General features: G+C 41.5%; 1 protein-coding gene and 2 pseudogenes across 3 annotated transcripts; all 3 read left to right on the top strand.

The window, feature by feature from the left end:
* Nucleotides 1-30326: 30326 nt before the first annotated feature.
* LOC309826927 (olfactory receptor 10AC1-like) lies at nt 30327-31457 on the top strand (the record flags this gene model as incomplete). Its single annotated transcript, XM_082661396.1, has 1 exon — nt 30327-31457. The coding sequence occupies one exon, from the start codon at nt 30327-30329 to the stop codon at nt 31455-31457; it is 1131 nt and encodes a 376-aa protein (XP_082517522.1).
* A 16771-nt stretch (nt 31458-48228) lies between these two features.
* On the top strand, nt 48229-49120 carry LOC309827016 (olfactory receptor 2F1-like; annotated as a pseudogene). The gene has a single exon. The product of its transcript is annotated as an olfactory receptor 2F1-like (transcript).
* A 5869-nt stretch (nt 49121-54989) lies between these two features.
* Nucleotides 54990-55567, top strand: LOC309826928 (olfactory receptor 2F2-like; annotated as a pseudogene). Its single transcript has one exon. The product of its transcript is annotated as an olfactory receptor 2F2-like (transcript).
* The last annotated feature ends 16522 nt before the right edge of the window (nt 55568-72089 follow it).

Here is a 72089-nt window from a genome sequence, read left to right on the forward strand (position 1 = left end):
GGGGATATTTTCCAACAAATAAGGGAATAAATGAGAGAGAGAAAATCGGGCATCCAGGAAACAGGGACCCCAGAGAAAGTGAAGGTAATCTCCAGGATGTGCATAAGGGGCCATCAATGCGAGGAAGACAGATGTACATACAGTGAGCAAAGACCAACCAGCCACGCTGGAGCAGTAGTTTTCCACTCCAGGGGGGATGTCTCCATGACAATGGTGAACCTGACATATTGCTGCTATGTTTAAATGTACTCAGAGCTTTACACTATTGGCTCAGTGCTCTGGGGTGAAGTACTAATAGCCACATAGAGAGCTAAGCAAACAAACAAAAATGAGGTAATTATTAACTCCAGGGGAAATGAAAGTTTTACAAGAAAGGAAATTTAACAATTGGTGGTAATAGTGTCATCTACGGCTCATCCATGAATACTCTTAACATAATTACAATAATGGATACAGTGAATATTGTTCTATACCAAGATAATGATATAATTATTCTATGGGGAAAGGAAGTATGTGTGTTTGTCTTGTGTGTGTTTGTGTTGGGGAGGAGTGTAAGAAAGCCAAATTCCCATCTTCCACAATAGAAAGTTGAGAAATACGTAAAACTAAAAAAAAAAGAAAAAAAATATCAACCAATAATAGACTAAGATACTGAGGAGCAGAAGTCAGAGGCAGACAGGGGCAGAGTAGGGGAAATACTGTTTTCAGTCTTACATAATTATTTTTTAACTTTGATAAAAATAAAACTCCAGCTAAAACAGAAGTGCTTTTTCCTGCCAGGAGCTTGAGGGTGAGGTAGGGTATGTGGTAAGATTCATGAAGCAAGCTTACAAGGGGTCATCTAGCCAAAAGCAAGTGGAGGTAGCAGACTTGGCAGCCATCACTCCTGAAGCCACAGAGCCACGCCTTGTGGGGGCTCTTCTGGAGGGCTAAGGGCCCTGCTGCGAAGCCTTCAGAGAGCGACAAAGGGCAGGAGAGCGCTCCAGGTGAGACCACAGAAAGGAGCTGGGAAGATGTTGCCCTGCGGCCAGCAGTCGAAGACAAAAATATCTCTCTGTATTCTGGAATCAGTAACAAGACTGAATTTTAGATTCAATCCTACCTACAGGCCGTCTACATTCAAGAGATACATCCCCTGAGAACACGCAGAGGTGCAGTCCTCAAGGAAAAGAATGAGGGCCGTGCACTGCTGTTGTTCTGTGGTAAAAGCATTAGGATAAACAAGGAGATAATAACATATGAGGTCTAGTGAGGACTCACTCTGTGCCATGTACTGTACTCACCACTGCACAGAATGAGCACTTTGCACCCTCTCCATAACCCTATAAATTGGCATATAGAGAACACTGACTGAGCCTCAGGTATCGGGGCTAATATTCTATTAAATCCTCAGAACAGCTCTCTGGCACAGGTATGATTGCTATTACCCCAATATTATACATGGGGAAGCAGAGAAACAGAAAAGTCCATCATTTTCCCAACAGCACACAGCTAATAAGAGGCCAAGTCAGGATTCAAAGTGTGTGATTCCAAAGCCTGTACATGGACTCCTCACACACAATACTAGTCTAAAGCAACAGATGAAAAAACTGGGGCTTGGAGAATTTAAGTAACAGCCGAGGGCACACAGAGTGGGGTCAGCCTCAAACCCAGCCTTCTCAGAGCCCTGGGCCCACCCCGCATTGCTCTGCCTCCATAACAGAGAATCCAGTAGACTAAGAAAAGCCACCACCCTTTGTCACAGGACTAATACAGTGACTGTGAATACACTAATTAATGGCGGCGATGGAGAGTACAGAGGTGTAAAGAACAGGGATTAGCAGTAAAAAGCTCCAGACCCTGGGAATGTGGGCTGTTGAATGGATTCTCCACCCTCTAGGAAACCTCCTCTCCCTTCTAACACTAGAACTGTGGCCCAAGGTAGAAGGCAGACTCTGAAGCCAGCCCGCTCCCTGCGAATCCTGACCCTGCTACTAACCAGCAGTGTGAACCTGGGCAAGTCACTTCACTGCTTTGGGCTTCAGTTTCCTCATCTGCAAAAGACTGATAAGCCTAGGGTTGTCTCTAAGGACGAAATGATTCAGTCAGTATGAGGACAGCTTATAATAGAGTCTGGCACACAGTAAGCGCTGGAGAGTTAATTATTATTGTTGTATTTTTATTATCGAAGGACCCCCGTAAGTATTCTCTGCTCCAAACTCTGAGACCAATTCTGACTGTTGCCAGCCTTGCTCTTGCTAATGCTGAGCTCTTGGCATTCCAAGGGAGTGGGCATCCTTATCTTCCACCCCAGGCCTGCTGCTTAGATTTCTTCCCTCATATAGTGCACCCAGGGGCTGGCCCCCACCTGCCCCAGATTCCCAATGCGTAGATCTCTAATAATTGCTAACAGAATTCCTTGTTACAAACTATTTGCCCACTCTTACGCTACGTTACTCCCCCATACCAGTTCAGTTCCTCAGATCCTGGCACTTTTTTTGTGTGTGTGGCTGTGTTGGGTCTTTGTTGCTGCGCACAGGCTTTCTCTAGTTGCGGCGAGCGGGGACTACTCCTCATTGCAGTGTGCGGGATTCTCATTGTGGTGGCTTCTCTTGTTGCGGAGCACAGGCTCTAGGCACACGGGCTTTAGTAGTTGTGGCGCATGGGCTTAGCTGCTCCGCGGCATGTGGGATCTTCCCGGACCAGGGCTCGAACCGTGTCCCCTGCATTGGCAGGCGGATTCTTTTTTTTTTAACATCTTTATTGGAGTATAATTGCTTTACAATGGGGTGTGTTAGTTTCTGCTTTATAACAAACTGAATCAGTTATACATATGTTCCCATATCTCTTCCCTGTTGCGTCTCCCTCCCTCCCATCCTCCCTATCGCACCCCGCCAGGCGGTCACAAAGCACCAAGCTGATCTCCCTGTGCTATGCGGCTGCTTCCCACTAGCTATCTACCTTACGTTTGGTAGTGTATATATGTCCATGCCTCTCTCTCGCTTTATCACAGCTTACCCTTCCCCCTCCCCATATCCTCAAGTCCGTTCTCTAGTAGGTCTGTGTCTTTATTCCTGTCTTACCCCTAGGTTCTTCATGACATTTTTTTTTCTTAAATTCCATATATATGTGTTAGCATACGGTATTTGTCTTTCTCTTTCTGACTTACTTCACTCTGTATGACAGACTCTAGGTCTATCCACCTCATTACAAATAGCTCAATTTCGTTTCTTTTTATGGCTGAGTAATATTCCATTGTATATATGTGCCACATCTTCTTTATCCATTCATCCGATGATGGACACTTAGGTTGTTTCCCTCCGGGCTATTGTAAATAGAGCTGCAATGAACATTTTGGTACATGACTCTTTTTGAATTATGGTTTTCTCAGGGTATGTGCCCAGTAGTGGGATTGCTGGGTCATATGGTAGTTCTATTTGTAGTTTTTTAAGGAACCTCCGTACTGTTCTCCATAGTGGCTGTACCAATTCACATTCCCACCAGTAGTGCAAGAGTGTTCCCTTTTCTCCACACCCTCTCCAGCATTTATTGTTTCTAAATATTTTGATGATGGCCATTCTGACTGGTGTGAGATGATCTCTCATTGTAGTTTTGATTTGCATTTCTCTAATGATGAATGATGTTGAGCATCCTTTCATGTGTTTGTTGCCAGTCTGTATATCTTCTTTGGAGAAATGTCTATTTAGGTCTTCAGCCCATTTTTGGATTGGGTTGTTTGTTTTTTTGCTATTGAGCTGCATGAGCTGCTTGTAAATTTTGGAGATTAATCCTTTGTCAGTTGCTTCATTTGCAAATATTTTGTCCCATTCTGAGGGTTGTCTTTTGGTCTTGTTTATGGTTTCCTTTGCTGTGCAAAAGCTCTGAAGTTTCATTAGGTCCCATTTGTTTATTTTTGTTTTTATTTCCATTTCTCTATGAGGTGGGTCAAAAAGGATCTTGCTGTGATTTATGTCATAGAGTGTTCTGCCTATGTTTTCCTCTAAGAGTTTGATAGTTTCTGGCCTTACATTTAGGTCTTTAATCCATTTTGAGCTTATTTTTGTGTGTGGTGTTAGGGAGTGATCTAATCTCATACTTTTACACGTACCTGTCCAGTTTTCCCAGCACCACTTATTGAAGAGGCTGTCCTTTCTCCACTGTACATTCCTGCCTCCTTTATCAAAGATAAGGTGACCATATGTGCGTGGGTTTATCTCTGGCCTTTCTATCCTGTTCCATTGATCTATCTTTCTGTTTTTGTGCCAGTACCATACTGTCTTGATTACTGTAACTTTGTAGTATAGTCTGAAGTCAGGGAGTGGCAGGCGGATTCTTAACCACTGCGCCACCAGGGAAGCCCCTGGCACTTGTGTAGACGTGAACTATAATGGTCTTTACTCACTGCCCACTTATTCTGGGACTGATCTCTGAATCTGGAGTTTACATTTTAGTTTGCTAACTCTAACATTCATAGCAGTTAACTAATATTGGTACCGCCCTTTACAGTTTATACTGTACAAACATTATCTAAGTCAACCTTCACAACAATCCTTCGAGACAGACATTTTTATTGTATATCTATCTATCACCTATCTATCTATCTATCTATCTATCTATTGAGGTTCAGGAAAGATAAATAATTTGTCCAAAGTTGCAAAGTGCCAGAGATAGAACTAGAAACCAGATTTTCTAACTCCAGACAGAGTCTATTCTTTCTGGGGTACCACACTGCCTATAAAATCTGCATGGACTCTTACTACCAGCCTTCCGCCACTCAAAATCCAGCCACAAAAATTTCCAAGCTTCCATGTCCTGCCCTGCCCTCCCTCTCCTGAACTTTACACCCACATGAGCAGCTGTTGTGCATCATCACCTGAATGGCCACGTGCAGCTCAGTTCTGACCTCAGCATCCTTTCCAGCTCACTAGCTCTCTCTCTGCGTATGCCTCCATTTCTGTCAACGGTCACAAATTTTGCCTACACTCAAAAACTCTGAATAACTTGACTTATCCCTTACCCTCACCTTTCTCATTCTGTTATCTATTGAACCTGAAGGTTCTCCCGTATGTGAACTTTCTCTTTTATTCACACACCCACTGCTCAAATCCAGGCCCTCATGACTTCACCTTTCAACTATTACTATAGTGTTCTCTTTGTCTCCATTTTCTCCCTTTTCATTCCATCTTAAAACCACACCAGATTAATCCTGGTGACATGTCACTTCGTCTCCTGCAGAAAAACCTTGCATGACTCTTCATATCCTTTAAGATAAGATCAATTCCTTACCTTGGTGTTTCCCAAACCATGTGTTGAGAAACACATGCTCTTTGGATACTAGACACTTCATTTAAAATAAGGAAAGAAAGAAATGCTACCTACCGTCATCTCTTCTCCATTTACATGAACATTAGCTAACAGCCTGAATATGTGATCAAGACCGGAAACATTTTTTTAAATTTGCATTTCAAAATGCACTTGAGAAGAACACTTTTTTCAATGAAAACTTAAGAACATCTGCTTGGCACTAACGTTCCACAAAACACAGTTTATGACATCTACCTCCTCAGGTCCACATCCTTTTCTGAACTTGCCTTCCACTAGTACCCTGTACAAATCCCTCCTGGCCTTTAAATTGGCTCTTGACCAAGTAAGATCAAGCCTACCTTTGAGCTCAACACTACCCTTCTCTAACTACCTTAGGCCTGTTGAGTGCTCAGCTCACTCGTCCCAGACTGTCCACATGGCCCTGGGCTTATATGATTTATTCTTCTAAATGAAGATGATTCAAACATAGCATGAAATGTGATTTTTTTGAAGGGATCTCTAAGGTAAGTAAATTCACATGTTAGGAAAAAAATCCTTTATTAAATTATATGTTCTGATTGCTGACTTATAGTTAGTTCACTATAATTATTGAGCACACCTATTTTTGTACTGCTTATTGGAGGCACTGTATGCAGTACTGTGTTGTTAATTATGCTTTATATTCCTTCATATCTCTCCTGATAGTTTGGCTCATTTATCTCTAGTACTTATTTATCTCCCAGAGTTAGCTGCTCTATAACTCAGGTTGATTATAATGATGATTCTGATGTTGCTTATCAGACTAGCTCAAGACTTTCAAATAACAAAATCCTTTTTACCCAAAATACAAATTTCAACTTTAAAGACTGCTTAAGAAAGGAATAACCTGCTTTAATTTATGGAATAAGGTCTAGTCCTTAGTGGGGCCTCTTAAAGCCACAAAATTTAAAGGAGACAGAAGATACTAGTTCCAGAGTCCTTATGACATCCATTTGCAGAACCCACTGGGCTTTTAGGCTACTACTCCTTCTTAAGACTCCTCTGGTACTCAAATATCGTAACTGAAGAGCTACATGAATAATGGTTCCAGAGCAGAAAATGCACCAGTGTGTGCAGGTGCTTAGATACGAAACAAATGAGTGCACTCAATTATCTGTGTGTGAAATAACAGGATGCTCTGGATTTGCTTTAAAACACTGCAGCAAAAGCAAATATCCAAAGGGGGTGGGGCAAAGACAGATTAAACAGGATTGGCAAAATGTTGATAACTGCTGAACTGGATAATAAATGCATGCAGGCTTATTGTACTATTCTCTCTATTTTTAAGTATATATGAAACTTTCTACAATAAAAAGCTATAAAATGTGTGGATGGCTGATGTTTACTAAAGAGGAAGGATGATGATGGTCCAAGTGCCTTGCTTACTGTATCTGTACCTCTGCCAGGTTCTACTCTTTCCACTGCCAATAATCAGACCAACCCAGGTCTTCACCTTGCTCTCACGATCACCCAGTCTGCTGCTTCGTGCTATAATTACCCCCAGGCCTCTGAGCAAGGTCAAGCCAAGATTAACTTCACTAGGAGGAGGTAAGTAAATGGTGCCAAAACTTCTTCTCTTTATCCCTTTTTTTTTTGCTTTCCATCTGTTCTTATGCCCACCAACCAACCTACTTGCCTGTCACCCTGCACACCTGCAACCAACTGCTCCCTGCACACCTTCTGCCCTTCCTTCCTCCAGCTCCATCAGTTTTTGTAAACCCTTTGACAAACTATGCCCAGACATTCATAATATTTCACCTACAACTGCAGCTATCTCAGCTCTCAATTGGTGCCAGGAATATGAACCTTCTGGCTTTCTCTACCTTCTTGTGTCCTCTTGGTTTCTCTGCAACAATGTGAATAATGACTCTGCTGCTGCCTCAACCCTGACCTTCTGTGCATGCTCTGTTTCCAACATCCCTCAGGTGGTACCCTCATATGATGCTCACCATCTGGCCTTTAAGAGGCAAGGAGAGCCAGGAAATGTGCACAGAAAGGTATGCAAGAATCAAGAATCTGTCCTGTAATACAAATGAAAGAAGAGTTTTAAGGATACGGCAGTCAAAGGGGCAAATGCACTAGAAAAATCTATGAGACTAAAAATTTAGAAGAGGATTTGGTAACTAGGAAATCATTACCACCTATGATTAGTTCAGAAATAATAGAGGTGGGTTCTAGGAACATAGAATTCAGGCAAGAAGAGGTGTTAAGATAGTGAAAACTGAAGGAGAAAGATATAATAGAATCTTATACAGAAATCAGTTCAAACTTGGGGATTTTCAAGACGAGTTAGGCAGACCTGAGCATATTTAAAGTCTGAGAAAGGAGCCAGTGGAAAGAGAGAGACTAAAGAATCTGGAGTCAGAAAACAAGAACACATGGTCTTGGGAGTGAGAGACAAGGACTGAGAATGAAATACACATTGAAGTGTTGGCCCTGGAGAGGAGGAGCACACCTCTTTTTCTGAGATAAAAAGGATAAGAGGAGGGCTCAAATTTTGAGATCAATTTTGAACAGCCTAAAGATTTTTCTTGAACGGTTTCAGTGTTCTCAGTAAAAACGTATTAAATTAAGTGAGATAACATACGTAAAATCCTTGGCACTAGGCTTAATGTATAATAATCGTTTGACATATGGTGACCCTAGGAGACTGAATAGCAGTAGATGGTAGGAGTGGTGGTAGTAAGAACAGCAGGACACATTTACTGAGCATTTACTGTATTCCAGGAACTTTTCTAAGCTATTATATAGTGGGGATGGTGGAATTAGACAGAGCAACAGTGGCAATAATCAATAAGAAATATGTTTCAGAATAAAGTGAGCAGAGGTAAGCTTAAGAAAAATAGAAGAAGGTTGGTGGACAGGGAAACTGTGGAGATTTCATCAGCAAATGAGCAAACTATTATTAAGCATCTGTAGGAACCCACTTGAAGTTTAGCCAGGCATTGGTATTGGGAAAGGTTGGGAGGTGCCTGGTCAGAAAGTAGGCTAGTATAATGGGTGAAATTTCAGTAAGTAGGCAGTCATACTACACAAGGGTGCAACTAGTTAAAAGGTTTAGTAGATGTTATCTTAGAGGAGTGTTGGTGATAGTAATTAAGTTTAAATCATCTCCTCACTACTAGTTAAGCAAAAAGGTGGAAATAGTCAAGGATGGGAAGTATGGTTAGTATATTACAACTTAAGTGCCGAAGTCACTGAAAATGCAGCAGAAGGTGAATGGATAGGAAAATCAGGGACAAGGTTCGACAGTACTGCTTCATTAACGAACGAATTATGTGACTGCAAGGAGGCTGAAAATATTGTCCTCATCCCCACATTTCGAAGTCGTTATTATGAGAAATCATCAAAGATGGTAAAAGTAATCTTAGAAATTTGTAAACAATGGTGACAATAATTTCTGATATGAATTGGTGATACCATAGACCTCAAATGAGAAGACTCGGTAATAAGGCAAGGATCAATCATTATTTGATATTAATTAGCTATAACAATTATATCCTTTCCCATTCCCACTCATTTCAGGGGATAAAGGGAAAAACTAAGCCTCAGGGAGTGACGCAAAATGCTAACTTGGCTATAATCACCTTCCGGCACAATTACATTATCAGTCATGCAAGGTTCTTCTTTTCTTATTCTATTCAGGTACTCACTCATGTGTTTAATTAAGATACCTGGCATTATGCTACATTTCTTTTTCTTACTGTTTTCACTCATCATTATATTTGGAGAGTTATTAATGTAGACATAGTTAATTCTAGCTCATTACTTCTAACCCCCTGCATGGTATTCCATTATTTGCATGTGGCACATTTTCCTACCTATTTCTCTACTATTGGGCACTCCTGTTATTTCCAGCTCTTTGCTGGTTCAAACTGTGGTGTAGTAAACTTCTGAGAATTTATCTTTCCTGTCTCTCCAGAAGAGTAAGTGTGGGATATATTCTCAGAGGTGAAACTGCACAGACACAGACCATTAACATGATGCAATTTCACTAATATTAAGTTGTTCTCCATAAAAACTGCATTAATTATACCTCCACTCACAGTGCAGGAGGGTTCCTATTTCTCCACAACCTCACCAGGACCTTATATCATCTGGCATTCTAATTTTTGCCAATTTGATGATTATAAAATGGGCTTCTCATTTATTCTTGGTTGATTTTTGTTTTTGCTTGCTTGTTTCATTTAATAGTTTGTTTAGCATCTTGTAAATGTCAGGTGTGATATTCAATGTATTAAACCATCTGAGTGAGGTTGGGGTGTAGCCTCAAACTCACATTTGGTAAATATGTTATTTCACAAACTAAGGGATAAAAATAGTTCAAAAGTTATCACATGTATTTATTACTAAACTTCAAAAAAACAGGGAAAACAACAACAAGTTATGTTTTCCACCAAGTTGCAACTAGTTACCATGAAAGGTCCTTGGCTCAGAGCTGTCTAGTAAGAATGTGGAATCAATGAAGATAAACATGTGAGCTGCTGTCCTCATGTAAACCCAGCTTCCTTATTCTCCATGTCTAGTGTTGGTATCATACCTGCTCTGATTAGTAATTTTTATACAAATCCCTTGAGAAATAGGGCAGTTTTGCTTCTTGACAAAAGATATCTGGATCCTGAGAAGCTAATGTGAAGATATAAAATGAAGGCCAAGGAGAGGAGCTCAAGATGGTGGAAGAGTAAGACGTGGAGATCACCTTCCTCCCCACAGATACATCAGAAATACATCTACACGTGGAACAACTCCTATAGAACACCTACTGAACGCTGGCAGAAGATCTCAGACCTCCCAAAGGGCAAGAAGCTCCCCATGTACCTGGGTAGGGCAAAAGAAAAAAGGAAAAACAGAGACAAAAGGAAAGGGACAGGACCTGCACCAGTGGGAGGGAGCAGTGAAGGAGGAAAGGTTTCCACACACTAGGAAGCCCCTTCACGGGCGGAGACTGCCGGTGGCGGGGGGGGGAAGCTTCGGAGCCACGGAGAAGAGTGCAGCCACAGGGGTGCGGGGGGCAAAGCGGAGAGATTCCCGCACATAGGATCAGGGCCGACCGGCACTCACCAGCCCGAGAGGCTTGTCTGCTCACCTGCCAGGGTGGGCGGGGCTGGGAGCTGAGGCTTGGGCTTTGGTCGGAGCGCCGGGAGAGGACTGGGGTTGGCGGCGTGAACACAGCCTGCAGGGGGTTAGTGCGCCACGGCTAACTGGGAGGGAGTCCGGGGAAAAGTCTGGACCTGCCGAAGAGACAAGAGACTTTTTCTTCCCTCTTTGTTTCCTGGTGCGCGAGGAGAGGGGATTAAGAGCGCCGCTTAAAGGAGCTCCAGAGACGGACGCGAGCCGCGGCTAACAGCGCGGACCCCAGAGACGGGCATGAGACGCTAAGGCTGCTGCTGCCGCCACCAAGAAGCCTGTGTGCGAGCACAGGTCACTCTCCACACCCCTCCTCCGGGAGCCTGTGCAGCCCGCCACTGCCAGGGTCCCGGGATCCAGGGAACACTCCCCTGGGAGAACACACGGCGCGCCTCAGGCTGGTGCAAAGTCACGCCGGCCTCTGCCGCCACAGGCTCGCCCCGCATCCGTGCCCCCTCCCTCCCCCCGGCCTGAGTGAGCCAGAGCCCCCGAATCAGCTGCTCCTTTAACCCCGTCCTGTCTGAGCGAAGAACAGACGCCCTCAGGCGACCTACACGCAGAGGCGGGGCCAAATCCAAAGCTGAATCCCGGGAGCTGTGAGAACAACGAAGAGAAAGGGAAATCTCTCCCAGCAGCCCTAGGAGCAGCGGATTAAATCTCCAGTTAACATGATGTATCTGATGCAGTTAACCCTGCATCTGTGGAATACCTGAATAGACTACAAACCATCCCAAATTGAGGAGGTGAACTTTGGTAGCAACGATATATATATATTTTGCCTTTTTTCTCTTTTTCTGAGTGTGTATGCGTATGCTTCTCTGCGTGATTTTGTCTGTATAGCTTTGCTTTTACCATTTGTCCTAGGGTTCTCTCTGTCCATTTTTTTGGTTTGTTTTTGATTTTTTAGTATAGTTTTCAGTGCTTGTAATCATTGGTGGATTTCATTTTTGGTTTGGTTGTTCTCTTTCTTTCTTTACTTTAAAATTTTTTCCTTAATAATTATTTTTTGTTTTTTATTTTAATAACTTTTATTTTATTTTATGTTTTCCTTTCTTTCTTTTTTTCTCCCTTTTATTCTGAGCCGTGTGGATGACAGTCTGTTAATGCTCCAGCCAGGCGTCAGGGCTGTGCCTCTGACGTGGGAGAGCCAAGTTCGGGACATTGGTCCACCACAGACCTCCAGCTCCACGTAATATCAAATGGCAGAAATCTCCCACAGATCTCCATCTCAACACCAAGACCCAGCTCCACTCAACGACCGGCAAGCTACAGTGCAGGACACCCTAGGCCAAAACAACTAGCAAGACAGGAACACAACCCCACCCGTTAGCAGAGAGGCTGCCTAAAATCATAATAAGGTCACAGACACCCCAAAACACACCACCAGACGTGGACCTGCCCACCAGAAAGACAAGATCCAGCCTCATCCACCAGAACACAGGCACTAGTCCCCTCCACCAGGAAGCCTACACAACCCACTGAACCAATCTTAGCCACCGGGGGCAGACACAAAAAACAACGGGAAGTACGAACCTGCAGCCAGCGAAAAGGAGACCCCAAACACAGTAAGATAAGCAAAATGAGAAGACAGAAAAACACACAGCAGACGAAGAAGCAAGCTAAAAACCCACGAGACCTAACAAATGAAGAGGAAATAGGCAGTCTACCTGGAAAAGAATTCAGAATGATAGTAAAGATGATCCAAAATCTTGGAAATAGAATGGAGAAAATACAAGAAACGTTTAACAAAGACCTACAAGAACTAAAGAGCAAACAAACAATGATGAACAACACAATAAATTAAATTTAAAATTCTCTAGAAGGGATCAATAGCAGAATAACTGAGGCAGAAGAACGGATAAGTGACCTGGAAAATAAAATAGTGGAAATGACTACTGCAGAGCACAATAAAGAAACAGAATGAAAAGAACTGAGGACAGTCTCAGAGACCTCTGGGACAATATTAAATGCACCAACATTCAAATTATAGGTGTCCCAGAAGAAGAAGAGAAAAAGAACTGGACTGAGAAAATATTTGAAGACATTATAGTTGAACACTTCCCTAATATGGGAAAGGAAATAGTTAATCCAGGAAGCGCAGAGTCCCATACAGGATATATCCAAGGAGAAACACGCCAAGACACATATTAATCAAACTATCAAAAATTAAATACAAAAAAAAAATATTAAAAGCAGCAAGTGAAGAACAACAAATTACATACAAGGGAATCCCCATAAGGTTAACAGCTGATATTTCAGCAGAAACTCTGCAAGCCAGAAGGGAGTGGCGGGACATATTTAAAGTGATGAAAAGGAAAAATCTACAAACAAGATTACTCAACCCAGCAAGGATCTCATTCAGATTTAATGGAGAAATTAAAACCTTTACAGACAAGCAAAAGCTAAGAGAATTCAGCACAACCAAACGAGCTTACAGCAAATGCTAAAGGAACTTCTCTAGGCAGGAAACACAAGAGAAGGAAAAGACCTAAAATAACAAACCCAAAACAATTAAGAAAATGGTAATAGGAACATAAACAACGATAATTACCTTAAATGTGAATGGATTAAATGCTCCGACCAAAAGACACAGACTGGCTGAATAGATACAAAACGAGACCCATATATATGCTGTCTACAAGAGACCCACTTCAGACCTAGGGACACATACAGACTGAAAGTGAGGGGATGTAAAAGATATTCCATGCAAATGGAAATCAAAAGAAAGCTGGAGTACCAATTCTCACATCAGACAAAATAGACTTTTAAACAAAGACTATTACAAGAGACATAGAAGGACACTACATAATGATCAAGGGATCAATCCAAGAAGAAGATATAACAATTGTAAATATTTATGCACCCAACATAGGAGCACCTCAATACACAAGGCAAATACCAACAGCCATAAAAGAGGAAATCAAGAGTAACACAATCATAGTAGGGGACTTTAACACCCCACTTTCACCAATGGACAGATAAACAAAATGAAAATAAATAAGGAAACAGAAGCTTTAAATGATACATTAAACAAGATGGACTTAATTGATATTTATAGGACATTCCATCCAAAAACAACAGAACACACTTTCTTCGCAAGTGCTCATGGCACATTCTCCAGGATAGATCATATCTTGGGTCACAAATCAAGCCTTGGTAAATTTAAGAAAATTGAAATCGTATCAAGTATCTTTTCTGACCACAACGCTATGAGACGTTATATCAATTACAGGAAAAAATCTGTAAAACATACAAACACATGGAGGCTAAACAATACACTACTTAATAACCAAGATATCACTGAAGAAATCGAAGAGGAAATCAAAAAATATCTAGAAACAAATGACAACGAAAACACGACGACCCAAAACCTTTGGGATGCAGCAAAAGCAGTTCTAAGAGGGAAGTTTATAGCAATACAGTCCTACCTTAGAAACAAGAAACATCTCAAATAAACAACCTAACCTTACACTTAAAGCAATTAGAGAAAGAAAAACAAAAATAACCCAGTTAGCAGAAGGAAGGAAATCATAAAGATCAGATCAGAAATAAATGAAAAAGAAATGAAGGAAACGAAAACAAAGATCAATAAAACTGAAAGCTGGTTCTTTGAGAAGATAAACAAAAGTGATAAACCATTAACCAGACTCATCAAGAAAAAAAGGGAGAAGACTCAAATCAATAGAATTAGAAATGAAAAAGGAGAAGTAACAACTGACACTGCAGAAATACAAACGATCATGAGAGATTACTACAAGCAACTATATACCAATAAAACGGACAACCTGGAAGAAATGGACACACTCTTAGAAATGCACAACATTCCGAGACTGAACCAGGAAGAAACAGAAAATATGAACACGCCAATCACAAGCACTGAAATTGATATTCTGATTAAAAATCTCCCAACAAAAAAAAGCCCAGGACCAGATGGCTTCACAGGCCAATTCTACCAAACATTTAGAGAAAACCTAACACCTATCCTTCTCAAACTCTTCCAAAATATAGCAGAGGGAGGAACACTTCCAAACTCATTCTACGAGACCACCATCACCCTGATACCAAAACCAGACAATGATGTCACACAAAAAAACTACAGACCAATATCACTGATGAACATAGATGCAAAAATCCTCAACAAAATACTAGCAAACAGAATCCAACAGCACATTAAAAGGATCATACACCGTGATCAAGTGGGGTTTATCCCAGGAATGCAAGGATTCAATACATGCAAATCAATCAATGTGATACACCATATTAAAAAACTGAAGGATAAAAACCATATGATCATCTCAATAGACGCAGAGAAAGTTTTTGACAAAATTCAACACACATTTATGATAAAAAGCCCTGCAGAAAGTAGGCATAGAGGGAACTTAGCTCAACATAATAAAGGCCATATATGTCAAACCCACAGCCAACATCATCCTCAATGGTGAAAAACTGAAACCATTTCCACTAAGATCAAGAACAAGAAAAAGTTGCCCACTCTCATCACTATTATTCAACATAGTTTTGGAAGTTTTAGCCACAGCAATCAGAGAAGAAAAAGAAATAAAAGGAATCCAAATCAGAGAAGAAGAAGTAAAGCTGTCACTGTCTGCAGATGACATGATACTATACATAGAGAATCCTAAAGATGCTACCAGGAAACTACTAGTGCTAATCAATGAATTTAGTAAAGTAGCAGGATACAAAGTTAATGCACAGAAATCTCTTGCATTCCTATACACTAATGATGAAAAATCTGAAAGTGAAATTAAGAAAATACTCCCATTTACCATTGCAACAAAAAGAATAAAATACCTAGGAATAAACCTACCTAAGGAGACAAAAGACCTGTATGCAGAAAATTATAAGACACTGATGAAAGAAATTAAAGATGATACAAATAGATGGAGAGATATACCATGTTCTTGGATTGGAAGAATCAACAGTGTGAAAATGACTATACTACCCAAAGCAATCTACAGATTCAATGCAATCCCCATCAAACTACCACTGGCATTTTTCACAGAACTAGAACAAAATATTTCACAATTTGTATGGAAACACAAAAGACCTCGAATAGCCAGAGCAATCTTGAGAATGAAAAATGGAGCTAGAGGAATCAGGCTCCTGTACTTCAGACTATACTACAAAGCTACAGTAATCAAGACAGTATGGTACTGGCACAAAAACAGAAATATAGATCAATGGAACAGGATAGAAAGCCCAGAGATAAACCCATGCACATATGGTCACCTTATCTTTGATAAAGGAGGCAAGAATACACAATGGAGAAAAGACAGCCTCTTCAATAAGTGGTGCTGGGAAAACTGGACAGCTACATGTAAAAGAATGAAATTAGAACACTCCCTAACACCACACACAAAAACTCAAAATTGATTAACGACCTAAATGTAATGCCAGTCACTATCAAACTCTTAGAGGAAAACATAGGCAGAACACTGTATGACATAAATCACAGCAAGATCCTTTTTGACTCACCTCCTAGAGAAATGGAACTAAAAACAAAAATAAACAAAGGGGACCTAATGAAACTTAAAAGCTTTTGCACAGCAAAGGAAACCATAAACAAGACCAAAAGACAACCCTCAGAATAGGAGAAAATATTTTTAAATTAAGCAACTGACAAAGGATTAATCTCCAAAATTTACAAGCAGCTCATGCAGCTCAATATCAAAAAGACAACCTAATCCAAAAATGGGCAGAAGACCTAAATAGACATTTCTCCAAAGAAGATATACAGATTGCCAACAAACACATGAAAGAATGCTCAACATCATTCATCATTAGAGAAATGCAAATCAAAACTACAATGCGGGGCTTCCCTGGTGGTGCAGTGGTTGAGAGTCCACCTGCCAATACAGGGGACACGGGTTCGTGCCCCGGTCCGGGAAGATCCCACATGCCGCGGATTGGCTAGGCCCGTGAGCCATGGCCACTGAGCCTGTGCGTCCGGAGCCTGTGCTCCACAATGGGAGAGGCCACAACAGTGAGAGGCCCGCGTACCGCAAAAAACAAACAGACAAAAAAACCCACTACAATGTGGTATCATCTCACACCGGTCAAAATGGCCATCATCAAAAAATCTAGAAAAAATAAATGCTGGAGAGGGTGTGGAGAAAAGGGAACCCTCATACACTGTTCGTGGGAATGTAAATTGATACAGCCACTATGGAGAACAGTAGGGACGTTCCTTGAAAAACTAAAAATAGAACTACCATATGACCCAGCAATCCCACTACTGGGCATATATCCTGAGAAAACCATAATTCAAAAAGAGTCATGTACCACAATGTTCACTGCAGCTCTATTTACAATAGCCAGGACATGGAAGCAACCTAAGTGTCCATCAACAGATGAATGGATAAAGAAGAAGTGGTACATATATACAATGGAATATTACTCAGCCATAAAAAGAAATGAAATTGAGTTATTTGTAGTGAGGTGGATGGACCTAGAGTCTGTCATACAGAGTGAAGTAAGTCAGAAAGAGAAAAACAAATACCACATGCTAACACATATATATGGAATCTAAAAAAATTTTAAAAAAAGATCATGAAGAACCTAGGGGCAAGACAGGAATAAAGATGCAGACCTACTAGAGAATGGACTTGAGGACACAGGGAGGGGAAAAGGTAAGCTGGGAGAAAGTGAGAGAGTGGTAGTGTATATATGGACATATATACACTACCAAATATAAAATATATAGCTAGTGGGAAGTAGTCGCATAGCACAGGAAGATCAGCTCAGTGCTTTGTGACCAGCTAAGAAGGGTGGGAAGGAAGAGATATGGGGGTATATGTATATGAACAACTGATTCACTTTGTTATAAAGCAGAAACTAACACACCATTATAAAGCAATTATACTCCAATAAAAATGTTAAAAAAAGAAAAAAAAATGAAGGCCAAGTATCCAAGTCATAGCAGTGATGACGGAGAAAGAAAAAAGAGGGATTGCATGGCTATTTTAATGCTATCCTCCCTGGCTGAAAACAATGCTGACAATCTCTTCAATGACTTCTTGTTCATTCAAATTCCTCTTCTTGAACAGCTTGATCACATCCTTTGTCCACTTTTGTTTTCTTAAAATTAATTAGTGATATTTCCTTAAATAACTCAATACATTTTTTATTATTGATGATACAAGTATCACTTCCTGGACTATTATTTCTACTTATGTTGGTTGTCCTTTGTTAACCAAAATAGTTATATTTAATGTACTCAAATCCATCAATTTTTTTTACCAAGTTCACCTGAATTTATGGGTCTGTTTCTGAGGTGTCAATCTTTTACCAAATGCCCATTTTTTTCCTTATACAAATGTATATCAATGTGTTTTACTAATTGATGCTTTGCAGTGTGTCAATATCTGGAGGGTTACTCATCCTCTTTACTCTTTCCTCTTTGAAAAAATATTTAAAATTTTACATTTTTATTAGTTATTTTAGGGTCTTTATTTTTCTATATGTATATTTAAACCAATATACTAATTTGCCTCACGTTTCCTATCATAATTATTATTGGAAATGCATTTAATATATCTCAAACTTGGAAAAGGTGACATTTTTACAAGGAAAAAAGGCATTTTTAATGACCCATTCATGAATATGGTTTCTACCTTTATTTAGATTTCCTTTCTTGTCCTTTACTAGAGTCTTATATATTTTTCTTTACAAAGCTCTTGTGCATTTTGTTAAATTAATTCCTATATATTTTATAATGTGTTGCTACTGTAATGGTATCTTATTTTTTATGATATTTTCTAATTGATTACTGCTGGTTTAGAAAAAATTTATTTACTTCTATATGTAAATCTTATATTAGGAAATCTTGCTGAACTTTCTTATTGGTGTGACTCATTTGCCTATTAATTTTCTCGGATTTTCAATGTAACTGATCATATCGTCAGCAAATAATTATATTCTCCTCCATATCAATTACTATTTTCATTCCTTTTGTATTGGCTAGAATTGTAAGTACTGTGCTGTTAAGTATCATTTATACTTATAGTATGTATCTTGCTCCTGATTTTAGAAGAAGTGCCTCAGATTCCATTAAATACCACATTTGTTGTAGAATTTTTATATGTAGTTTTTATTAGGTTATGAAGCTCCTCTCTAGTTCTAGCTTTTTAAGAATTCTCACGGTTTTTTTCATGTATATTGAGATAACTCTGTTTTCCTTTAGTCAACCAACATGAGAGTGAATTTATAGATTTTTCTGAGGTTGAATCATCTGTGTATTCCTGGGAAAATTGTCCCTTGGTAAAAATATGTTGTTTTTTAAAAAAATGTTAAATTTCCTTGGATAATATTTTTAAATGTTTTCATCTGTAAAATTAGTGTATATGTTTTACATAATATACTAATAAGAATTATTTTAAATCTAGGTTATGCAAATGTCATAAAATGAGTTGGGCAATTTTTCTTGCTTTTTTTCCTTTTCTGGAAAAACATATGTGGATTATATACTTTATAGTATATTTATATTCTATTTTATTTATATTTATTATTATATTTATATTCATCTTGAAAGTTTGGTAAAGTCCATCAGTAAAAGTATTTTCCATCGGAGTAGTGAGAAGGGCAGAGGGGTTATATTTTCAGTAGCAGCTCTAGGTCATTAATGATCATAATTCTATACAAATTTTCTATTTCTTCTTGGGCCAATTAGGCTTTTATTTTCAGATATGTGTCACCTGCATCCATAGATACTATTTAATAATATTATTTTATTATTTTTAATCTCTACTGTATCTATTTTAACTTCTACCTTTTCACTTTTTAATTCATTTGTATCTTTTCTCACTTTTCCATGGTGAAAATTCCAGAAATTTGTCTGTCTTCCTAGAATCGCCAGAGAATTCAACTTAAGGTTTTGTTTATGATCTGTTTTGTTTCTTTTCTGTGCTCTTGATTTCTTTGTGTAGCATTATAATTGCATTTATTTTTGATACTTTAAGTTTATTGCTCTTTTCCTATCACCTGTATTTCTACAAATTTACCAAAACAATTATGCAAAACCCGCAAAAAAATTAACTTTTCCTCCTTAGGGCCATAGATATTCATCAAACTCAATAACCTGACTGACCTCTTCTCTGCTGAAGTCAGAGAGCAGCAGTATCTTTTCTCGCTAGAAGCAGGGATTTGCAATCTGGTGACAAATGGCTGAGGAATGTAGAGATGATGTAAGTATTTCCAGTCTTTGTTCAAACACAGATCCCACATAATTCTGAGTCTGAGAAAACTCATCCCAACCTTCCAAGAGGCGACAGAGGCACCAACACTCTGAGGAATCCCTGGGCCCAAGCAGACAATCCCTGTGTTGACACAACTCTTTAAATAAAGCCAGACTCCAGCCAAAGAAAATGTTATGTATAAAACTCTAAACTCCTGTCACTGGTAAATTTTGCTTTAGGTCAGGGCTTATACATCCTGTAAATTATGTCTAAGATTCTCTTGGCACCATTCCCAAAATTCTAAACCATGATACACTGCTGTTTGTGAACAGTATCGTCACATCCGTGAGTCCTGACCACTAAGGAGGCCTGTCCAGACTGAGTTCCTTCCCAACTGCTTCTCACTTTACAGGGAAACTATGGGCATAAAAAGAATGAGAATGGGAGGGTACTCTACATGCTGAAACTCAGTGCCAGGGAAAGGCAGGATGGAGTTCTGTTTGGAAAATATGTTGATCAAGGCTCTTCAACATAATAATAATTATAAGTGACATTTATGGAGTACTTTAGGTTTTATAAAAGTTTTAATAAGTAAGATCTCATTTAAAATCTCCAAACAGCATTTTACATGTCAATCATACCTCAATAAGCTGTTATTTTTTTGTTGCTTTTTCAATGAAGTGCTATTTTTAAAAAGAATAAAGAGGAGAGGAAGTATAGAAAGCAACTGCACACAACTCTCCTAAGGATTTTCTCCAAGTGCACAAAAATGGTAACTAGATGAAAAAATAGGACCAAGAAAGATTTTCTATAAGATGGGAGAAATATCAGTTTGTTTAATTCCACATATATGAAAAATCTAAAGTAGTCTAACTCATAGAGGAAGGGAATACAATAGTGGTTGCCATGGACTGAGGGATGGGGAAAATGGGGAGTTGTTATTCAAAGGGTAAAAATTTCAGTTATGCTTGGTGAGTAAATACTAGAGATCTGTTGTACAACATCACGCCTATAGATAACAACACTGTATTCAAAATCTGTTAAGAGGTTAAGAGGGTAGACCTCATGTTAAATGTCCTTGCCACCAAAAATAAAAAGAGGGAGAGAGAAAGAGAGCAAGAGAGACCCAAAGAAACTTCTGGGAGGTGTTGTGTTATGTCTATTCCCTTAATTATGGTGATGGTATCATGGGTGTTTGCATACATCCAAACACATCACATTGAACAAATTAAATGTGTACAGTTTTCTTTGTATTTCAATTATACTTCAATAAAACTGTTAAAAATAAAATGTCAAAACAAAATCTGCTAACTAGACACAGGTTGTATTATCATTCTTATATTTAATCATGTGAACTAAGGCTCAGACAAAGTAAATTACTTCCTAAAGTATACAGAGAAAAAAAAATTGGGGAAAGAAATCTACAGTTTTAGAACCCAGAAGTTTTTGTTTCCAACTCTTTCCTTCACCATGGGGTTTGGGTTCTGCCCTCACTTCCAGCCTCTGGTATAACTCCTTACACTTTATGAAGAAGGGGAAAAGGGAAGAGGAAGGTCCACTGCTCCCTGTAAGAACACCATTCAACCCTCCACATTACCTCTAACAGAAGAATTATGTAGGGATTGAAATAATCGTTTGTTATCAATGGGGGAAGTCATCCTACTATATCATGGAATCATTCTCCATGTAAATATTCCATGATGGAGATGTGCAAATTTGGTGATAGGCAGACACAATTATATGGTTTACCGAGCTGAAAAATGGAGGCTATAGACTCCCCGCATGTTCTCCCTTTCTGGTTTCTTTTCATCTTCCTAAAGCCCTAATTTTGGAGAACCCCTGCAATCAGTTTTGGGACCCTTTCTTTTCTCTATACTCATTCCTATAACGATCTCACCCAGTTTCATAACTTAAAGTATCAGCTATAATTGATGACTTCAAATTTACACCTCTAACTTGAACTTCTGTGAACTGCAGATTGTATGTCAATTAAACAGATCCACTTGGACATCCAACAGACATCTCAAACTTAATATGCCCCACATTGAACTTCTGACCACTCTTTCTTCCCAAACTTGCTCCATCTGAGGCCTTCCTCACCTCAGGTAATGATACCTCTATTCTTCCTGTTGCTCAGGTAAAAAATCATTCTGGCCTCTCTCTTTCTTTCACATCCCATATCCAACCCATCAGGAAATTCTGCTGGCTCTACATTTAAAATGTATTTTTAAAAAAGAAATAATAAATCAAATGCATTCAAAACCCAACCATGTCTTCCCACTTCTATTGCTATTCTCATCTAGATCATATATTCCCTCACCTGGATTACTGCATTGCTGATTTCTGCTTCCACCCTGCCCCGCTAAAGTCTATTCTCAACACAGCAACCAGACTGACCTTTTTTACATCATTTCAGTCTTTCAGCCAGTCTCTCCAATCCCCTGCAAGGCACCTCTTACTGGCTGTCCACAGCCTTCTTGACCTCATCTGCCACTAGTCTGTCCTCACTTCACCGCAGCCACACTGCGCTCCCTCCCTGTGCCTCAGGCACACCTGCCCTGCTCTCCATTCAGGATCTCTGACTAATTCTGCTTTGAATGTTCTTCCCCCGGATAGCCACACGATTCACTTCTTTACCTCCTTCAAATTTTGCATCAAATGTCTCCTTTCCACTAAAGCCTTCCTCAAACATCCTATTTAAAATTGCATGTCACCCCCTCACATTTCCTATCCTCCTTTATTTTTCTCCATTGGACTTACTTTCAAATATGCCATGTAATTTACCTATGTCTATCTCTTCTCCCTGGAATGTAAGCTTCATGAAGACAGACATTTTTGTCTGTTTTGCTCCTTGATCTATACCCCAGTACTTAGATCAAAGGCTGGCACATAGTAGGTACTCAATAAGCATCATGTGTTGAATAATTAAATCAAAGTATGAGTGAACGAGTAAATGAACTGGAGCAAATGACCTCTACAGTCCTGGGATTCTGGTGCATATACACAGGTGGACAGGCAGGATAATAACCGGGAAATCAAGAGCAAGTCTTCAGCTCTCAAACTTAGAGGGACCTGCCAGAGTTGTCAGGAGTATCCCGTGGTGGAAGCTTCCTAGAGCAGTTTCTGGGGTCCTTGGACACATGTGAGAGTTAAAGACAATTCATTCATGCATCACAACATCCAGCTAGCTTCCTGCTCTAGACATGGGACAAACTAACACAGCTTAGACCTATCAGGTACCTGATCCTTCTCCACAGCTAGAACTACCACATGCACAGATGAGAATTGCTGTGATGACAGAGGAGTATGGAACACTCTAGGGAAAGACTGTGGCACCAGTGGGGCAGAGAGAACTCGGCAGGTGGTCAGTATGAAATAGGGAGTTGTTTCTCTCTGGACAGCTGCAAAGTCACTGCACGTGTGCCAAGCCCTCCTAGGTCTCCAACCTTGAGGAGGGATTTTATGATGAGAGAATTAATCACAGGATGCTTTTTCTCTTGCCCTCCCTCTGGAAGGGACTAGTATAACCTTCTCCTCCCCATCCTCCCAACTCTCCAGGGATATAAAGCAGGCTAAGGTTATAGTACCGACCAGACACAGCGAATCAGAAACTGCTGTGGGAAATCCCCTCCAGGCGCTCGCCCCTCTCCAGCGTCTCCATCCCTCATTCTTCTCCTTTCAAGCCCTTCTCCTCTACCCCTGCCCACTGCAGCTCTAGAGTCTGCTGTTTTTCATTTTGCCTGTGATCTCTCTAATCTCCAGTCACCATGATCTGAACCTCCTCTCCACCCATCTCCAAGTCACCCTTGTCTCTGAGCCCAGGCTGTGGGGTAGGAGGGCAGAGGAAGAGAGGGAAACATCGAGAGCAGAGTATGAAAATAAGGAAATAAAAATACTTCCCGAGTAGGTTTACCCAAAAGAGATAACTGCTGGTGAGAGAAAGACCACCCTCCTTAGATCAGATCTGGTGCCTCACAGCAAGAAACCATGGAGCACCCGGTGTTCAAGGTGCTGTAACCCGTGGAACCCTTCAATCTTGGGTGCCCTGAGGTAGGGCTGGGCTTGAGAAACACGAGGCAGCTACAAATGCCAGGACTGTTAGGTTCTGCTTCTATTTTTATTGAATGACTTTGCCCCAATGCATCTCTTCTGCCTCAGCTTTCTCATCTAAAAATGGGAGAGTTCTGTCTTCTCAAATGAACAGAAGTTTTCATGGCGAGAGGCATCCAATGATATCTTGTTTCTTTAGAATAATATGTAAGAACAGAATTGAAGAAAATATGAATTCTTCAACTCTCAGAGGCAGAAAAGAAAGTATTCAAAAAGGTGTTACCTATGATTATCATCCTACCTCATGGGACACAAAAATTTGACCACTGATGATACCATGACAGGAAAAGCTCCTTGTATGCCTCCCATCCTGGACAAAGCACTAAATCCCTAGGCCCCAGACACTGGCCACAGGGCTTCCCTTGAAGAAGACCCAGTCCCCCATCAGAGCCCACACTTGGGCAGGCTGAATCCTGTGCATTCCATCTTATTTCATCTAGTAATTTGTTCCTCTTTCTCAGCAACCGCAGGAGTCTCTTCTAGAAACTCAGGGGTAAGCAGTAGGATGGTAGGGGGAGTGTCCTATTGGAAAAGGTCCTGAAGCCAAAATTATGCACATGACTCTTGCAGATGATAGGTTTTCTGAGGCGTCCATGGCTTTCTGAGACAATATTCCAAAGATATCAGAAGCTCTCTCTCCTGAAAGGTGGCTGGCCGAAGAAATCAACATTTTTTCCTTAACCATGTTTTTTTTTTCCCATTTTAATGAATCATGAAAATACCCTGACAGAACTGAGGTAGCCTTGATTTCCTCATCCATGCAGCTGCTTTGCCCCATTACTTAGTTCCAACTCTCAGTCTGTGGCCAATAAGAAACAGAGGCTTCTGGGTTTTTGAGGGAATTCTCTATTTTGTAGCATAAGACGAAGTGAAATTAAAAGTATTCTCAAACCTACTAAACCCAAATTCATGGAAAACGACAGCTGATTTTTTAAATAAATTTTGAAAACAAATTAGATTTTTTTTTGTCTGCGTTGGGTCTTCGCTGCTGTGTGCCAGCTTTCTCTAGTTGCAGCGAGCGGGGGCTACTCTTGGGGTGTGCAGCCTTCTCACTGCGGTGGCTTCTCTTGTTGCGGAGCACGAGCTCTAGATGCACGGGCTTCGGTAGTTGCAGCACGAGGGCTCAGTAGTTGTGGCACACAGGCTCTAGAGCTCAGGCTCAGTAGTTGTGGTGCACGGGCCTAGCTGCCCCATGGCATGTGGGATCTTCTGGACCAGGGATCGAACCCATGTCCCCTGCACCAGCAGGCGAACTCTTAACCTCTGCACCACCAGGGAAGTCCCAAATTAGATTTTTTATAGAGCAAAACTGCAAATATTTATTCAAGTAGACAAAGTAACTGACCCTCAGGCCTAGAATACTTTAAAAAATATGTAACAGCACAATGATCATGCATTTATGTGTGATAAAGTTGACCTTCACAATTGCAGAATTGGGACAGTCTCTTTGCCGGACAATTTTGATGTTGAAGATTAAAGGGCTCGTGTTTGAAGCATATCCTTCTTCCTCTGGCGGAAGCCTGGGTCAGAGATATTAGTTTAAATGGGTGCTGCTTTGTTCAAGCAGAGTTTCTTTAAAAGCATTAAAGGCAGAGAGCCAGCTCTAAAATCAGCAGGACTCCTAGATTTGTATGGTTCAAATGTCCTCTCCAGATGGAAATAAAAGAGACCAGCGCACCTGAAATGACACTTTACTCAAAGTTTTAATCCCACAATTGATTTCTGGAGAAAAGAGAACTAACAGTGGCAACTATTCAGGGATCTCTTAACACAAGTGCACACATTGTCATGTAACTCTGAATCGTCAGGAAACTGAGGAGAAAATGTTGGCCAAAATGCAAAACCCAAGGTAACATATCGACCCAGAGCTAGAGAACTAAAAGATTCAGAATTGTAACCATCATTTTAAGAAGGGCTCCAGAGCAGACACAGAAATATCAAGGGCATCTCATTTTTATAACATGTAGGATCAACAAATACTTCAGAAAATGCTGTAAAAGGAGAAAAGCAATAATGTTTGTGTAAGGAAAACATTCCCTATTAAATCTACTTAAATGCTTTTAGGGGATAAAGATGCCAACAAGAAACTAGCAAGGACTTCTTTTATTTAGACTTTCAAAAGCTTTGACAAGCTATCTTACCAAATTTAGTCATGCGGACTCAGTAGACCGCTTTATCATGTAAGAGAAACTGGTTCACAAGACAGAAACATCATGCCAGAAAAGAGGCTCATGTCCCAGGGTTGTCTCAGGGTTGAGGCTGAGATTATAAACGGTTGGAAGAAGGAGCACAGTGAAATCTTTACAACCAAAGATGATATTTAGCTCCTTGGAGTAAAGAAATTACCAAACTGATGAGGAAAAAAAAAAAAAACACTAAAAGATGTAATTTTGCGTGACAAAGCAAGAAAAAGGTAAATGAGTTTTTTAATTCAAGGGATTTTATTTCAGAACACACATCTAAATTTGAAATATATAATAATGCAAATATATGTTAACTGAGTTTCAAGTTATCTGTCATAAACCAAGGAAAAGGCTCATGACATAGGAAAAGGAGTCATTATAGTAATTACAGTTGTCAGCTGCTCTGCAGGTGGAGCCCAAAGGCTGACATCATACTGCAGAAGTTGGGTTATAACATGATGTGATTAATAACCATCTCTTCATGTCCGCTTTGTGCCCAGCACTGTGCTGTGAGCTTCCTTTGTAGAGTGCCTATGAATTAGATACCGTTATCTCCACTTAGATGTAAAGAGACTGAGGATCAGGGGAATTGAGTACATTACCCACAGAAAATGTGGCTAGTAAGTGGTTGAGCCAGGATTTGAATTCATAGATGTCTTCTTCCATAGTCTGTACAGTCTTATAAAGATGATAGGAAACCAAAGAGAAAAAAAAAGTTGAAAGATAGAAAGAGAGGTGGGGGGAGAAAGATGATGGTAATGATAATGATCAAAGATGGAGATAGACTTATTTATGTCTATCTCTACTTTTCTCCCCATGAGAAAAGTATTCTTCCCTAAATCCAGAGTACTATGTATACCTTTGTTTCCTGGATCCCAGAAAGACGGAAAAGGCACCTGAAGAGACACCATCAAGGGGTGAGGAGATTTTCACGGTGGAAAGATGAATATTCAGAAGAAATACAATCTAAGCCTGTCAAGGCATGAAGGACAGAGATGAGAATACTTTTTAGTCTTGTTGTGCACCTGCTCTGTGTGGGGTTTTGTGCTAGTTTTTGCATGCTGTCTCACGGAACACTCACACGTCCCTCCTTTGTTACCACCCCCATTCAACAGTGAGGAGGCAAGGTTTCCGAAGTGTTAATTAGCTTGTCCCCAACCCAAATCAAGCACCCATCAAATAACAAAGCAAAAATTTAGGCTGTGGGGAGCCTTTCTACCTCACTGAGGATTAAGGAAAAGAAAAAGGAAAAATCTTTTGAATGCATGGTGTGTGTTTTCCCTTAAAAAAAAGCACTGGACAAAAATAGACTTCAGAACAATTTGTATAAATTCATAGACCAGATGCTCATGACAGGTTATTAAGTCAAATTATGGAAATTCAGGCATATGTACAACTTTAAATTTAACCTCCTATGGGACAATGATCTGATTTTTCTGTGACCTCTCCTCTGGTGTTTTTGTAAACAATTTTAATACTAGATCAGTGGACTCAGGTCTACTCTGGAAGACAATTCTGGCAGAAATAGAACCATCAAACAGGAGTTGAGAGTCCAGTTCTGCTGCCAACAGACAGTGGTGAGGTCCCAGGCTGGTTGTATGTCCTCTATGGGGCATCCCTTGCTATAGCATGAGGATCTGGACCATTTGACCTTCAAGCTAGTTCAGCATTTTATGGAATCTTCAAGACCCAGAGGAGCCTGACCTGTCTGCCTTTCAAATCTCCCCACAACCTCTCCTTAGAAGTGTTTTGACTGGCTATTAAATGACTGATTAAAAAACATCATTATTACAGATAATTTTAATTATTCTACACAGTGAAAATCAAATCCCAGATCTATGGCCCCAGCCCAGCAAGGCTTCCAGCCGCATCCAGATGTCCCGGGCCACCAGCCAGCCATTAATCTGTGGGTGCTCCACGAAGCCTTACACAATTAGGAAAGCAGATCTGTCAGAACAGTAACAACAGGAATGAAGAATGTCAAGGCTAAGGAGAAATTATTTTTAGATTTGCTATCTTAGATGATCTGTATTACTGCTCACATCCACATGTCCTCAGAAGAAATGTCAAAAAGGGAAATCTGAGAATAGAAATGCCTAGGAGAGTACAGGTAAGTTCTGGACAGGGGAAGGTAGGAGATGTGGGAAGAGGTTGTGTCTTATGTGAGAAGAATTTTTAGGAGAGTGATAAGTAAGGAAGACAGTATAGTGGATAAGACCATGGACTAGCAGGGACTAGACTGCTTGAGTGAAAACCTGGCTTTACTGCTAACTAGCTTCATGACATTTAACTCTTTTAGGCCTCAATTTCCTCACCGGTAAGATAGGTACAATAAGAGTTCACATACCTCATCAGATTGTTGCTAGGATTAAGTGAGTTAAATGTATTAAGTCCTTATGAGCATTTGCCTGACACTCTCTTAGCTATTACTGTTGAAGAGTGAGAATATAGACCTTCTGGCGCTGGAGGAGGAAGGGGGTGTTTTCTTTTCCCTCTGTAGCTTCTCCTACTAGGCTGGAGCCTGGTTTTGAACAGACCAAATTGTTGAAGTTGTGAAAGTGTCTGTTTCCCTCCTCCCTCCCAGGGAAAAGACATTTCTAACATACATTCCTAGAGTTTGTGACAAATCCTCCTAAAAACTCTAGACAAAGTAGAAATACTCCTCAGTCTCCTTTTGATTGAACTAAACTGTCTGGCTTGCATTCCATGGCCTTGTTTGTAAACGTGGTATACCTTGAGCTTAGAGTTACTGGAGTCACTGCCCGGCCTTCCACGTCATCTCCGTTTCTGTGAAGCATGAGCATGAAGGCGAAAGAACTGGACTGTCTGTGTTTCTCTACCCCCAGCACCCTGCTTCTCTAAGGAGATGAAAAGGAAGAAGTAAAAGACCGAGGGGTAAGCAGAGGCAGAGAAGAGAGCCGGTTACTTCAACAGCTTCATCCTGTCTGAACCTCCAGGACAGTCAGCCTTCTCTCTCTTGGTCACACCCACAGCTAAGACACCTGGCAGGGAAGAGGCACTCAACGCAGGTTTGTTAAATTTGTCCAGGTGGCTGAATATTGGGGGGAAAATGATGGGAAGTGATTCCACATCCCTCAGACCCACCCACAACCCCACCCTATTCCTCCTCCATTGCAATGCAAACATCTGTTTGAAGGCATTCCCCTCGGATGACAAAAAAGAGAGCACAGGTTGACGCTGCTAAATAGAAATCCCCAGAACTATCTCAGAAAGGAGCATTAATAGCAAAAACCAAGCTCTTTGCATTCTTTCTGGTTCTTGCATCCAATTTACCTGTCGCCCGTGGCCCAGCTTTATTGCCGTTGCCCTCTGTAGTGTAACAACGGGCACAAACTCCACTTCCAACACTGATTATAGACAGTGACTCAGAGTCACTAAGAGGAAATAATGGTTGAACTTACAATTAAAATTAAAAAGAGATAGCATTAATAACTACTGGAAAAATCAAACGTCCTTCTCTAGTTGGCATGGCCTTGAATTTCTTACCACCTCATGTTCCCTGACTCCAGAGGTTTATAACAATTGCAGCCAACCTACATGCTATCAAATGTTCTCCAAATGTTGCCTGCATGAGTCACTGGATAATGCTTAGAAAGAGACTGTGTTCCGACAGCATATCTGGAATGTACTGCTCCCTCTGAAGGGCGAGTTAAAACAGATACACATCACTTTTTCTCATGCTGGCAGAGTATTAATAAGACTGTTAGGACATATTGTTCCTGATGTGCCCGGTTAGGCCTCTCTGCTAACCATCCCCTGCTGCCTAAGTGTCTGCCTCAGTGCCAGGCACAGACTCGGTTCTCTATTTAAGGCTAAATCAATATGGACTGACTGACTGATGCCAGTGACCTTTTTTACCAACCTCAGATGGGGTCGTGGGAATTTCTGGATTCAGCCTCAGGAATGCAGATTCTGGTCCTAACCTTCTGTGAGCAGTTAAGCCCTTCATCCTGCTCCTCCCCGGCTTTTTTTTTTTTTTTTTTCTCTTTAAAATTTTGAGGCTGAATGAGACGATGGCTAAGATCCTCATCTGCATTACGTCTTTGTGATTCTGAGACACCAGACAAGCAACTCAGAAGTGGCAGAGTAGAGCAGGGAGGAGGAAATAGAGCCTAAAGACACAGCTCCTGCCTCGGGGAGCTGAGGCTGAGGTGGACTAATACCGGTGCCTGTACAGGACCCACGACATACGTGGAGTCTGAGGAGAGGGGATTCTCCATAGGCGGAGGTCAGGAGAGATGCACTGTAAAGGAAGGGCCTAAAATCAAGGTTTCTTTGGAAGCAGCATGTTGAGAAAGCACCTGTAAGAATTCTAGCCCAGAGGCAGGAAAAACTGGACCATTGTTTACAACAAGTTAACAAGACGTCCCTCATGGGGAGGGGGGATGGCAATGGACCCATCAACCCACCCCCCTCTCTGCAGCCCTACTCCCTCCCACCCTCTAAATTCCACCCAGCCCTTTCTTCACCAGCAGCACCCGAGGAGCGTAGCCCACAACCTCTCCCTTCCCACATTTCTTTCCCACAGGTACCCCTGGGCAGCCAATGCGCGGACAGCGCCCGCAATGCCACCATGCCCTGCGGCTTTCTCCCGCAGGGCTTCGCGGAGTCTCCCCACCTGGGGCCCATGCTCTTCCTGCTGCTGCTGGCCGTGCACCTGGCTACCCCGAGCGGGAACCTGCTCATCCTGGTGGCCGTGGCCTTAGTGCCCAGCCGGCCGCCCATGCTACTCTTCCTGTGCCAGCTGTCAGCCATCGAGCTCTGCTACATGCTGGCAGTGGTGCCCCGCTCCCTGGCCCACCTGGCCTCGCCAGGCCGCGGCCGAGGCAGCCCCATCTCCTTCCTGGGCTGCACTGTTCAGATGCAGATGTTTGTGGCTCTGGGCGGGGCCGAGTGCTTCCTGCTGGCCGCTATGGCCTATGACCGCTACGTGGCCATCTGCCACCCGCTGCGCTACGCGGCTGTGGTGGCACCTGGGCTGTGCACGCGGCTGGCCCTGGCCTGCTGCTGCCTCGGGGGACTGGCGGTGTCCGTGGGGCTCACGGTGGCCGTCTTCAACCTGCCTTTCTGCGGCTCCCACCTGCTAACGCCTTTCTTCGGCGACATCACAGCGCTGCTGCACCTGGCCTGCACGCAGAGCTACGCGGAGGAGCTGCGTCTCCTGGGCGCCTGCCTGGTGTTGCTGCTGCGGCCCTCGCTGCTCATCCTGGCCTTCCATGGCGCCATCGCCGCCGCCCTGAGCCACCTGCACTCCCCACGCGGCAGGCGCAAGGCTGCCTCCACCTGTGCCTCGCACCTGGCCGTCACCTTCCTCCACTATGGCTGCTCCACCTTCACGTACATGCAGCCCAAGGGCAGCTACTCCCCTCGGCAGGATCGCACGCTGGCGCTGGCCTACACCAACGTCACACTGCTGCTCTACCTGCTCATCTACAGCCTGCGCAACGGCAAAATCATGGCCGCCACCCGCTGGGTGCTGAACCCCAGGGCAGGATCTGTGTGAGCCATGAGAGCCGGCAGGGACCAGGCCAGGGGGGGCGGCTCTGCTCCCTAAAGTTCCCCCTATCAGCAGGTGTCTGCACTGAGGACGCCACCGGGAGAGCTCAAGAACCGGATTCAGAAAAGAGAATCTGGAAAAGTGTCCCCCTAAGAGAGTCTCGCAACAGTTTCCCCATCCTCCGCCAGTTGTGTGTGGAATAGAACCCTAGACCTGATTTGAGTGGATCCATCAGTACCTGTAGAGTTCTTCCCATGTGCTGGGCTTGGGCAAGGTAGCAGGCTTGTAGTGACAAAGAAGGCACAACTCATGCCCCAGGGAGCTCACGGGGAGAGAGGACAGATGTGAGGAGAAAACAGGAGATGGACGGAGGGGCTCATGCTAGACTTTTCCAGGGGAGAGGGGAGTCAGGGAAAACTTCTTGGGGGGCAAAGATGGCTCAGTGGAGAACTGTAGGATGGGTAGAGGTCAGCCAAGTGAAGAGGAGAGTGAAGAATGCTCTAAATGGAACTGGTTAAACAGGGGCTGGGGCATTTCGGGAAGGTCCTTGTAAAGGGCTGAAGGATTTGAGTTCATAGAGTGATACGACAGCTTGCCCCTCCTTGAGTGGTCACTCTGGCCACAGTGTGGCGAATGGACTGGAGGCATGGAGACCCATGGAAGCTGTTGCCATATTACAGGAGAGAGGTGATGGAGTCTGGACCAGAGTGTTGACACAGCTGATTAAGGGACATGGAAAGAATAAAGAGATATGCAGGAGGAGGAAACCACAGAATCTTGATTGGATATGAGGGCAAGGAAGAAAGAGAAGCTAAGGATCATTTCTAACCTAGGTCACCAGGTGGATGGTGGTACAATCGCTGAAAAGGACACAGGAGCAGGTGCAAGTGAGGAGGGAGGAGGAGGGGGACTTCTGCTTAGAACGTGTGGACTTGAGATGCTGCCAGGACAAGCCAGCGAAGATGGCGACTGAGGAAGCAAATACACCAGTCTAGAGCTCAGGGGAGAGATTCAAGAGGGGGGACAGATTTGAGACTACAGACAGCTACTGAGACAAGGAAGTGATGCCACCCACCAGAAAGCTAATAATTGCTCTTCATGTGATAAGATTACAGGTGATTTATATTTTATTGATTATATATTTTCCAAATTTCTCATAATCATTTTCAGTGGCTATTACTCTTATATATAAAAATTACTATTTAAGACAAATAATACTGGCATGCCTCAGTGAATCAGAGAGACTTCTTCCCCTCTACCCCCAGGATGAATACCTGAAGGATGTCTCCTGAAGGCTCTGGGGTGAAGTGGAAGGGAATTCTACCACGTAGCACAAGAGCAGGGGCGCACTGACGTGCTCTCATCTACCTCGGTAGCTGGGTGGAGATATTACCGTCAAAGATAAAGTGAGGAGACGTTAAAAGGAAGAGTTACTAAACACTCTGCCTTGTAAAACTGACTAGAGAAATTCCCTCAATGTGACTATTTCTATACAGTGTTACTACATCAATATATCCTATAGTAAAGCGAACAAATTGGCACAAAACTTAGGCTACATTAGGAAAATTCTAAAATTTATTCCTTCATCCATACGTGCAACAAATAACTGTTTATTGAGTGATGGTTCCATGCCAGCGACTGGAGAGTTAAGGATTCAACTCTGATCGAACGCCACTGTATACCTAACATGGCATTCCAAATTATTGGAGCGATGAAGGTGAGGCCCATGTGGAGCTTGAAATCTGCTAGGGGATTCAGGCAAATAAACAGGCACTGCATTACTAAGTGATGAGTACTATGGTGTGACAAGATCCTGTTGGAAGCATTGTGCCTGGTCTTGGGGTGGTGGGAGCATCAGGAGGTTATGGAAGAAGTAATGTGTAAGATCTAAGGGCACGTTGTGATAGCTAGAGCCAGACAAAGATAGCTGAGAAAGGAGAGTCCAGGCAAAGGGAACAGCATGTGCAAATGCCCCAAGGTACGAGGCCATGATACATTCCAAGGACTTGTCAAGAGGACTGATTCTTATTGATGGTGATGTTGGGAAGTGGGGTGCTGTGTGCTGAGAGGTATTAAGAGGTTATGCTAGAGGTACAAATGCAGGCCAGATCATGTAAGCCTTGTATGCCATGTTAAGGAGTTTGGATTTTACCCTAAAGAAGAATGAGAATATAGAGGAGGGAAAGGAGAAAAAAGCAGGAGGGAGAGAAGGAGAAGAAGAAAAGAGAGAAGCCACTGAAGATATTTAAGCAGGGGAGTGATATGATCCAGTCTGAACATTCTGACTACTGTGTAGAGAAAGAACTGAAGAAGGACATGACAGAAAGTATATTTATTAGGAAGCTAGTGTAGAAACACAGGTTAGAGATGATCTTGGCCCATTTTAGGTAAGTGGTAATGGAAATGGAGAGAAATGGACAGATTTGAGAAATATTTAGAAGGTAGATATAATAGAATTTAGTGCAGATTGAATGCTTAGGGATAAAAGGAAAAAAGGATTCACTGATGATATAGATTATCTGATCTGGAAAAGATGACACATTGGGCTCACTGAGATGGAGTACCCAGGAGGAGTGACCAGTCTGAATACAGGACAAAGTTGAAATGATGAGTTCAGTATTGATTATGTTGACCTGGGCTGTGCAGATGTCCACTTGGCAGTTGGGTATGTGTCAGGAGAAACATATTTAGAAATCATCCACACATCAATGGCAACTGACACGGCTGAGAAGATCCAGGGAGAGTGAGCAGAGGAAGAACAGAGCAGTTCCAAGATAGGACTCTGAGGAAGACCAACAATGAAGGATGGATGACTGTGTAAGTATGACACAAATGCATAATTTATTAACTATATTAATAAAGCAAAAACTTCATTCCTGGGACACTACCCTAAACAAAATGAAAAGAGAAAAGAGAAACTGGGAAGATCATACCTAATGTATGAAAGAGGTTCATTTCATTAATACATAAGAAACTTTTGCCAATCAATGAGAAAAAGACTAACAATCACAAAGAAAAATGGGCAAAGGATATGAATAGAGAGTTCACAGAAAAGGAAATGCAAATGGATTTTAAACAGGAAAAGAGTTTCAACCTCACTCATAAGAGGAATGCAAAATAAAATTAGAAAATGCTATTTAGAGCACTTCCTGCTCAAAAATGTGAACACAGAGTTCGGAGGATATTTACAACAGACTCCCTCATACAGAGTTGGTGGTAAAATATATTTGTTCAATTCTATGGAGGCCAATTGTGTACATCAATTAAAATGAGAATTAAAGAACATATCATTTGTTCCAATAACTCTACTTTGGGAGTTTGACCTTACCAATGTATTTGCCTTGTGGACAAACATGTATATTCAAAAATATTTATGCCAGCATTACTTGCATCAGCAAAAGATTAAAGATTTTTTAAACAGCAGTATGGGACTGATGAAATAAATTATGGTTTTATCCCTATAATGGAATCTTATGCAATTGCTAAAGAGAATGAAGCAGTTCTATCTGTTATAGACCTGAAACCATCTCTCATACATGCTATTAAATGAAAAAGCAAGGTACATGGAAGTATGCACTAAGGAGTCATCCTTGATTCTGGCCCATCTTTTCCTTTTTATTCTGGCCTTTTCCTTATTATGTCCACTCCTGAAATGCTGCTCTTCATCATGCAGATGCCGTCTTGGCTCAGATACTGGCTTCTCAGAGAGGCCCTCGCTGGGCACCCTACATGTCACCTGTCTGTCCTCTCTCACATTAGCACACTTTAAATTCTAATCATCTCTCATTACTGAAAATTCTCTGACTTTCTTTTAAATGACTTTCTTTTAAATTGTCTCTTCCTCCCAACAGAATATAAACTCTATGAAAATTGTCTACTTCACTCACATGGTCTTCCCGGGGTCTAAACAGTGTCCGGCATGCAGTAAATTGTTAAAGAATGAGTGAATAAATAAATGTTACGGTATGATAGCATTTACATATAAAAACACACAGAGTATCATGTGTGTATGAGCATATGTGTGTGCTTGTGTATGTCCTATAGTTTTACACCCTCACACACACACACACACACTTGTAATCAAATTAAGAGTCTGTGGAACTGGGTGACAGAGGTGGAGCAAACTTTTACTTTTTTTAATACTTTCCTTAAACACATATATGCATTATTTATTCAATAAATGTTTTCAAAAAAAATAAAGGCTAGGCAGAGGAAAAGGAATGCACAGAGGAGTTTTTTAAAAAGAGCAATCAAAAAAGCAGAAGAAAATCCAAGAGAACATGATGCCATGGAAACCAAGGAAAGACAATTTCAAGGATGGAGTGACCAACAGTGCCAAATGATACTGCTATTTCTAAATAATATGATGCTGGAGCCAGAGATGACTTTAGAGATGTCTAATTTGGTCCAAAGAGCACCAAGCTCACTCGTACAAACCTCAGCAAAGCATGTGTAAAGGCCTGGCAGCCGAACTACACAGCCCCCTTCCAGGAAGGCTGTCTAGCCAGAGATCACGCAAGGACTGCCTGACTCCAGCCAATACCGAAGAAACATGTAGAACCAACTCAAATTGTGCTTAATCACCTGCCGGAGTAGAAAGTTACACTGGCTTTCATTTCAAATGCTGAAATCATTAACACCGTTCTAAGACCTGTACCTGGGATTTGTTTTACTCTGGTATGGTAAGGTGGCAGACACAGAGACAACTGCCTTTGAAAGAAGAGCTTATAGCAAGGGAAGGGGGCAGGCCACACCACGCACGGCCCGTGGGGAAGCACCAGGTCAGTCAGGAGGCAGAAGGAGAGAGGAGAGAGAACGACCCTCAGACAGTACTGTGGTTTCTGAGGAAGGAATGGATTAGGCAGTTAGGAAAGCTGGAGGAAACTTAGGCTTGGATAGCTTGAATAATTTCGGCAGGCTCTGGGCCATAGGACTGGCCTCTAGCTGTCCAGTCTAGCTGACTTGGCCCTGAGGTGATAACAGCAGGGAAGATGGTGGCTTGGTGCCTGAGAGTTAAATGAAGGTGACCGGGATGTGGGCTTTGGATTGGCTGATTTGCATAGGAAAATTGTAATCAAAAGGAAGTTGGTTTGCAATGTCTAGAAATTAGTCAGCTCTGAGAGGGGCAGCCTATCCCCTACCAGCAAGACCCCTAAGATGTCAAAACATCATAAAGTATGAAAAATATAAAAACATGATTAATACAAACACAAACTCTACAAATGATACCTGAGACAGTGTGTGTGGAATCAATATAATCCTTCTCCTTGGGCTCCAGATTCCATCTTTACCCACCTCCTTGGAGGGCTCATACATTACTTACTGCTACATCTCCCAGGCCTCGAACTCGAGCATATAAACATCTTTCTGATACGAAAATTCCAATTACTCTGATTACAAGGTCCTTTTCCTTGAAGCGGCAAGTTCCAACTGGGGAGGTGATGGCTAGATTGCTAAGAGTTAGCAGTTCCCAGTCAGTGAATACTTCCCCACCTGAGGTAGGTCAAGGGACAAGCTGGTTAGAAGAGGGCAGGGGGAGGGAACTAGAATACGGTCATCCAGAAGAGATGAAGAAAGGTGAAGTGAGAATGGAAGATGCTTATGAAATCTTTAATGAAATTTCCCTATGTATGAGATAGTTGCCCACATCTAAACTAAGGCCCACTTAACAGGCACATGAAAAAATTCCTTTAAAGACATTCCACTGATTTTAATGCTATTCAAACTAGTAGAGTAGGATTTTAAATATATGTTTGATGGTGGTGATATTAATCATGATTACAGTATTCTCCCACTAGAATTCTTAAAAGAGCCAACCTAATATAAGCTTTGGAGTCAGACTTAGGAAATACTTGATAATGGACAAACTTTGTGTAGCCTAATGGCCTCAACTTTCTCCTTCCTCAGATGAGATTGTGTCTATGAAATTGCCTGAAAGTAATTACGCATGATATAAATATAAGGTTTTTTTCCTTTTTCAGGATAAGGAGAAGAGGAACTCCCATCTAGCAAGATCAGAGCTGGAGAGTTGTTTTTCTTCTGGGAGCCAAAGGAATTTCTTTGAATCTTTTTCGCACTGGGCCTGGAGATAGGAGAGGATGGAAGTCTGTAAGGCAGTTTCTGGGGCAGCACTCCTCACCCTCTCACCCTTTCTTCAGGACATTGGCAGTAAGTTCACTATTAAACCTGAACAGAGGCAAGACGGAAAGGGCTCTTGTCGCCCCTGTGAATAGCTTCTGGACCCATATCTGCTCTTGGATAATCATTCCCAGCCCCTACACTCACTTTCCTCTTTGACCTCCCTTCAGGCTTCATTTTCCCCGTGCCCACCCCTCTTGGCCAGAAGAAGGCTTCTTGGGCTGGAATCTATCCTCTCCTTTGGATAGCCTCCAGCTGCCCTCTCCAGTTCCACAGGACAGGAGCTCGGAAGTTTTCTACACTTAGAGCAAAGCTTGAGCATCAGTTCCAACCAGTGCAGTTTCTTAAAAGGTACTTCCAAAACAGCTCTCACAAAATCCCAAGGACGGCATGAAACACTCTGGATCTGATGCGAAGAACTGCTGGAACAGCTTGTATTTTGCAAAAGAGAAAAGAAAATGTTGAGTTTACAAGCCTCAACAGGATGGAAGTAAATGTATGAGGGGCGGGGGGGATAGTTTCTATTTGTATCATAGGTTTGACTAGCACCTTTCTTCTAAAGTGTTGAAAGTATTTTAAACATAAAAATATCTAACGTTGGTTGAGGGTTCATCATAGACTAGACACTGTGCTAAGGGCTTTGCATGGATTCTCTCATTTAATCCTCACAAGAGCCACATGAGACAGATATTATCATTCTCTCCATTTTACATTTGAAGAAATTGAGGCAAAAGAGACTTTAACCTGTCCAATGTCATAAATGCACAGGGTAGGGAGCCAAGATTCTGACGCTGGCAATCAGGGTTAGGCGCCTATACTCTTAACCACCAGGCTTTGCTTCTTCCAGCAACATCATGATCTGCTAAGTAGATAAAACCACCTCTGCTACACAGAATCCATCTGAGACTTTTAAAAGGCTTAAAAGTCTTGGGAAAAGGTCAGAGCCAGGATGAGATTCCCAGGCTCCAGACCACCAGATCTCAGATCTATTGTGTTCTGGGAACTAAGAGGAACTGGCTCACTGAACATCCTGAATTCTCAGGGTATAAGCAGAAAATAACTTTATTCCTGCTCACCCCCACACCTTCAAAACCGAACCGTGGGGCTTCCCTGGTGGCGCAGTGGTTAAGAATCCGCCTGCCAATGCAGGGGACACGGGTTCGAGCCCTGGTCCGGGAAGATCCCACATGCCGCGGAGCAACTAAGCCCGTGTGCCACAACTACTGAGCCTGCGCTCTAGAGCCTGTGAGCCACAACTACTGAGCCCGCGTGCCACAAGTACTGAAGCCCGTGCGCCTAGAGCCCCTGCTCTGCAACAAGAGAAGCCACTGCAATGAGAAGCCCACGCACCGCAACGAAGAGTAGCCCCCGCTCGCCGTAACTAAAGAAAGCCCATGTGCAGCAACGAAGACCCAATGCAGCCAAAAATAAGTAAATAAATAAATAAATAAATGTATTAAAACGAACTGTGGGGCATGCTTGGACTAAATCCATAGCATGTAGCATAATGTCCTGGTTCCCGTAGAAAATATAAAGGTTTACAGTCACTTTCAGTTCCCCAAACAGTCCCATTTCAGTACTAAAAACAGCCAATTTTGTTAGGGCAAGCTTGAGGCAAATGTAGAGACCTGGAGGTAGTAGGAAGACTCCAGAGCAAAAAGCAAGTCAGCTTCCTCGTCTAAAGGCCAGGAAGACAGTTGTATCTAAAAGTAGCAGGAAACACCCGGCCAGAACTTTTCCCTGCTCCTTTTGGGTGAGAGGCATGGTTTTGCTTAACTGGGGCACGGAAGAGATCCCAACCGCTTCTCCTTCTGCTGACCTCTATGTAGTGAAGTTCAGAACATCAGGGCATGAAGAGACTTCTACACTCTTCCATTTGCAACCCTTTTATTTCAGAAAGAAAAGAATAATGGTGGCGGCAGCTTGGTCTAGTGAAAAGAGTCTAAAATTTCATGGGAATTCCCTGGCGGTCCAGTGGTTAGGATCCCGCGCTTCCACTGCATGGGGCACAGGTTCGATTCCTGGTTGGAGAACTAAGATCCCGCATGCCATGTGGTGTGGCCTAAAAGAAAAAAATGTTTTTTTAAAAAGAGTCTAAGATTTGAAACCGGTCATATAATGATTTTCATCTCAGCTGGTTCTTTACCAATCGTCTAGCTCTGGCCAAGTCTGTGCCTACCTCACAGAGTTGTTACGAATTTGACAGAACACTGTTATCCTCTCCTCACTCCCCAGGACATGGCACATACCCAAGTCCCGTTTTAGGGTCGAGCCCATACCAAGCTAGGGGAACTTGGAAGTGACTCTCACAAAGAACCAAACAGGCTCTTTTAGCGAAGTATTTCACGTCTTATGCTTAGTGATGACAATCTGATTGTCGTGTAGCTGCCTGATCCCATAGTCAGAGCTGCCCAGGTATAGTCCTTCAATCCCTCCTCTACCCACATGGTTCCACAGCCCCCCCCCCCCCGGCAATGGCATCCATGGAAGAATGAATGGAACAGAGTGACTGCTGATTGCTAGATCAGAGTTGGGATACATATAGAGCACAGAGATTAAAGGATAGACAAGCGATAGGGGGAGGAGATCGTCAAAGGTAGAAACGTTTACCTGATCCCCACTTGGAGACCTCAAGGGAGACTGTAGCTCAGGAGGCCACAGCACAGCAGTGGAAGAGGGCACCAAACAGGTCTGAGACATGTTCCTGGCTCCTAGAACACGGGATGGATGCCTCAAGCTCCTACACGTTTCAAATGCGAGGTACAGAAGACAGCTGAAAGTTCCACCAGAGAACCTGCCAGAGTAGGATCAACTTGGTGGAGAAAAAGGACTACAAGGTGGACTTCCCCCAAAAGGAATCACGGTCAGTTCTTGGAGGTGGTGTGTGTGTGTGTGGAAAACGGGGGTCAGAATCACATCAGAAACCCCGAAGCAGAACCATTTCAACAAAAGGATTGCCACTGAACCCTGACAAAGCCAAGACAACAAACTGCCCATGTGTCCCTCAGCCACAGACTTCAATACTGGATGCCACGGGCTAGATTGAGATTGACCATGTCTCAGCAGAAACCTGCCATATGTACACACGCAGATAAGAGTGATTGCCCAACTGCAGAGACCAGGACCAGCATGAAACAAGAGGGATTCTACACCCTCATCCCAAGTTCCACGTTATCCCATAGTAGCAGTTTTCTCTTATACCCAGAATCCACCAATGAGAAAAGAAAGAAATAAACCATTCTGATCAAAGGCTGAACTTTGAATTAATTAACTATTTACCTGGAAAGATTATTTTTAGTCAAAAGATACTGTTTATACTGTAGGAAACTAAGATATTTTCGATTGGCAGTATTATATTGTTTGCTTTTTTCCTCTTTCTATACCAAGCATCAGAATGTAAACTTGGGATGATAGGATCACTATAGAAAACAAATAAGCTACATTTTCATATAACATCCATGAAGAGTATTTAAAGTTGTTTCACCATCACACAGGCAAGTTGATCTTGAAGTAAAGGTAGGTCTGAGCTCCTTGTGTGTGCTAGTAATCTATTAAGGAGAGACTTCTTTTCTAGAAATGAGCTGTACTGAACCTGTCCAATGTTAATATAAAATAAGGAAATTACATAAAATTTCAAGGAGATGATTCTTATAAAGCATTCAGTACTCGTTAAATATTAGTTGCCATTAGAACATTAGAATGTTCTTTCTCATTCCCACCAGCACCACCTAAGCGGTTTCCCTCAAGTCACATAGTTGCTTATGCACAAAGAGAAGACCAAATCACAGAAATCAATTTACATTTTCCTAGTGTGTTAGAGGTAGGGATCAGAGAAGTATCCAGACCCTCTCATGACAGAGATAATTTGTGATGAGTTGCAGCCAAAGCTACTGAATCAGCTGTCAAGTGTAGAGACCATCGGCCCAGGTAACCTGCTTCCTAGAAGCTGCCTCTTGACATTTCATGTGGGAAAGCTATCTCTGGTTAAGGAAAAAAAAAAAAAAAAAAAAAAAAAAGTAGAAAGAACTAAAAAGGGAGGTAGGTGCATAACTGAGAACCCAATAAAGTAGTTCACTGGGAGTGAACTAAACTATTCCTAGTAACAGGAAAGTCTTGTGGCAAGGAGATATCAGTGGGGAGAAGTAAGGGGTGGGGAAGCAGTAGTCGTGGGGCAATTTCAAAGGAATGAAGGGAAAGACCCAGGGAAGCAGCAGGCCAGGGGCTGCACAGACACTGCAGGAAGTGAATTATCTCCAAGGGCTAGGGATCCAAATAGTACATAAAATACTGGTTCTGTCAATGAAACTCCCTCCTCATGTGAATCAGGCTCAAAGGAGATAATTACCCCTATGTCCTCAAGACCACTCTTTGGATCCCATAACTCCTGTCTCAGATGTCAGTATCTAGGAAAATATAGCAATGTCCACACTGGAAAACATAGACTTCCAGAGCTGCAGGATCCTTACAGTCTCACTGAATCTCTGTTTCACAAGTGTGGAAACTGAAGCCCAAGGAGATTAAACAGCATGCCCAAAGGCAAAGAGCTATTTACACCAAAGCCCCGGCAAACACCAATTATCTTGTCCCTAGTCCAGAGTGTTTGCCACCACAGAATATTTACAGATTCACCTTTCATGGTATAAATGGTTTTAAACCTGTAGTCATACCTACTTTGCTGAGGCAGGATTTTAATTATACCTTCCCTCCACCCCATAACACTCACCCATTTTCCAAAGACCATTCAGTAGTGTGGGACATTAAGCCAGCAAGTTGATTTCCCAGCATCCCTATCTCAATGTGACATATCTATATCAATAATAATTTTTAAATTTTAATTTGGGCTCATATTAGAAAAATGTTTATTATAGACATTTTTCAAAAAGACGAAAATAAAAATACCTACAAACTTATTACCAGAGATAATCTATTGACATTTTATGATTATCCTTTCAGTTCTTTCTTTGTGTTTCTGTCTTTATGCATATCTAACTGTATGTATATATTCTTTTCAATTTACGATTGTTCTGAACCTACTATTTTCTAACCTATTGTTTTCACCCAGTTACATATTATCTGTAACCTTAGTGCTTGGAAAAGTAGGAATGATGAAGTTTTAACAGCAAGGAAATATTTTTATTAGAAGACCACACACTATGTTGTCTGGAAGATGGTACCCGGCAGTTATTTTACACTTGAGTCACCTGTATTGATTTATACTAAGTCTATCTTTGATGTACTTCCGGAGTCCCACCTCTCACGTGTCAATCTCTCTCTCTCTTCTCCCTCATGGTACCCTCAGACTTCTTTTTACTTCTGCCCTCCCCTCAACTTTTGGCTCCAGCTCTGTCGAAGGGCCCCATCCGTTTTCAATGTTCGAGGCTGGGAGAGCTTCAGGCCCTCTGGGTCCTGGGCATAGCTGGATGGTGGAAGGGACAGAGGTGAGCCTGAGGTTACAGGTCCTGCCCAAAGGGAGGAGCATGCAGTGAAACTACCGTTCCCCAGTCCATTGTCATTAAAGTGGCAAATCTCCAAGATAATTAAATTTTATCTTGCTAATATTGACCAATTATTACAGAAAAACTCTAATGGGTTACTTGCTAACAATATATGTTTCCATCTTACCAAAGACCGTGTTCTATTACTACAGAAACGGATAAGTAAATAGGAACAAAATCGAATCCCAACCCACTGTTTTCTCTGCTCCTTCTAGTAATTCCAGTGAAGAGATTAAAACTTTCCTGCAATATGATCAAGAACTGGGAGATCAAGCTTAGGGAAAGCCTGAAAAACTTCTGATAGTGTGAGAATACACAACTCAACAGCTACGTGATACTGGAGACCACCAAGGAGCCTGTGGGAGTATTTTAATGACTGTGAACTTGGGACTTCTCAATGACTTCTGGGACGTGAACATGATGGTTCTACTTGGCAATTTCTACTTTACTCCCCACTCCCTGGTCGCCAAAACTAGATATGTGGAAGGAGGGGAGAAGACGCATTCATCTTCTCTTAGAAAGGAGGTCAAACTTGGATTTTAGTTCCACTTCTCCTTCCCAATTAATCTCAGTCCCTTCCCATCAGGTCAGAGGTGTAAATATTCTTGTCTCCTGACTCCTGTCAAAAGTCTCCAATAATGCCATAGCCTTGAAAAGCAGTGAAAGACTCAAAAAAAGTCAGGGAAGGGCTCTGAGAACTAGAAAGACAATTAAAAGTTGAGATAAAACATTTTCAAAATGTTTATCCCATTGGGAACTTCGAAGAGTAGGGAGCTGTGGTTGCTAAGAAGAAGCTTGGGGGGAGAATGAGTAAAGAAACACAGCAAGAGCAAGTAATTGCCCTCTGGGGATTCTTAGGTTCTGGAAAGTTATCAGCTAAGACTGACAAAGTAAACCTCCATCCCCAAGAAGAGGATGGACCACTGCTTCAAGGACTTCCTGAAAGATGTGCTGCCTCCCCATCCAAAGTGAGTTAGTTCTGTGCATAAGGTGAGGACTCAGCCTCGGTGAGTCCTCCCCACAGGGAACAACAGGAGGAGGGTGAGACAGTAGAGCCCAAACCCCTGGAGCAGCCAGGACTGTCCTAGGATCCTCTACTTGGTTTTTCTCACTGGTTGCAGTTGGAGGCGCTTTGATTCTTCCACTCAATCAAGTGCTCGGTCTTGGTCAGTCATCCAATTAACAGTATAAACTGAAGTGCTTAGTATATACAGACATACATTCAAAGAGCTGAAGAGTGGCGATCAAAAGAGATAAGTCTCTTTTCTTAGCTTCGAGGCATTTACATTATACTGGAGATAAAAAGAGGAATGGAGAAGGTGGGATTGGTATAAGAACAGAAGATAGACATGGACCCCTCCTTTTCTCAGGTTTGGTCCCTGATCTAGTGTTGTTATGGATTACCACACTATGTAAGAAATATCTGGGTCCAATTTTGGAAAGAATTTCATGTGTCAAAACCCTACAGGTCTTTCAGCCTTGACCCAAGTAGTTTTCCCATTTCTATTTGTATGGTGCCGTCCCTATTTCCTTAGCCTCTGGTTTTCAAGCCAACATGGTCTCTCACTCACTGGCACTTCCCCAGACAGTTATGTGTGATACGAATGCTTTGATCCCCAGCCCCGGAAACCCATAGCTTATTTCCTACAGCCCCACTAGCTATGCATACTTAGAGTAATCAAAGACCAAAGATTTTTTCCCTCTTTTTATACTGCTTTAAACTGCAGCTTATGTATATTCACTTACTGCAGATCTTCAGAGCTGACAGAAATCTTAGTGTTTACCTAACTTATTCGTTCTGCAGATGAAGAAACGATGGCTCAGAAAGGTAGTGACCTACAACCATACCTACGTGGTCTATTGATACAGGTTGAAAGCCATGCCTCCTTACCACCCATCTACATACACTGTAAACCACATCTCCTTTTACAAGACGTAAATGCACTTGCTTCTTTGCTTCTACTTTAGTACTTCTACGTATCTTCCCGGCTATTTACACAGTCCGACTCTATGTCTCCTGTTACCTGACTTGATACTCAAGCTTCCTCTGAAAACTCTGATAAGATCATGATAACTCATCCTCTCCATCCTCCTGCCAGGCCGAGTTGCTAGAGATGGAGACCAGACTGTATTGATCCTTCTCACCCCAGCACTTGCCACTGGACCAGGTTCTACTCAGTGCTCAGTGAATGTTTACTAAGTCAAGCTAAATGGAAAGAAATTCTCTAATTATCCCCCAAAACTGAGAACAAGCCCATCTATTAATAAAAATCAATGTTTTTATCATCTAAAAACAGCATCAAATTTTTATTGGAGAAAAATATATTGCATTTATATTGTGTGTAGAGCATGGTACTACCCACCTGGTATAAACAGACTCTACCTTATTCTTCACTTTATTTAAACAGGGTCTTTTTATTTCGTTCTTTATTTTTTAATTTTTATTTTATATTGGAGTATAGTTGATTTACAACGTTGTGTTAGTTTCAGGTGTATAGCAAAGTGATTCAGTTAGACATAGACATATACCTATTCTTTTTCAGATTCTTTTCCCATATAGGTTATAGTATTGAGTAACAGGGTCTTTTTAATTAAGTGATTTAGGCAATAAGATGTATTGCAGAGGGGCTTTACGGCTCACATTCTGTTAAATTTCTGGCCTTTATAGCACAAATTCGCATTGTTTCTTGTCACCCGATGACCACGCAAATTGACCTCACCCATTGAGTATAATAACAATAGCCACTTGTGTTTACTTAGTACTTTACAAAGCCCATCCATATTCATTTCTTCATCTGATCTTACTCAGAATATTGTGAGCTGGGCATTATTATTCTTCCCACATTTCAAATGGAGAAACTGAGGCTCAGAGAGGACAAGTAACTTGCCCAGGGCACATAGCAGGCTAATGGAAGAGGCAGACAAGAACTCAGGTCCCTTGACTTCTCACTCAGCACACAGCATTCCTCTGCATGGCAAGATAGGTGTCCTGGGCCTCCAGTCTAAGATTCCTTAGGCGCCTCCCTTCCTAGACCATATCCTTTTAGAACCCCCTCCCGTCCCTCACAAACAGGTTCAGTGAGAACTGAGAACGTGCAGCACAGCCTTAAGCCTGGCTCCAGGTTGTGTCCCAGGTAGATCTGACACCTGGGTCAATCACCTTACCCCTGTTCCTTGGTTTTCCTGTCTGTAGAATTAAATGGATAAAACACATGATCTCTATGATTCCTTTCACGTCTAACATTTTTTAAAATTTTCTTATATAGCAACAGGGCCCTTCTGAAGGGAATCTGGATTCATGACAGCAGCTCTAAAGGCGAGGATTCTGGACGCTGTCACAGCCTCCGGATTGTAGTAGATCAGAGCTGAACTGCTTTCTCTGATGTTAGAAGGACGAGGTCCTGTGGGTAGCCACAGGCTTCCTGGGGCAGCGCTCAGAATCCCAACCACCAACTACTGCACTCAGGCCCCAGAACCTTGTCTCCAATCCTGAGAATCTAAAGCCAGTTTCTATTCTTAGCAGTTTCTACAGTGACACCTGCTGGCCACTGCAGGACCAGGGCTGAGTGGAAGGCAAGAGATGCCTGATCCATCCAGGTTCTCTGCTCTCTCCCTCCACCAATCAGCACCCAGACCCCCTTCCCAGCTAGAGAGAATCTGAATTGGATTATGCTTTTCAATTCTGTTGCATTTGATTATGTGGCTCCACTCTGGTTTTCTTAACACTGATATATTGCTTTTGTCCTTTGTTACGCTGTCTCATTTGATTCTCATAGATTTTACCAAGACCCAATTTTTTTTTAATTTCTTATTTGATTCTATGGCACTGCTGATTTTCTAAAACAAATTCCTAACACTGAAAGGCAGTATTTCCTAGAGGGTGGTTGAAAGCATAGTACCTCATATGCTCAATAAATATTTTTAAATAATTGAGTTAATTAATGTACTAATTATTCATATTTTAAGAGCAGGAAATATACCTTGATACTACATTTCTATTAAGAAAAACTGATGGCATTAAATTCTATGTTTATAGAAGACTGGTCAACATGTTGGAAGGAAAATGACCCAGGGCAAACTTAGCTAAGAAAGAATTCACTCTCCCTGAAAAGAATCAGTGGATGTCAGTCACTTCATACTCAGTAGTGACAATGTTAAGTATCATTGGTTTCCAGATGCTCTCATTATATTATTTTTTTATCATTTATTTAAACATCTAACTTACTACATAAATTGCATATTATTGAGAAATAAGGCATAACTGCAGTCATAATTTAATTACAACTGCAAATTTAATTAACCAACTAGTAACCTTGTTCTTCTCCTTCATAGCACTTAGCACAATTATACTTAATTAATTTTTGTAATCATTAATTTAATCTCTATGTCCCCGATTAAATTATAAGAACCAAAGAGCAAGACTCGCGCTTCTGCGTTTCTGGTCCACAGACAGGTGTCTGATGTCTAGCACAGTCCCTGGCACACAGCAGGGGCTTAACCTATACTGATTTCAAGTATTTAAACTTCGTCCAGACTGATGGGCACGAGAATGATGTGAGAGGACTCCTTTCTAGGCAGTGACCCAGACCTGGACGCCAGAAGAAACATACAGAGCAAATGAATTCAGTCTTTTAGGGTTGGACCCCTAGGCGCTCCTCTTGGTCTCAAGTATCTGCTTGTAATACTTTTCCCACAGCCACCCCACAGTGGAGACTCCTTCCTTTCTTCCCTGTCTTCTACTTCACTTCCCTCCTTTTCCTGTTTTCCTACCTTCCTTAGTTTTCCTTTCTCTTTTACCTTCCTTTTTTCTTTCCTATCGTTCTTTCTCCCTTTTCTCCGCCACTTTTTCCCTCTATCTTTCCTTCTATACCAATAGCTTATATCCTATATAACTGTAACTGCTGGATCCTAGATGTAAAAGGACGACCAGAACAGGGACTTCATCCTTGAGTCTAGTGTGAGAACTCAAATGTCCTTTTCCCCACCATCTTCACTGCATTCTCTCCTAAGCACCTAGGTTAAGGAACCTGACGGGGACGTGCTCCAGTCCTGGCCCACGACTTACTCCCAGACTCCTGGAGTGAGACCTTTACTTGCCCCTCCCTGCCTCTGCTCCTCCCCTGACAGCCTGACCCACCTGCTCCATGAGGAGGGACAACCTGACCTGGGTGAGTTTGTCCTCATGGGCCTCTCCAGTGACAGGTAGACGCAGGCTGGGCTCTCTGTCCTGTCTGGGGCCGCCTATCCGCTGACCCTGCTGGGCAACGGACTCATCCTCCTCCTGATCAGCTGGAAGCCCGCCTCCACCTTCCCATGTACTTCTTCCTCGGCAACCTCCATTGTGGGGTTCCCCAGATGCTGGTGCACTTCCTCCTGGAGACTAAGACCATCTCCTTCACCCAGTGTGGAACCCAGCTCTTCTTCTCCCGGGCCCTGAGTTCCTGCTGCTGGCAGCAATGGCCTATGATCGCTATGTGGCCGTCTGCGACCCCCTGCTCTACGTGGCAGTGATGCGGCCAAGGCTCTGTGCAGGGCTGGCAGTGGTCTCCTGGCTCGTGAGTCTGGCTAATGCTTCAGTGGAGACTGTGGTCACAGTGCATCTGCCTACCTGTGGGCACCACGTGCTGAACCATGTGGCTTGTGAGACACTGGCACTCCTCAGGTTGGCCTGCGTGGACATCACCCTCAACCAGGCGGTCACAGTGGCCTCCAGCATGGTGGTGCTGCTGGTGCCCTGCTGCCTGGTCGCACTGTCCTACACCCACATTGTGGCCACCATCCTGCGGATCCGCTCCAGCGGGGGCCACCGCAAAGCGTTTGGGACCTGCGCCTCCCACTTCACTGTGGTCTCCATGCCTTACAGGCCGGCCCTGGTTACCTACATGCAGCCTGGCTCCACGGCCTCAGGCAAGCAGGACAAGGTGGTGGTGCTCTTTCACCCCCACGTTGAATCCGCTCATCTACAGTCTGAGGAGCAAGGAGATGAAGGCTGCTCTGAGTCAGGCTCTGATGAGGCGCTCTGAATCAAAGCATTAGAATGTGACCTTGTCATAAGAGGGCCTCACTCTGAAGACAGTGGGCACTGGAGCGTGCCCTCCGCCTACTGTGTGCATGTGCATGTGTGGGCATGTGTGTGCACGTGTGTGTAAGGAAGCAGGTGAGAGAGACCACAATCCATACTACCTTTTGAAATAACAGAGAAGTGGAATTTTATCTCTGGGCACTATTTCTGGTTCCTGACTTAGTCTAAAAAAGGTGAATTACAACAACGTAGAAATACATACAGCCTCCAGAAGATTAAATGGAAAAAGAAAGATATACTGGCACATATGAATTAGAAAGGAAGACCAAATCAGAAGCTTGAGCAGTACACAAAATTTATGCTAAGAAAGTCTATTTCCTAAATGCTACAACCACATGTCTAAGCTTTTCTGAAATCAGTGAAAAAAAGAGGGGACAAGCTGTCAGTTACAAGATTCACCGTGCCCATGGGATCAAACAGGTCTTAGGCCAGAGGTATAAACGTCATCATGTGATCACACGTGGTCCAGCTCAACTCAGTAGGCTGGGGTATATTCACATGGGGACTTGGAGCCAAAGTCATAGTAATAATCCCCACATCCTTGACGAGCAGGACTGGACACAGTGAGAGTCACGTGGATACCACTCTGCTCACTTCCCCTTCAGACTTGCGCAGTGGGTGGCAAGTGGCTGGCCAAAAAGTGAATGTTCATAACCTCAAACAAATATCTTTCTACATAATCAGGTCTAAGGACGTGCTCTTATGAAAACTGAAGGATGTATTCAGAACACATGCTTGACTAAGAATTGTGCCACGTACCATTAGAGATAAGCCAAGCTACATAAAAAAGAAAGAATTACAACTCCCTGTTAGTGATCATTTCACTCTACTCTTCGAACCCACAGTTAATGACTGAACTCTAAACATCCTAGAATGTAAAGTGAGAATAAAGTGAGGCAATAACATTTTATCCAGAAAAATGTTTAAAACAACTTTTAAAAATCAGAATGAAGCATCTCTTACCTAAATATTACAGATTTCTGGTTTGTCTTACCCACAAGCAAATATACAAAATATAAATTGAGAACAATTCAAACTTAGTCTGTTGAGAAAATGTCAAAAGGTTGAGGAGGAGAAAATGAAGTATCTTTGAAAACTCCTAGCAAAACTTTTTTTTAAAATTGAGGTAAAATTCACATCACATACAATTCACGATTTTAAACATTTACGATGTGCAATTCAGTGGCACTTAGTATATTCACAATGTTGCAGAACCTCATGCTATCTAGTTCCATGACATTTTCATCACCCCCGAAGCGCAGCTCATACGCTTCAAGCACTCGCTCCCCGTTCATCCCCCCTCCCAGGCCCTTACAGACACTAGTCTGCATCCTGTCTTCATGGATTTGCCTATTCTGGGTACTTCATATAAATGGAATCGTACGATATGTGATCTTCTGTGTCTGGCTTCTTTCATTTAGCATAATGTTTTTGAGGTCTATCCATATTGTTGCATGTAGCAGGGCTTCATTCCTTTTTATGGCTGAATAATGTTCCCTTGTAGGGAAATAACCACATTTTGTTGATCCATTCATCAGGTGATGGATATTTGGGTTGCTTCCAACTTTGGGCTATTGTTAATAGTACTGCTATAAACTTTCACGTACAAGTTTTTGTTTGAAAACCTGTCTTTAATTCTTTTGGGTACATACCCTGGAGTGGAACTGCTGGGTCATACAGTAACTCTATGTTTAACTTTTTAAGGAAATGCCAAATTGTTCTCCACCATGGCTGAACTGTTTTACATTCCCACTAGCAATGAATGAGGGTTCCAATTTCTCTACTTCCCCGACCACACTTACGTTCTGATTCTTTGATTGTAGCCATCCCAGTGGGTATGAAGTGATATGTTATTATGTTTTTGATTTGCACGTCCCTAATGACTAATGATGTTGAGCATCTTTTCATGTGTGTGTTGGCCATTTGTATATCTTCTTTGGAGACATGTCCAGCAAAACTTTTGTTTTTAATTTTATTGAAGACCTCCCTTTCCCTTCCCTCCCTTTCACTCACTCCCTCAGCCCCTTCCTGCCTCCCTCTTCCCCTAGGACCATGACCACCAGCCTCCATCCTCCTCTTAATCCCCTCCCTGGTCCTTTCCCCTGCTGCTCCAACTCCCATCTGAGGCACTCAGCTCCATCCCCTGAGAAACATATTTTAACTCTCATTTTTAGACTTCTCATTTTTAGACTATTAATTTCTCCCCTTAAATCAACAGATTACCTTTTCCTTTCTCTATTCCTTTTCAAAGTTCTCTCCCCCAACCAAAGCCTCCACACTTAGGCATTTGCCCGCCCTTTACCCAGTGTCTGTGATTTCTACAGCAAAGAAGCCTCAGGAGTTCTTCCTCATCAGTGAGTGAGAAAAAACCCACAGTGCTTATACTTTGATGTATTTTCCTTTACCCTCATCACATGTCTATGGAACATCCAGCTTTGAGGAGTGTGGTATTCTAGTACACCTTCTAACATAACCTGGCTACAGAAATGCTCACCAAGTAGCTGAATGAACAAACTTTGTCTATGAGGTTGGATAAAACCAGTTAAAAGTTGGAAGGAGTCAACTGATGTTCGTTCTATACTTGTTGAGCTATAATCCTTCATTAAATTATGACGTAGTTGGGACAATAATCTATTGACACCTTCTAATCCTAATAATTAAAGCATATCTTTTGTATATAAAATAAAATTTAGATTGTATTGTCTGCAGCAGTAGTGCATACATCTAGTTTATCCAAAGAAGACATCAGTTCATTAGGTTGTAGGTTAGAAAAGAGGGGGGAAATGTCCAAAATATTTTCCTACTTATCCCACTGTTTGAGTTTTAGAATTTAGAAATTTTTCTTGGCCCTTGCCTCTTTAAAGAGAGACTCAATGTATTTAAAAGGCACTTACTAATCAGGAGGAAACAACTGTTTGGTCCCTCAAAAGACCCTTCCGTTTAGAGTCATTCTTGAGCCGGTATCACAGAGCAGACTCTGAAAACATCAGTAACAAGGTTCTACACTGAGCTCCTAGATGAGAGGATGAATTTTAAAGAAACCCTCCTCAATATGATGTTCACTCATTCATTCAGTCCACCGGCTCTATATGCCAGTCTCTGTTAGAACTAGAAAGGGCACAATTAAAAGAAAAAATACCCTCTCTACCCTTCAAGCAGTTTGTTTGCTAGAAATCAGAAAAGAGGAGTGAAAGAGCTGGGCTTAGTGGAGGGGGGTTTCCAGTTCCACCTCCTGGCTTCAGAGTAAGTTAAGAGTCAAGGTACGTGGGCTCTATCCCCCCATTACACTATGGGGTGGATGTTTCCCTTTTACAGATAAAATGGAACTAGGTCAGCTGGTACTTGACGAACTGGACCACCAGTCCACTGATCTGTCCAAACTACTCTTCAGCCTGTTTCCCTGCGTTACATTGTGGCAGTTCAAAGTGTCCACCTGGCTCCCCAGGAGCGGCATCCAAACACCACACCTTTTCTGACATTCCCCTCCCCCCATAAATCAAACCTGTGCTACATTTCTTTCTGTGGGAACGCGGCTCCCCACCAGCAGCTGCGATACACTCTCCATGCTCCACGTGGTAACATAATGTGAAGTAGCAAGAAGATGGGGACTGTGGTCCTCAGATTTCAGATTCAGTTCCAGCTTTGCTTCCAACTGGCAGAATGATCTTGAGCAAACCACTTCTGCTTTCTGAGTCTCAGTTTCCTCATTTGTAAAATGATGAGGTTGAAATGGTGATCCCAGAATTTCCTTCCAGCCTACATTCTTTTCTGTGACTCTCACTTTGCATTTTATTCTCTTCAGTGGTGAGAATTTCAGTTGCTGTCTTCGGCACTCATGAGCCACATTCGGGGACTAAAGCTTGGTTGCTTACTGCACTGACAAAAGAAACAGGCTCTGTGGAAAGCCAGGGACTCCCATCCCAGGTGCAGGGTTCAGAAACTCAGCTGGGTATTGTGCCAAAGCCAGTTTCTATTCTGGGCATTTTCTACAGTGACACGTTCCAGCCACAAAAGGACTGAAAGAAGAAAGTTGTAAGTTCCAACTAGCTAGTAGGAAAGACGGAGGATAGCATCCAGCTGCTCTGCCCTCTTCACCCCCATCCAACCACAGCCCTAACTTCAAACCCTGTTAGAAAGACTTGGGGTGAATTGTTTTCATTTCCATTTCATTGGATTCTGTGACCCATCTCTCATATCTTTAATACAAATCCTTTTTATTTAGATAATGCTCTGAAGTTATGAAGGGCTTTCTCACACATCGTCTCAGTTGATACTAACTAGTGCTTCCCTGGATCTAAGACATTCTAAAACATTTGTTTTGGACCAGACCTCAGAAGGCTAAAGCTAAGGGGAGACGCAGCACACAAACGGCAAGAAATTCAGGATCACTTTTTCACTATTCAGTGGGATTTGGCCTCAACTTTTTCAAACAAAGAATGAGAAGTTTAGGTCAAAGATTTTTCCTCCTCAAAAGCTCTACTGGTTTTATCTCTAAACATATTCCTCTCTCAAAAATACTACGTCTTAAGTTTTCAAAGATAAGGTTAAAAGTTCCCTCTAAAGCAGTGATTCTCAAACTTGTAATTAAAGTTTTACATTTTAGTTACCAGGAAATATTAAGAAGTTACTAATGTCTGGGTTTCACCCTCCTGAGGTTCTGATTTAATTACTCTGGAGTGTGGTCTGGGCTTCTGGAGTTTTCAAAGCACCCCAGGTGATTCTAATGTGTAGCCAATGTGGAAAGCACCGCTCTGGTTTCCACCTTGGGTCCTGTGGGATTTTCATAGGCAAACCCTTTAACATGGAGTTTTTTCCTTCCCTCTCAAACTTTCCCAAATGGACATCCAAAAGGGCTTTCCCAGCAGTCAGACTCTTCTATGTGTCTCTGTGGTCTCTACTTACTCTCATACTAGCCAATAGCACTACCTTCTCCCGACGTGTTGTAAAGACACATGAGGTGAACATTGAAATGGGACTAGAGGGTCTTGTTATTAACAGAGAAATACAGACTATAAAATTGCTTAGTACCTTTTTACCAAAAAAAAAAAAAAAGACATCTTTATCCTTTGATAGAGGCTAAAGACAAGCAAAGTAAATAGGGAGGTGTTCCAAGGGCAAACATGTCTTTGCTATGACAGAAGGATTTACACATAACAAAGCCCCAAGGGTTTCAGAGGCACTCCCTTACTGCCTTCACCAGTGGGCACCGTCAGTTTCCAAACGTCATTGCAAGTAAGTGATGTGCGCATTCATCTTACATTAATCACTTAGTTTAGCACTCAAATAAACGCCAGCATTTCACCAAGGAAACAGTAAAATCACAGAAGCTGGGACATAATTATAGTTGGTATAATGTTCTACAACGATGCCTTGATCTTATCATCCTAGGATTAAGCCTGATTCATCAGTACACTGAGAACCAAATGAAGGATTTTTGCTCTGTCACTGACCCAGCCTGGATAATGGGAGAAGCAGGAAAACCACCTGCTCCAGCATGAATAATAAGGACAAGGGGGGGTTTCAGAATACAAATCCTACATCTTGGGATCAGATAATAATCCTCAAGACTACTACTTTAAACTCTTTCTATTCATTTACCCAACAAAATGTTTTTATTGTGAAACATTTGTTAGAAATCTTTGTATAAAAAGAAAAATCAGAAAAGGTCCCTGACTTCAAGACACTCAGAGTCTAACGGAGGAAAAATACAAGTACTTGCAGTCCTACTTAAAGTCCTTTGTTCAAACCCAGACTGTGAATTCTGATCCTGATTCTGGCCTCTCTAACCCAGCACCTCCTCCTGCAGCCTGACCCACCTGCTCCATGAGGAGGGATGCCCTGACCTGGGTGAGTGAGTCTGTCCTCATGGGCCTCCCCAGGGACAGGCAGAATCAGGCTGACCTCTGTCCTGTTTGGGGCTGCCTATCTGCTGACCCTGCTGGGCAAAGGGCTCATCACCCTCCTGATCAGCTGGACGCCCGCCTCCACCCGCCCATGTACTTCCTCCTCGGCAACCTCTCCATTGTGGGGTTCCCCAGATGCTGGTGCACTTCCTCCTGGAGACGAAGACCATCTCCTTTACTCAATGTGGGGCCCAGCTCTTCCTCCCCCTGGCTCTGGAGGGGCCTGAGTTCCCGCTGCTGATAGCAATGGCCTATGACCATTATATGGTGGGTGACCCCCTGCACTACAGGGCAGCAGTCAGCCCGAGGCTGACAGTGGTCTCTTGGCTTGTGGGCATGGCTAATTCTGTAGTGGAGATGGCAATCACCATGCACCTGCCCAGCTGTGGGCACCACGTGCTGAATCATGTTGCCTGTGTGGATGTCACACACACTAGGGTGTCCTGGTGGACTCTAGTGGAGTTGTGTTGCTGGTGCCTTGAGCTGAATGCTGGGTAGGAATTCAGTTGTAGAAACCGAGAAATACAGAAGAACTCAGAAACAGAAATAGGAGGGTTTCCCCTGAGAACAAAGAAGCTTGTACTAAGGGATAAAGTGTTTCTGCAACTGTATACACACAAGTACATGTGTGTGTGAAAGATGTACTCTTTGTTTTTGAAGGTATCGACAAATAATGACTTAAGCGCTGGAATCTTCTTTGTAACTCTGCTTTTTTCCACCGAAATTCAAAAGCAGTTTACACCAGTCAGAAATGTTAAATATTTGTTGACTGAGTGAACATCAGAATAATTCCCACAACCACTTTCATCATTGTCCTAAATGTCAACTTCACCATCTAGTCAATCAGTCAAATAGCACATTTAATGAACCTCTCTTCTGTGCTCACCCTGACTCCTTTCATCACCAGAGTTATCATCACAACTCCCTCCTAGTGTTGAGCGCATCATGGTGCCCTGGAAAAAAGGCAGGACTTGGAAAGAAATATCAATCAGTAAACACATTCGTATCAAGCTCCACTGTGTTCAATACCCCATGCCAGGTGCTGCAAGAGACACACCGAGTCTAATATGAGGTCCTTCCCCATAACCTGGGGATTACTTGGAAAGATAAGAGATAAATACCAAAAAAGAAATTGCAACATAATCCAGCAATGGAAAAGTATAATTAGGCAACATTTGGTTAATTGCCAAATATGAGATAGAAATTAAAAGCCCACGGGATTCACAAAATTCCCCCATGAAGGGGAAAAAACTGGGTCGTTTGCAAAGGAATTGAAGAGGAAGGAAAAATTAAAATGGCTACAGAAAATGGTAGAACTTGGATAGATGAGGGAGTAGAGAGAGAGAGGTTTATTCTTGGCTCATGGGGGAATGACATAAGCCAGGTGAGGAGATAAAAAATACCAAGGTCTGTCTGGGAAAGAGTGAGCAAACCAGTTTGGTTAGAGCAAAGATTTCATTTTGAGGAGTCCTGCGGAGGAGGTAAGGCTGGAAAGTGGGGATGGTGTGTATAGTAGGGCTTTGAAAACAAGGCCATGGAATTTGCATTAGAGGCAATAGCAAGTTAGCACAGTTTCTGATGTGGGAAACAGCACATCTAATATATGATGTTCTAGAAGTTATCCTCTTCTTCTCCACCAGGACTGTTAGACTAATTGAGACAAAAATAAATAGGACAAACTTTTTTCTTCTTTTAGTCCAAAAAACTCTCTATTTCATGCTTCACTAGTGGGAGTAAGTGAATCAACTATTTATAATTCAACTTCCTCTAATTAGGGTAAACTTCATAGACCAGGCAGAGTTTAAGGTAAGGTTGAAAGACCAAGAATTGGGAAGCTAGTGGATATAGACCAGAAGTTATTTAGAATACAGGGAAATGTTAGACGTAAAAATGAATGATCAGATCTTGAAATTGAGAATTGAACAGAGGGTATAACTATAGATAAAGCACCTTCTATTTTCCTTTTTTTAAATTGAGAAGATAACCATGCCATCTGAGTAACATCTGAAGACCAAGCAAAAATAAGCAGAGCTTACCTGGTGTTTTCTTTAAGTGTTAGCTCTGATATGAGCCTGTTTTTCTGTCTTTTGTCACATCTCGAGCAGCAACACCCTGGTTAGATAGGCCCCACCCCTGTCAGGAGGGATTTGGAGTTTGCTTTTCTAATGCAGGTTCACAAAATGAGTCTGAGTCTCACCAAGACACTAGCCTGGGAAAGCCTTCAAATTTATACTTTTAATGGAGAATAAATAAGTGCATGAAGCCCAGGAGACAAAGCTCAGGGTCCAAGACGGGAACTAGATTAGGAGGGCATTTTACAATCACTTAGAGACAAGGCAGGGAGCAAACAGGTGTGAGGCAACATGGATCTGAACACACCTGGGAATTCCCATGACAGAGGTTCCCTGACTGCAGAACCTCCCTGCCCCTCAGGCACAAATCCAATCTCTTCTACCCAGAACAAAATCTCCCCTACAGCATTCTCTGCTTCACACAATCGAGACCAGGAACACCACTGGAGAGCAGGGCTTATTAGCCTGGAGCTCACTGACAGGCTTGGGGTCTATGACCCCTCTAGAATTGTGTGCTAAAGTCGTATCTCATCCAATTTTTAATCACTTCCTGAGGAAGTCCTTCTGCTAGTGGCCCTCCCCCACCCCAGCTCTCTGCCTCGTCCTCCTGTTACACAGACTCATAGGCCTCCATGCTTTCCCGTCCTCACACTTGTCCCAGTTTGTAACGACATGCTCACTTGTATGACTAGACGCTTTATTCCTGACTCCCCACAAGGCTGTAAATTCCACGGCAGGAGAGGCGTTTTCTGTGATACTACTCTATCCCCAGCTCAGGGCGTTGTCTACATGTAAGCACTCAAAACATATCTGCTAACTGAATACATTCTCAAACAATCTGTGGCCCCCACAAAAGGTTAACACGTCCCGATTTATGTATTGGTTTGTATTAACGTTTTTAAATTTTAGAAAATGTGTTTTATAAAACCTTTACTAGACAGCTGTGATATTTGCCACTGATTGATAAGATGGGGGTTTTAGATAAGCTTCCCTGATGGTACAGAATTGGACTTACCATTAAAAAATACTGCCCAAAGAGAGCATGTGGTCCAGTGTCCATCAGTCAACCTGGTTTCCCATTGATCTAATCTGATTTCTCTAATACATTTTCTTAGTCTCTTCATTTCTTTCTTCAATATAACAGTGTAACATAGCAACCTTACAAAATATAATATAGAATTTAGTTTAAAGATAATAGCTACATAATGTTTAGTAACACTCTTATTATTCCTATAATTTCATCTTTTCCCCTTTATTTCTTCAAAGGAAAAAACAAAACAAAAAACAACTCCTAGCTTTTTTCACTTCCCTCAGCTGATGTCAAAATGCTACTTAAGTAAATTATTCTCCCAGCCACACCCTCTAGTGAACTTCCAATATCCTTCTTTAGCATCAGACTTCCTTCTCAGTGATTTCTTATCCACCACAAGTGGTTTTCCTTTATCTCAGTCACACTTAGTGTATTTGCCCTTTTTGGCAATTCAAAATATTGAAAAAAACAGCAGTCAGAGAAAGAAAAAGAAAAACTGGTCTTTCCTTGTGGCTAGAAAAGTCCTTGCCACACCCTAGTTCCCCTACTCTCTTCATACTGACTCAGATACAGAAAATAATTTGAAAAAATAATATTAACTATGCATTATTATAATACTATTAACAAGTTATGGTAAGTACTACTTACATGTCATGCACATATATTACACATTTCAATCTTTGCCAATTATTCTAAGACAGTTATTATTACCAAATTTAATATACCAGGAAACTAAGGCATAAAGGGTTAACTATACCTAGGAATTCACATCACAAAAAATGCAAAGATCTATATTTTAAAAAATTAAAACACTACTGAAAGTAATAAAAGAAATCTTGAACAAATGGAAATGCATACCATATTCTTGAATAGAAGACTCAATATTGTGGATGTGTATGTCTCCTTATGGTAAATTGAATAGGATCAAGTTTATATAACAAAAAAGAAATTTTTGTTTGAGACCAGACACTATTATTTTAAAAATAATAGCCAAGAAATTTCTGAAAAAGAAGATTAATGAAGAAAGACTAGTGTACTAGTTATTCGAACATCATAAATCTAAAAGAGTCAAAATGCCATGGTAGTGGCACATGATTACACCAAGGCAGTGAAACATAACAGAAAGTCTGGAAATAAACCAATATAGACAGGAATTTAGTAATGATAAAAGGTAGCATTTTAAATTAGTGAAGAAAAAGATCAATAAATAGTGTTAGGGAAACAAGCTAATAATCTGGAAAAAAAAGTAAAATTTATCTATACATGATAATTTATATAAGAGTAAATTCCATAGCGGTCAAATATTTTAAAAATGACAGCATAGAAGTGCTAAAAGAAACCAAAAGGCAGTTTTTTTATGATATCAATGTGAGGAATGCCTTCTGAGACAAAAATCTCAACATTTACTAAAACTGTTTTGGATAAAAAAACTCTGTGTGGCACAAGCCACTATTATAAAAGTAAGAAGCATAAACAAAAACAAAACAAAAAAACCACAAAGGGTATGGTGAGGGGCAGGTACAGATGCATAGGCACGGCACGAAGGAGTTCTTTTGTGATGATGGAATTGCTTGTGTCTTGACTGTGGTTACACAAACCTATACATGGGGTTAAACTGCATTGAATTAGGGCTTCCCTGGTGGCGCAGTGGTTGAAAGTCCGTCTGCCGATACTGGGGACACGGCTTCGTGCCCCGGCCCAGAAAGATCCCACGTGCCGCGGAGTGGCTAGGCCCGTGAGCCACGGCCGCTGAGCCTGTGCTCCTCAACGGGAGAGGCCACAACAGTGAGAGGCCCGCAAACCACAAAAAAAGAAAAGAAAAGAAAAACTCCATTAAAGTTGGGCAAATACACATTTTTCTCACTCTTAGATCTATGTTCCTTATACAGTTTTTACTCATTCATTCATTCACTCAAAAAATACTTATTGAGCATTTATATACACAGGGCACCTGTTGTAGTCAGTGGGGATATAGCAGTGAGCCAAAGAGGAAGGATTCTTGCTTTTATGGAACTTACAATCCAAGGGAACATAACTGATAATAAGCAAACACCTGAACAAGGTACTTTCATACTGTAGTCAGTGCTTTGAAGAAAAAAGAAGAGTAAAATTGCTGAGGAACAGGTGGAGAAAAAAATGTTGCTGCTTTAGACTTGCAGGCTGGGGAAGGCTTTCTCAGGGGATAACATGGCTTAAGGGGCTGAGCCAGTAGAGCCTTCGCCATGTGTACTTCGGCTGTACTTACAATACTATTAAACCGTAATTTTATTCATTCCTTTCTACTTTTTCTTCCAAATTTATTTAGCAAAGGAAACTTCTCCAGCCAGAGATAAAGAACTCCAGCGTGTCATATGACTTTACTTTTCACGCTTGTCAAACAGGTTGTTCCAAGATCACTTCAAGTCACAAAACAGCCTCAAACCAGAAACTGGACATTTCAGTTCAGCACATTGAAAACTAGGTAACTGCAGCTTCAACCCTTCTGAGACTGGCTGATGCATAGGGAGACTGGAAAAGGAGCAGGAAGGGTCTTATTTGGACTACAACCAAAGTAATCTGGCTTTGCATTTCCCAGGCCTGGCAGACGTTTAATGCTGATTCTCTTCCTCATGGGAACTTTCAGGGCTCTGGAGGTTCCCTAATGAGCCCTCTCTCTGCAGTTCCCTGTGATGGGGCAAAAGCACTTCTATTTTGAGCGCTCCCTCAGGACTCCTTCCTCAGTCCCTAGGCATTCACCACCAAATACTTGCTGCTGGAGTTTCCACACTCCACTGGACAGCCCCGTTAGTCAGATCTCAAGACACCCTCACACACATGCTCTCTCCCTTGTGGCCCACAGCTGGCCCCTAACCCTGCCTCCACAATCCTAATGTAGCCACATTCTCCTGATTCTGCCCCCAAAATTACCCAGTCAGTCTGTCTCTCGTTCTCTTAATCCCTCAGGCAGAAGAAAGTCCACTGTCCCTCCCAACAGAAGAAATAACCCTATAAGCTTTGCAAGTGGCCCCATGGAAGCTCTCGACCACCACCAGGTTTGAGGTGAGGGGGAGGCATTCCTAGTCCTCCTTGGCAGAATATGGAATGGGACTCATAATGTAGCTTTTTCTAAGTATTTATTTCTCACAAAATCCTCTCTCTTCTACTGTTTCAACTCTTTTATCAAAGGGTTTCAAGAGTTATGAAAAGTTTATGTCCATTTCCTTTGAACATCTGCATATTGTGAACTGGCAACTCAGTTTGAAATCTCATATTATTAAATCTTTGCACCTGGTAGAAATTTCAACCTTTAACATCTGGTTATTTAAAGGACAAAATCAAGAAAGTCTTGTTGAGGATTTCCCTGGCGGTCCACTGGTTAAGTCTTTGTCTTCCAACACAGTGGGGTACGGGTTTGATCCCTGGTCAGGGAGCTAAGATCCCACATGCCCCGAGGCCAAAAAACATTTTAAAAAAAGCAATATTGTAACAAATTCAGTAAAGGCTTTAAAAATGGTCCACATAAAAGAAAAAAAAAAGTCTTGTTGGTCATGGTAAGAAATTTGGACATTATCCCAATGTAACTGAAACCATTAGAGGGGTTTAAAGAGAGGAGTAGGATAATCTAATTTATGTTTTCAAACATATCCTCTGTGCTATTATGTAAAGAATGGAATTGAAAGAGGCAGGAGTGGAAGAGAGCAGTCAGAAGCTACTACATTAAACTGAGTACAGGCAGAGGGCTTGTCCTCAAGTGGAAGCGCGGGAGATGGTGAATGGGCATACAATGCTGGCATATTTTGAAGGCAGATCCAATAGAATTTGCTTGATATGAAGGTGAGAGAAAGAAATCACGGACAAATCCTAAATTTTTTATATCAGCAACCGGGAGAATTTTATGGAGCCATTTACTTCCTCAGATGAGGAAGACTGAGAGAAGATGTGGGGAAACTCTGTTACCTTTATGTTAAGTTTGAGATGCCTGTTAGAGATCTGAGAAGAGATGGGAAGGAGACAATTGAAATATAAGTCTGGATCTCAGTGAAGATTTACGGCTGGAACAACAGGTTTGGGAGTCATCAGCACTTACATGGTATTTAAAGCCATTAAACCAGATGAGATCATGTGGGGAAAGAATGTAGACGGAAATAGTTAAGGTGCTGGGAGTAAGCCTTGCACTCTTCAACTTTTAGGGGTTGAAAGCCAAAGGATCCAGCAGAGGAGATTTTGCTGAAACAAATATTAGGGAGGGATTCCATTCCCTGAGTTCATGTTCAGGGACGAGAGGAGAAGGAAACAAACAAGTGGGAATGATAAACATGCTGAAGAGATTCTAGTTGTCCAGAGTGATCTGAACCCAGGGGTTTTGTGCTATGCTCTCTGGGGACATGCCCTAGGGCAGACATGTTCTAAGTTTGAGAGGCCCTTTGGTTCGGACCCAAGGTTAGCACAGAATGTCAGTGTTGAAATTGGTATCTGTCCTGTGCTTTACCCACTGACTGCATCAGCATAGAAGCCCTACTTATCATTCATCCATTCAAAAAAATCTATTCGGCATGTAGCATGTACTGTCTGTCAGGTGCTAGGCCAAGCACGTAGATACAAAGATTAAGGTGGTCTTGAGAGAGAAAGACAAGTAGACTTATGATGATCATTTAGCATAATAAGTGTTAAAATAATAATTACCACTGTTTACTCAGTTCTGCTAGCATCCCCATGTACTATTCTAAGCGCTTTACAGATATTAATTTTTTGCAACTCATAAAAACTCAATGAGTTTCAAAAATGGTGCTGGGGCTTCCCTGGTGGCGCAGTGATTGAGAGTCCACCTGCCGATGCAGGGGACATGGGTTCGTGCCCCGGTCCGGGAAGATCCCACATGCCGCGGAGCAGCTGGGCCCGTGAGCCATGGCCGCTGAGCCTGCGTGTCCGGAGCCTGTGCTCCGAAATAGGAGAGGCCAAAACAGTGAGAGGCTCGCGTACCGCAAAAAAAAAAAAAAAAAAAAAAAAAAAAAATGGTGCTGTAACATCTAGGTTCCACATACAAAAGAATAGACTGGACCCCTTCCTCATACCATACTAAAAAATTAACTCAAATGTAAGAGTAAAACTATAAAACACTTAGAGGAAAACACAAGAGTAAATCTTCATGATTTTGGTTAGACAAAGCCTTCTTAGACATGACATTGAAAGAGTATAAGTGACTAAAGAAATAGATAAATTGAATTTCATAAAAATAAAAATCAAAACTTTTGTGCTTCAAAGAACGCCATCCACAAAGTAAAAAGAAAACCACATAATGGGAAAAAATATTTGCAAATCATATATCTGATAAGGAGCTTGCATCCCGAATATATAAAGAATACTTCACAGCTCAACAATAAAAAGACAAGTAACCAAATTTTAAAATGCCCACAGGATTAGAATAGACATTCCTCCAAAGATGCTATACAAATGGCCAAGATATACAAATGACAAAAAGATGTTCCGTATTGTTAGTCATTATTGAAATGCAAATCAAAACCATGATGCTACTTCACATGGTCTTGATTTGTCACAGCAAGTGTTGACAAGAATAGGAAGAAATTGAACCCCTCAAACATTGCTGGTAGGATTACAAAAATGGGGCTGCTGCTTTGAAAAACTGCTTGAGTTCAGCTCCTTAAAATGTAAAACAGGGACTTCCCTGGTGGCACAGTGGTTAGGAATCTGACTGCCACTGCGGGGGACATGGGTTTGAGCCCTGGTCCGGGAGGATCCCACATGCCGCGGAGCAACTGGGCCCGTGAGCCACAACTACTGAGCCTGAGCTCTAGAGCCCGCGAGCCACAACTACTGAGCCCGTGTGCCACAACTGCTGAAGCCTGCGCGCCCTAGAGCCCGTGCTCCACAACAAGAGAGGCCACCACAATGAGAAGCCCGTGCACCGCAGTGAAGAGTGGCCCTCGTTCCCCGCAACTAGAGAAAGTCCGCGTGCAGCAACAAAGACCCAATGCAGACACAAATAAATAAATGTTTTAAAAATGTAAAACATAGTTACCATATGATCCAAAAATTCCATCCCTAGGTATACACCCAAGAAAAATTAAAATATATGTTCACACAGAAACTAGTATATAAATATTCATAGCAGCTTTGTTCACAATAGCCCCAAAATAGAAAAAACCCAAATGTATATCAACTGATGGAGAAGCACAATGGGATATATCATTAAGTAGAATATTATTTGGCAATAAAAAGAAATGAAGTACTGATAGGTGAATTGTATAGTATCTCAATAAAGTTGTTTTAAAAAACTGATGGACATATCCAAAAGACACAAGAAGTCTGCCTCCAGAATGTTCCATTGGGAAAATTTCAGCATTGAAATTAAAAATAATGCAGATAAAAGAAATCCAGTGAGATAGGTACTATAGTTACCCTCATTTTACAGATAAGGAAGCACAGGTACATGAGAAGTAACATCTCCTAGTTACAGCTATAGTAAGTGGCAGAGCTAGAATTTCAATCCAGGCAGTCTAACTATGTAGCTTGTATTCTTCACCATTACAGTACCTGGTGTCTGCTCTGAAAGCATTAAAAACTGCATAAAATCTAGTGGGATGTGGAGGGGAAAGGTGAAAAACAGGTGGATCCTGGGGAGACCTTGCAAAAAGATACAAGGTTTGACTTGAAGTTTGAATTTCACATAGGATTCAGTAAGGCAGCTGAGGATGGAAAAAGGAAGGATGTAGGCTAAGGCTAAAAGATCATGATAGGAAAAAGTACAGGCAGGGAGAGCTAGCTGAAGCCAGTTCAGAATGACAGGAGTTTGAAGAAAGGTTATGTAAATAGGGAAAGAAGGGAGCAGATGTCAAAAGCGGTGTCAGAAAGGTACGCAGGGGCCAGATCACAAAGCTCCTGATATGTCATTATCAGGTTCTTGGACTCTATAGTGAAGTTTACAGGAAACCATTTTTGAAAACTTGATCAAGAAAAGGAAGAAAATTCTGCTTTGGAGCACACTTCTTTGTCTTTGTGACTCCCTACACAAAGTCATGGATGGGACGCTTTGGGCCCAGTTAAGAGGTGGAAAGTGTTTTGTCAGCTCTGTACAGAGTCAGCACTGCTCTGGTACCCTGGAAATTGGTGACTTGGGTGCACTGAGGGACAGCCCCTTTGATATGGATGTTGGCGGTCTCACAAGAGGCCTGAGCCATAGAGGCTCCAATGGGCAGCTTCACGGGCATGGGTACCAAACAGAAAGGCAGAACTGAAAAGGAGAAACATGCTAAGCATGCTATGCAGTACTTGTTGCATGGAAACATGAGATACTGACCAATGGAAATTTCACCCCTCTACCTATAATTGGAGAAACACATTGCAATAGAATAGAGGGCAGGGGGACTGAGGATCAGAAATCAGTGGTGGCGCGGCCACCATTCCAGTTTCGGCAATAACAATTAACAACAGTTCATTTTACAATCATATATTTCTCAAGGCTAGACCTACCAGTTCTACTTATAATTTCCCAGACTATTCCAAGCATCATGGGTCTGTCAATTGTAGGAATGGTTGTCTCTGTGTTATTCCCCAATATTTAGGTTAAAAAATTACAGATATTTTTGTTATGTGGATGCTTGAATATAATATTGGCACAGATATATAAATTTTGAAATCTCACCCTCATTTAAATTCTAGTAACATTTGTAGAACACCTGTCATGTTCATCGAGCACCATGCTAAGCATTTAATCTTGATTATCACATTTTATTCTCATAAGAAATGAGATAGGAATTATCATAATCACTTTATATATAATAAAATTTATGCTCAAAATTTATGATGATGAAAAATTTCATGATACTGGATTTAACAAAGATTTCTTTGACATGACACCAAAAGCACAGGCAACAAAAGTAAAAACAGGTAAATTGGACTATATCAAAATTTAAAAACTTCTGTCCATCAAAGGACACAATCAACAAAGTGAAAGGTAACCTACACAATGGGAAAAAATATTTGCAAATCATATATCTTATAAGGGGTTAATATCCAGAATATATTTTTTAAAACTCCTGAATTCTCATGGTGATCATTTTGAAATTTATAGAAATCTCAAATCACTAGGTTGTGCACTAACATCATGTTATAGGTCAATTATACTTCAAAAACAAACAAAAACTCAAACTCATAGAAAAGGAGATCAGATTGGTGGTTACCAGAGGCAGGGGATGACAGAAGGGGCAACTGTATGAAGGCGGTCAAAAGGTACAAATTTCCAGTTATAAGATAAATAAGTACTAGGGACGTAATATACAATAAATACGATAAATATGATTAACAATGCTACATTATATATGAAAGTTGTTAAGAGAGAAAATGCTAAGAGTTCTCATCACAAGGAAAATATATATTTTTCTATTTAATTTTGTATCTATATAAGATAATACATGTTTACTAAACTTATTATGGTCATCATATAATGATGTATATAAGTCAAATCATTATGTAGTACACCTCAAACTTATACAATGCTGTATATTGATTATATCTCAATAAAACTGGAAGAAAAAATGGACAAGGACTTGAATAGGTATTTTCCCAAAGATAATATACTAACAGTGGTATATGGCTAACAACCACATGAAAAGATGCTCAATGTCACTTATCATTAGGAAAATGCAAATCAAAACCACAATGAAATGCCACCTCACACTCACTAGAATGGCTATTAGCCAAAAAACAGAAAATAACAAATATTAATGACAATGGGGAGAAACTGGAACCTATGTGCTCTGCTGGGGGGAGTATAAAATGGTGCAGCCACTGTGGAAAACAGTATGACTGTCCCTTAAAAAATTAAAAATAGAATTACCATATGATCCAGCAATTCCACTTCTGAGCATACACCCAAAAGAAGTGAAAGCAGGATCTCAAAAGATTTTTGTACTCCCCTGCTCATAGCAGCATCATTCACAAAAGCTCAAAAGTAGGAATACCCAAGCATCAATGGACAGATGAATGGATAAACAAAATGTTGCATATACATACAATGGAATATCATTCAGCTTTTAAAAGGAAGAAAATTGTGACACATGCCAAACATGAATGAACCTTGAGAACATGCTAAGTGAAATAAGCCAGTCACAAGAAAACAAGTACTGTGTAACTAACTTATGTTAGGTGTCTAAAGTAATTAAATTCATAAAGACAGAAAGTATCAATAGTATGGTGGTTATCAGGGGCTGAGGGGTGGAGGGGTGTGAAATGAAGATTTGTTGTTTAATTGTTATAGAGTTTCAATTTTGCAGGATGAAAGAGTTTTGGAGATTAGCTGCATGACAATGTGAATATATTTAATACTACTGAACTGTACACTTAAAAATGGTTAAAATGGTAAATTTTATTTACGTATATTTTACCAAAATTAAATTTTTTAAGTAAATTTTTTAAATTTGTTTGGGGTTTTTTTTGGCTGTGTTGGGTCTTTGTTGCTGCACACAGGCTTTCTCTAGTTGTGGTGAGCGGGGGCTACTCTTCGCTGAGGTACACGGGCTTCTCTTGTTGCGGAGCATGGCCTCTAGGCATGCGGGCTTCAGTAGTTGTGGCTCACGGGCTTTAGAGTGCAGGCTCAGTAGTTGTGGCGCACGGGCTTAGTTGCTCTGCGGCATGTGGGATCTTCGCGGACCAGGGATCAAACCCACGGACCAGGGATCGAACCCATGTCCCCTGAAGTGGCAGGCAGATTCTTAACCACTGTGCCACCAGGGAAGCTCCTAAGTAAGTAAAATTTTTAAAAGAATTTAAGTGACTGCTTCAAGGTCACTAGAGGAAGATTTTCTAATGAGTTAGATTTTCTCACTCTGAGTTCTATGCCCTGTTCTCTACACTCTGCTGTCATCTAATCAACCACCACTGTGTGTGTATGGCTTTGAGAGTAAAAGAGAGAGAACCAAGGTGACATCCCCAAGATCATGACATAGAAGGCTCCTGACTTTCCTTCCTCCCATAGATACACCAAATATACAGCTACATGTGGACCGATTCCCCCTGAAAGAAATCCAGAAACTAGTTGAATGACTCCTACACATTGGGCAACTGAGAAAACACCCATATCGAAATGGGTTCAGAAGGCTGAGACACTCTCTCATCATAAACCCCACCCTTGGCATAGTGCCTTGTAATCAGGAGGGAGACCCCAACTACCAGCTTCCCCCAAAGGAACAAAGGGTTTGGAACACACATCTAGTACTCCAACTTTTAAGGCTGCCATCTGAGGCACAGCCCCCCTGCCCAAATCACCTGGTTCTGAGGGCTAATGTGACTTGCATTCTTAAGTCCCACAGGACAGCAGCAAACAAGGCAGTTGTTAAATGGTCACACAAGCCCTCCCCCCAGCTCTCTCTGGGCTCAGGGCAGAGGGAGCCTTTTCAATAAATGGCGCTGTGAAAACTGGATAGACACATGCAAAAGAATTAAACTGGATCCCTATCTTACACCATACACAAAAGTCAGCACACTGAGCCCACGTGCTGCAACTACTGGAGCCCTCACACTTAGAGCCCGTGCTCCGCAACAAGAGAAGCCACCGCAATGAGAAGCCCGCGCACTACAGCGAAGAGTAGCCCCTGCTCACCACAACTAGAGAAAGCCCGTGCACAGCAACGAAGACCCAACGCAGCCAAAAAAAAAAAAAAACAGAGATGACAAACGCTGGCAAGGATGTGGAGAAAAGGGAACCCCCGTACATTGTTGGTGGAAACTGACACAGTCACTATGAAAAACAGTATGTAGATTCCTCAACAATTTAAAAATAGGACTACCATATGATCCAGCAATCCCACTTCTGGGTATATATCCAAAGTAAATTAAATCATTGACTCGAAGAGATACCCGTACTCTCATGTTCATTGCAGGCTATTCACAATAGCCAAGGTATGGAACCAACCTGAGTATCTGTTGATGGATGAATGAATAAAGCAAATATGATATAGATATAAAGATATATATATACATACACGTATATGTATACATAAATACACAATGGAACATTATTCAGCCTTTTAAAAAAAGAAATCCTGCTATTTGCAACAACATGGATGAAACTGAAGGGCATTTTGCTAACTGAAATAAGCCAGACAGAAAAGGACAAATACCGTGTGATCTCATATGTGTGATCTCACAGGCGTGTGGGCTCCAGTAGTTGCAGCACGTGGGCTCAGTGGGTTGACTTTTGTGTATGGTGTAAGATAGGGATCCAGTTTAATTCTTTTGCATGTGTCTATCCAGTTTTCACAACACCACTTACTGAAAAGGCTCCCTCTGCCCTGAGCCCAGAGATAGCTGGGGGGTGCTTGCGTGACCATTTAACAACTGCACATCTTTAAAAAAAAGGTTGAATTTGTAGAAACAGAGAGTAGCATGGTAGTTGCCAGGGGTTGGGGGGTGGGTTAAATGGGGAGACGTTGATAAGAATACAGACTTTCCAGTATAAAATTAATAAGTTCTGTAACATAAAACACGGTGATTACAGTCAATAATACTGCATTGTATAACTGAAATTTGCTAAGAGAGTAGAACTTAAGTATTCTCATTAAAAAAAGGTAAATATGAAGTGAGATGTGTTAATTAACTTGATTATGGGAATCCTTTCACAATGTATATGTATATCAAATCATCATGTTGTACACTCTCTCTATATATATATAATAATTTTATTTCTCAATTATACCTCAATAAAGCTGAAAAAAAGACTGGAGTCAATCAGGAACTAACTATGAATGTTAACTAAGAAAGGCAGAACACAATATGATGTTTTTTAACTATTATATTACCATTCAAATATATATGTCTATGACAGGATGAATGGAAACAAGGATAAACACATAATTTGCAATTATAAGAAAGAGAGGGAGAGAACCAATGATACTTTTGATGCAAACTAGAATAGTCAGACTAAATATCCCCGAAGTGGCAGGCGGAGTCAGCAAATATGGTCTCTAGGACAGTCTTAGAGGACATAACATTTGTCTATAGTGGCTAAAAATAGTAACTGTGAAGTCATGCTTGAACGCATGCTCCCTGGGACATAAAAGTAGAATGCCAAAACACACTGGCTGAGATTCTAGGTAGAACTGACCCATGATTCCCTCTCTGAAGAAAGGAAATGGAACATTTAAAATTTCATCACAATGTAGATTGCAAAACAATGAACAAAAGATGTAATAATATGTCCTGCAATAAAATATTCAGAATCTTTGCCTTTTCAGACTGTCCTGCTGTGTTCTAGGAAGTGAGAGCACCACTATGATGGAATAATTATGAAACAACATCACCAAGTTTATCGTGTCCTAGTTCTATTTAAAATCACTGTAAAAGGTTTATAATAAAAACATGCTTATTTGGCTAAGTTATTGAATAAAGTATTTTTACTCATAAGCTTTATTTTTTTTCATGTTTCATGCCATACTTTCCACAAAATATTTGGGTATCCTAGAACACTGCCATCTATGAAAAGAAATGATGATTCCTTATGAGAAATTAATGATTATTCTGCTCGTTATTCATTTTATATTTTGCATGCTTTTTCACTTATAAATTTCAAAGTAGCTTTCAATACTTATTTAAAGGCTTATGTCTGTAACTGCATAAAAGGGATGTATTCATAATACATAAAAATATAAATTATTATCCCAATTTTATAAAAATCATTTAAATGTCTGAGATATTAGCATTATTTATTTCTGTAGATGCGTATATATATATAAATACAATTTTATGTGAGAAAAAAATGTCTGGAAGAAATAATGAGTGATAATGGTGGTTATCTTCAGATAATGAAAGTTTGAGTGATTTTGAAACTTCTTTACAATAGTCTAAATTTTCCAAGTTTCCTACAATAATCATAAATTATCAAAAAAGAATACTAACGTTTTAAAACTAATAAACCATTTGTGATATATTTAAGTAAGGGAGACTAAATAACTATACTTTGTCTTCAACATTAACCTTGGCCTACAAGACCCTTTGATTTGAAACTAGTTAAGAACTGATTGATCTGGCATAGGGCAAGGGAAGGGAAGGGAGGATAGAACTGGTAGCAGTATTCAAGGTCTCATTATTATGCAGAGTTGTATATTAATCTTCTGAAGACTGGCTTACCATTGCTTTGTTCATAGAATTATTATTCTCCTATGAACAATGGCCAAAAGGTGGAAGCAACCCAAACGTCCATCAACAAATGAATGGAGAAACAAAATGTGGCATATACAGGCAATGGAATATTGTTCCACCTTGATAAAGAAGAAAATTCTGACACATGCTACAACATGGATGAACCTTGACGACATCTGGCTAAGTGATACTAGCCAGTCACAAACGGACAAATACTATATGATTCCACTTATGGGAGGTACCCAAAGCAATCAAATTCATAGAGACAGAAAGTAGAATGGTGGGTGCCAGGGGCTGGGAGGGAGAGGGAAATGGGGAGTTATTGCTTAATGGATACAGAGTTTCAGTTGGACAGGGTGAAAAAGTTCTTGGGAATGGATGGTGACAATGGCAGCCTAACAATGGGAATGTACTTAATGCCACAGAACTGTATACTTTAAAATGGTTGAAAGGGCAAATTTTATGTTATGTGTATTTTACCATAATAAAAAAAAAAGTATTTTCTCAAAGAATATTTTCTGGGCACAACATAGGTCTTAATCTTTTAAATTCGTGCTTCAATGTGAGATGTTGCTCTCGGTCTACTAGAAAGTATGCTGTTCCCTTAAAAAACAAAAACTGTCTTCTCTAGCGCCCAACACCTCCCACACAGTGGGCACTAAGGAAATATTTGTTAAATGAGCTTGCTTGCTTCCCCGTTTTAAAATAATCTTTGTGTCACCCTTGTACAAATTGCATTACTGATATATTTTGTTACAGATGTTTTCAATATTTGGTTCTTTGAGGA

This window comes from Grampus griseus, assembly GCF_964374135.1.
Source record: "Grampus griseus genome assembly, chromosome: 9".
Lineage (NCBI taxonomy): Eukaryota > Metazoa > Chordata > Mammalia > Artiodactyla > Delphinidae > Grampus > Grampus griseus.